The sequence below is a fragment of the Cibotium barometz genome, chromosome 20 (assembly GCF_041138505.1).
Source record: "Cibotium barometz isolate CiBa-2024 chromosome 20, ASM4113850v1, whole genome shotgun sequence".
In the NCBI taxonomy this organism is placed as follows: Eukaryota; Viridiplantae; Streptophyta; class Polypodiopsida; order Cyatheales; family Cibotiaceae; genus Cibotium; species Cibotium barometz.
In genome coordinates, this window is record NC_141065.1 from 43,139,779 (window position 1) to 43,211,867 (window position 72,089).

Below are 72,089 nucleotides of genomic sequence, written 5' to 3' on the forward strand. Positions count from 1 at the left end.
TGGCATTCCCTCCTTTACTACTAAGGTGTCAAAAATTCATCATTTTACCAAAATATCTCATTTTTTTACTAATATACCTTAATTTCTAACTAATAAACCCTGTACTCAATCAACTCTTCATCTTATGTGAGCATTTACTCATTTTTGGGTATTTTCTTTTATTTTTGTATTTATGTCATCCCAACACTTGGATTAATCCTATTGGCCCCTTGGAATCTTATTTGGACCTTAATCCAAAAATTTCTGAAAATGTGAATCCTTAGGCTAAGGCCTTTAATACACATATTCAATTAATTCCTAATGCACATTGGAAAGTTTATTTTAAATTTCTATTTCAAGGAAATTCATCTTAGATATTAGGAGAAATTTTGTATCCAAAAATATCTTAATTCTGAATTATCTCTCTCTAGAATATTTCCTCTCTCTAGGCCAAAACAAGGGAAAACAATATCTTCTTGCATTTTGAAATAGGGGATGATTACAGGGGATTGAGGTAAGAGCTTATATACCATTCAGGGCTGAGGAGGAATCTTACATGAATAGCTTATACTCTTTGCCAAGTCCATTCAAACAAACACTCACTAAGTCATCATCTTCCACCGATACATTAATAGACCCAAGGGATTCAACAATGCCCTTGATCTTTAAAGCATACTCATTGATAGACATGCTTTTCTACAGTTTCCTTGCCTTCGTATTGGTTTGGAACATCACCAGATTCTACCATGCAACTGTTGGAGTATTGGCATCTTATATGTGTCATATCATTATGTCTATGACACTGATCAAAAGCCAATACATGACTTTCCTTGCACCCTGATTCCAGTCCTTAAATGCCTTTATATCTATTGGAGTGGCAATCTCTTTTAACAACTCAAGAGGCTCCTCGATGTCTCCTTTGACATAGTCTCAAAATCCTATACCCATTAAAAATTTGTTCATTTTGAACTTCCAAGCATGGAAGTTGTCCTTGTTTAGCTTCTCACTGACAATCTGATTGAGTCCATTAGACATGTTTTTTACAAAAATCAGAAACCTTCAAAGAGAATTTTTGTATACAACCTGTAACACAACAATATCTTTTGTAACTATTTTACAAACAATACTTCGGCATAACCTATAGGTCACCATATTTGACCAGAGTACATGTACATACACCCAATATCAACAATAAATATACAAACATTGTCTGCACTCCCAAAATGAATTGTTGCATTGTAATAACCAAATTTCGACTCCATCAGAACTTCCCAAAACTTCTAAAAATACCTTGCAGAAGTGTTGACAGAACGGAGACCGAAACATGCCTAAAAAGAAAATTTGGCCACGGAATCGTAGTACAAAATACTGCATACCACACAGGCACCCCCAAGCTTGCGAGGCGAGCAAAGACATCTCCTCAATCGGAGATGTGTAGCTCCCGGAGCTACCTAGGGATGTTGTACCTAAACCAAAAAGGGGAAGAGATGATGATGCTCTTACCCGTGTACCACTTCCTTGCTTGCTTGTTCTTGCCTCTTGCGTGTCTTCTTAGCTCACACGAACCCGAGCTCTTATACCATAAAGATAATGAAGGGGAGAGAGAGAGAGAGAGAGAGAGAGAGAGAGAGAGAGAGAGAGAGAGAGAGAGAGAGAGAGAGAACTTTAGTTTCTTGCAAGCACACACACACACACACACACACACACACAAGAGAGAGATTAAGACACAAGAGAGATATGGATGGCTAAATTTTCTTCTATCTTCTTCTCTTCTCTATAACCATATAACTGAAAGATAAGAGTATATACATAAAGGAAAATTACTCTCCTACAATAACATATAAATGGTGGGTCCATAGTGTGAACCCGACTATACGAGCTAGCGCTATAACAATGCCATAACTCTAGTATTCCAAAGTGGCTATCACACAGCTCATCATCCATTGGCAGCATGTCAACCATAATCTTGTTGGAATTAGGGTTAGGGTTACAAAAATTCACACACACAAGATAGAGAAGCTTGAGAGCACACAAACTCACTAGATTAGAATAAATAAATGTGTGCCAGATACAAAAGATAAGTACACAACCCAAAGTGAGTAGATAAGAGGGTGTACATACGCACGGGGGAAAAAATCCCCTAGTGAGGGAAAAAGTGCCCCGGCGGTCCTAAGTGTGTTCACACACATCACTGCCATATAAGGCTATAAATCCACCTTGAAGTGATGATGTGAACATGTACAGGGTATGGCTGATCAATCCTGAAAAAGACAGTAAGCCCAAAGATTTATGAAAAACTTCAAACTTTTATGATAAAGAGCCTTCGTGAATAAATTTACCATGTTGTCATGTGTAGGCACATAGACCAAGCTGATCTCTACAATGCAAAGAGTCTTTCCCTAACATAGTGGTAATGCACCTCAATGTGCTTAGTGCGAGCATGAAACACTGGGTTCTTCGCAACTGCTAATGTGTTCAGGCTGCTGTTAGTGAAAATTGTAGTGTTAGATGACTGTCCAACACCCAAATCAGCCATAAGACGTCTGAGCCACACACACTCAATTGTAGCTGTAAAATCTTCCCTGTACTCAGCTTCACAGCTGGAAGTGGCCACTATAGACTGCTTCTTTTTGCTGATCCATGATATACATGAATCACCAAGGCGAAGCAAAACCCACTAGTGGACACTCATGTGTTATAACATCCATCCCAATCTGAATCACTAAAAGCATGCAAATGTGACCCACCCCCTTTTGGATACAACAATCCAAAATACTGAGTGCCCTGTAGATAGCGTGCTTCACAGCCTGCCAATGCTTCATACCTAGGCTATGCATAAATTTGCTCAACTGTGAGACCGCATACTGTATATTTAGCCTGGTTTTGCATACATAAAGAAGGGATTCAACAGCCTTCTGATACAAACTAGCATCAAAAGAGTCTCCTACATCTTGAAGACTAAGTCGAGTACCTGTCTCCATAGGTGTAGCCACAGATTTACAGTCTTCAAGATTAAACCTCTTTAATAGCTTCTGTATATATTTAGACTGCAGCATAATAATGCCATCATTGTGATGCATAAACTAAATCCCCAAATAGCAATGCCATAGCCCAAATCTGATATCTCAAACGATGACTACAAATTAGCCTTAAAGGCTAAAATCTAATCTATATCGGGTCCCGTGATTGAGCAGCATGTCATCAACGTACAGAATGATGACAAAAAATGTGTCCTTACTCCTCTTCACATAGAGCGTACTCTCTGTTGGACTGTTGCAAAAATCATTTGCAACCAAGTATGCATGAATCTTCTCATGCCATGTTCTAGGAGCCTACTTAAGGCCATATCCTCATGTAAATCATCATTCAAGAATGTAGTCTTAATGTCCACTTGATGTACATTCCACCTATGATGTGCTGCCAAAGTAATGAGACACCTAATGGTAGTCATACAAGATGTGGGTGCAAAGGTCTTATCATAAGCAATGCCCTTTTACTGGGCATACCCCTTTGCAACAAGTCTGGCCTTGTGTAGCGATCAATGCTACCATCTACTTTGTGTTTTAACTTGTAAACCCACTTAATGCATCCAATGATCATCATCCTGTGCTTCCTCAAAGAAAACAGGTTCCTTCTCATTACATAAAGTAGAAATGAGAACATGATCCACATGAGAATAATCTACATGATGAGAACCTGCACGAGTTCTGCTAGATAAAGGAGCTGCCAACTTGCTATCCCTCAACATCTGCATAAGCCATTTTGGCATATGCCTAGATTCTTCTATGGCTACTCTCTTCTCTACATCCTCAATAATTGCCTCATCTCAAAAGGCTGATTTGAAGGTTGAATTTCAATACTTGGTTGAGCATTCAATTTCTCTACATATGGATGCCCTCCATTAAACAAAGGTAGGGAGCGAATCAAACATGTCTTGTGAGCATACATTCTATTGTTTTTTGCAAGAAAGCATGGGCTAAACTGAGTTTTTGACAAAAATAACATCTCTATTTACCGAAATCTTCTTTGAGGCTGGATGGTAGAGTATATATACCTTGTTTTCTGAACTATATCCCACAAATATGGTAGAGTATATATACCTTGTTTTCTGAACTATATCCCACAATATGTATTTAATTGCCTTATCATCAAACTTAATGCGTTGTTTCTCAGGCACAAGAGCATAAGCAAGACAACCAAAAACACAAAAATGAGCCACAGAAGGCTTCCTGCCATGTCAAGCTTCATAAGGAGTTTTAGACTGCAATATAGAAGAATGTGGAATAACGAGAAATGATGTGGAACAATGTGGAAAGATGAGAGTTCGTTAGAAACTATATTTATGAAACCTGTTTTTAAATGACTGTTTTATGTCAAAAATTTTGGGGAAGCATTTTGACCATCTTGTGAATGAGATCGTGGATACCTAAGTGATAAAGTTGTAATAGCGGACGGAAAGTCAATGGAGGACGTCTCGCGTAACAAGGTCGACCGAATCTTGACTAGCCTCGGTTCGATTTAAATGGTGAGCTTCCAGTATGGTGGATGAGGGACCAAGGAAGCAACCTATGAGTGAAGTGCTAGGTGACCTGTGAAGGAGCCTAGAGGGTGACCATACGGTGCTCGGGCTCTGAGATACCCACGCGTGCATCGAGAAAGAAAATGGAACAAGGAGTTAGAGTTGTTTTCTGAACTCGGGCATGGATCTGATTGATTGGCCTTGCTGATCCTTTACGGGGATGAGTCCATGACTCTTTTATATGGATCTGTTGGTTGATCTTGCTGATCTTCAACAGAGAGTCCATCTGGATTTTCTTATGTGATTATATTGCCGAGTACTATGAGCTAGGAACTATTGAAAAGGCCCCTAAGTGAACAGGTGGTGAGCGTTTTGGTTGCCAATGATGCCATAGGTACACCGATGAAGGAATGATTGGAAATTAGAATTCAAGTTAGATATTTTGCAGGATTATAATCAGTGATACTATAGTTTCATTAAAAGATTGTTTTAAAGACAATTGAATATGTGAAAGGGGCAATTTCATATTCGGTGTGTAAGTAGTATGACTATCTTGAAGTTTGCTTGAAGCGTCGACTAGGGGGCCTGGGAACTCTTTTCCCTAGTACCTGGGGCAAAACATAACCAAATTTCTAAATGGATCCTATCACTACAGTGGTTGTGGGCGGTTGGCTAACCCATAGGATTGGATGGGATTAGGCTAGACTAATGGATCCCTAAAATGAGACTCAATTCTGATAAGTTACGATCGTTGAAGTAAATCCCGAATAACCCTTGTTTTATGGAAAAGAATCAATGGTTGTGCCTCTTGATGAGGAAAAAAGCGTTGGTCTCTATGATCCAAGTGCAAGTCTCTTCCCTTTATCTAACCATGTGACTTACAAGTTCGGTCGGATTAGTTTGGTTAGTTAAGGCTCTTGACTACGTTTTTTTTAAAATTATCCTGGAGGAATCGCCTATGTCTGCTGGGCGAGGGAAGCTTTTCCACATTCGGTTTTGGAAGAACCGAGGGATTAGACTCTTGTCCGGATATCCGTGGGCGAGGCCCTAAGAGTGAGAGGCTCTGCCCTGCGCAAGAAGTGCTACTTCCGCTACTAGCACCCCTGAATTCATTTCGCGGAGGGGGCAGGGATCTTTCAATATGCAACACGTGCTTCATTGCACACCTGGTATAATGCAACAAGTGCATCCCATACCTGTTTTGAAGTCTTACATGACTGAATATGAGGAATAATGCTTCGCTTCATAGAAAGTGCAAGCAATGCATGTGCCTGTGCATCTCTTCCATCCCATCTCATTTGAGCAGCAATGGGAGGTATTGGTAGTGCATGTGGAGGAGCCACATCTGTATCAGATTCTACTTTAAATGTACTTGTAGCACTTGGTTGCACTAGTAGTTGTGAAATAGGACGAGTTTCACTACCACTGACCACATTCCAAAGGCCTTTAGCAAAACCAGTACATGCCTCATCATATAGGACCACAATGGGTAGTTAGTCCCATCAAGTTTATCCTCAGCAGACAACATGTTGAATACATCACTACTACTAGCCATGACTTTCTACCAAATGTAAAATCTTTCAACACATTGCAAGTACTCAATATTCACTGAATGCAACCTTGGATGGCTGCCAACTAACTGAATGCAACCCTGGATGGCTGCCAACTGCTGAATCACTTGCAAAGTGCATGAAAAATAACACAGAGTAGAGAATAGAGTGTTACTGGCAAAAGTATGATGGTCGTGTTGTTGAAGACACTGTAGATGCTGCTGCACACCAAATGTTTACCACTACATAGTCCAAACGCCCAAAATCGAGATTAACCAATCCAAAATGATCTCTCTAAAACGTATGCGTAAACCTTGCGGTGCCCAAAACACGCCCGAATTGCGCCCGAAAATGCAATATACTTTGTATACAACACACTACAGTATATACCTTCTTTTCCTAAGAGGGTATCTCAATCGGAGACAGAAGAAACAGGGCCGTGAGGAGGGAGACAGACTACTAGATCAAGTGTCAAGGAAGCTAGCTCTAATACCAATTGTTGGAATTAGGGTTAGGGTTGCAACAATGCACACACACAAGATAGAGAAGCTTGAGAGCACACAAACTCACTAGATTAGAATAAACAAATGTGTGCCAGATACAAAAGATAAGTACACACTCCAAAATGAGTAGATAAGAGGGTGTACATATGCACGGGGAAAAAAACCTCCTAGTGAGGGAAAAAGTACCCCGATGGTCCTAAGTGTGTTCACACACATCACTACCATATAATTTTACAAATGAGTGTTGGAGATGCAATCCACACTTCTAGAGAGAACCAACTCACGTGGTGAGACTGGGTTTAAATCTTGGCAAGTTGAGGTTTCTACAAATTAAATTACCGGAGGTCACTTAACACCTTAAGTTTTTGGGGTGTGGATGGCTAGACCAATTTGTAGAACACCTTAGGTAAGCGTGCTTGCGCAGGAACACACGGGAAGTGGGAGGATCCATGTTTCCAACATGGTATCAAAGCCCAAGTTGTGATGTTGGAAGCTAAGACCTCAACTGAAGTGTGGCTTGAGGGGGGGTGTTGGAGATGCAATCCACACTTCTAGAGAGAACCAGCTCACGTGGTGAGACTGGGTTTGAATCTTGGCAAGTTGAGGTTTCTACAAATTGGATTACCGGAGGTCACCTACTACCTTAAGGTTTTGGGGTCTGGATGGCTAGACCAATTTGTGGAACACCTCAGTTAAGCGCGCGCTTGCGCAGGAACACAACTGGGATGGGTGACCTCCCGAGAAGTGGGAGGATCCATGTTTCCAACAAATCTCACTAGCTATGCTAGTGGCATAAATGTAGAAGCTATCACCCAGGAAGGTCATCAATGTCTACCATATCACTAGTTGAGCTCCATATCTCAACACTACTTTCTCAAGAAATCATTGAAGAAATACTCTCCCTACCATCTAATCTCAAGCATTTTATTTGCATGTATTTTTCCTTTTAGACCAAGGCTTGAAATCTCTAAAAGTGAGCAAACACGTCACTTTTCTCCTTCATGAAACTCACACTTTCCTAGTGTGATCATCAATGAATATAATATAATACCTACAGTCTTGGTAGGTCCCTGTATATTTGAATGTATAACACATCTAATGGCCTTGCACTAACATGCTTTTCATATGGGAAAGCATGTTTAGCCTACGTTACCAAGTTGAAATGCTTCACATACTTTATACATACCATCAACTTTAAACTTTGGCAAACCTACAAACAATATTTAGGGCCTAAGCCACCACTGTATATTCACATGACTAATGATTTGTATCATATATCAATATATGCAATCACACCTATCCCATCATGCGTGCAAACATGGTTCCCTTCCCCTCAGGCATGTTCACATCCAAACTAAACATCCTACCATTTATGTTACCCTTTGTAACTAAGCGACACCGATTTTTCATTTCTTTTATAAAACATCCAATTGCAAAATACATCAATTGTTGAGTATTATCTTGAAATATGGTGTCAATGTAAAAATGATATTATTTAAAATATTGAAAGAATGAGGCATGAGAGAACCAGAGGAGATGCTCGATGATGATCCTATCGAGATACTCCCGAGATACCTATAAGATCGAGTGAGAAGGCATGAGGTCTGAAGGAAGCCAATGAGTTCCCGACCGTGTCACCTGTAAGTCCAAGAATGAGGCATGAGGGCCAGAGAAGAGACTCAATGAGGATACTACTGAGACGCTTGTAAGACCGAGTGAGAAAGCATGAGGTCTAGATGAAGCCCAGTGAAGATCTCGAATAAGCTGCCTATAAGTCCTAGAGAAATAGGCATGAGGATCGGAGGAAAAAATCAGTGAGATCCCTACCATGACACCCATAAGACCGAGTGAAAAGGCATGAGGTCCAAAAAATCTACATTATGAAAATCTATGATTTTCATAATGTAACTGGGATTAATAGAAGATAGTACACCCCCAATTAAACAAAGCGGAAGAGAGGTGTTGACTGGTGTGAACACCCCCTAGCATTTTGGCATTAGCCTAGGTGTGAACACCTCCTAGCATTGCTAGCATTAGCTTAGGCTAATTAGTTGTGGGATTTGGTCATTAAAAGATGTCATATCAAGAAGTGGTTACAAGAGGGTTAGTGGGGAGTTAGGAACTTGTGGAGGTTATGGGAGCCCAATAGTCACATGGGTATCCCAAGAGTCACATGGTTGGATGGCTATATAAAGCCCCTCTTGTATGCAAATTGGATACACAATGTGATAGATGATGAAATAGAATACACTATGATGTTTTGCTTGTATCTTTTATCTTGTTCTTAATCCTTGTCTCCTACTCCATGCTCATGTGTACATGTGTACTCCATGGCTATGTGTGTAGGAGCATATGTTTTTCCCCATGCTAGTAAGGTTATGCTAGCAACAACACTTAGATTCTCTACAAACACTATCTTGCAACCAAATTTCTATTGTAACTTTGCACCAAACCAGAAATTGGGCATACACAATCAAAATTGATACTTCATAGTGAATCGAGAGCTAAAATAGGACCCGAATCACACCAAAACATGAAAAAGTTTAGTTATCGTTAACATAGTTAACTACATATAATATGGTCTTCTTTCTTCACCCAAGAAGATGCATCAATCTGTGACAGCAGTGACTTCCCTATGCCTATAGCTCTCATAGCTAACCAAAGGTGTTTCTCCAAAATTAAAGAGGGAAAGAGATGGAAATACCCTTACTCATGTACCACTTCCTTGCTTGCATTCTTAGCTCTCACATGAACCAAAGCTCTGATACCATAAAGAGAATGCAGGGGAGAGGGAGAGATTGAGTTATGTGCAACAAACACACATACACAAGAGAGAGCAAGACATAAGAGAGAGATGGATGGCCAAATTTTCTTCTATCTTCTTCTCTTCTCTACAACCATTAACATAAAGAGATAAGAGTACATACTATAGTGGAAATTACTCACCTACTCTACTATAACATACAATGGAACCTGACTATATTAGCTGGCGCTATATCTATGCCATATTTTAGTAATCCAAATATGATGTCACATAGCCTATCATCTCACTGGTGGCATATTAACCACCAACCATGCCAATGGCATAAGTGCAAAAGCTATAACCTAGGCGGGTCATCAATGTCCATAACCCTAGTTGAGCTCAATATCTTAACAACTTGCTGTATAATCTCCAACAGATGTATCTTCACTGTCTTCATTTGTTGTGTAGTGTCCCGACTATGTCTCCAACAGTTGTGCAACTCCACATCTCTGTTAATTGATGTGTTCAAGAAACCGCTTTTGTTATGAGAATATATTTTTAATCTCTCTTAAAAATATTATTCTACCCTTTTAGATAATTTGGGGACGCTTGGATTATCTTTGCATCATGCCAAATCATGTTAATATCATGGGTGATGTCATTATAAATATTAATATGTTTGGTATACATTAGTATATGATTGGGACCTCCAATTTTTCTTATAGTTGGTTTCTTATAGTTGGTTTATATGGAAAGGTGATTCCTGGGTTACTTATGCCTGGCAAACGTGTGTGTAGTGATGATTTGTATACTTATGGAATATTTATTTACCAATTTATTATTGGTTATTTAACAAGATTTGTATATATACGTGCTAGCTTGTGCACATTTTGATTTTTTTTAAAGCTTAGATTTATTAATCTTAGACTTGAACTTTAATATTTTGTAAAGTGTGATATGCTTTATGCCTCTATTTATAGACACTTTAATTTGAGCATAAGAGAGTGTCGTGCAAGTAAAAGCACACTTTTTGTATTTTTGGAGGCTATGGCCTATTTTGGAATGGAAAGTTACATAAATACTCATGTGTGGTGAGAGGCCACACACATGCGGGGGGAAGATTACACCCAATGTTGGGTCATTTTCTTAAGCTAAATATTTTACATGTTATTTATTCAATTCTTGAATATGTTGAACCTATGGTTTTTGACGAGTTGATTGGGTTGAATAATATATTTTCTTGCAATTCTCCTATTTTCCTAGAAGTGGATCCGTGTTAGTGGTATTAGAGCTATAGGTCTAGGAAGATGGAGGCAAGATTTAAAAGCTTGAAAGCATAAATCAAAGGTTTCAAGAGTTGTGCACAGGCTTTTATCCATAGGAAAAAGACCATAAGACAAAGGAGGTTATAAACCACTCTGCATAAACCACAAAACCACCCTTTTTCTTGAACAATGATTTTCAGATTTTCTCAACATCTTGTTGATCCGTCTATACATATGAAATCGGCATACAAAGGAGGATTAGGCCCCACTTTGAGATAATTGCTAAACCGTCGGCCATGATAGAATTCTATAATGGATTGTAGTTGATTGCCCATAAATTAATTTGGAGGAGAAGTCACTTTTTATTATTTGTAGGGCATTAATCATGATTAAGGGATTAATAAAGAGGAAATTCAAGGTTACAGGGAGAGAATTAAAGCTTTAATTATTTCTTATTTTCTTCTCTCTCCGTCCATGGGCGAGACGAAATCGTGAAGGGCTGGCAAATTCTTTTTCTTCCTCGCAGGCACACTGCCACGAGTTTAACAACCGTGAAGAAATGTTTTTTTTTAAGCTTTGTAATATTTAAAGCTTATTATTACTATAAGATTTATTAAAGCTTATAACTTTTAAAATCTTATCTATTACATAAGCTCTAAAAGCTTGTCAAAGGTACTTTGCGTGCCCAGAGTCCCTAAAAAGATTCACGGATTAGCCGAAAGGCGTTCACTTTCCAGAACTATGATGGTGGCAAGAAAGATGCACGAGTATTTATTATATATTTTAGTCAATTGTATGACTATTTTTCAAGCAAAAAATTCTCATAAAATGACAAGATTAAATGTGCTTGTTGCAACCATTTGATTGAAAGTGCTGCTTTGTGGTGGAATGTGATTAAGCAAGGCAAACATCAACCTATGACATGGAAGGAGTTCCAGAAACTTTTAAAGAAACATTTTTTTCCTTCTCAATACAAGCTAAAGCTCATCAACGACGATGGGATACTTTATGCGAGGTCGAGAAAGAGAATGTCCAATCTTACATTGATAAATTCTGGGATATTCTATTGTAGGTTCAAGTGATCAAGAAGGTCAAAGAAAGAGAGTAAAGAAGAAAATTCATTGCCGGTGTCAAGACTACTATTAGGGCCAATGTTAATATGTTTCATCCTCATAGTCTTAGTTCTGATATGGATCTTGCTCTAAATTCTAAATGTAAAACTTCTATTTCTCGAGATTCCAAAATGTAGGAAAAGTCTTTTATGAAGTCTTCTAAACCAGCTTTTCCTTTGAGCAATTTGGATAAGTCCAGGATGCATAAAGGTAAAGATGTAGCCAAAGGAGATGTTCGGAAAGACAATAACAACAATAAACCCTGAAATGGTCAACTGAAGAATCACACTGGTAGGTGTTTCAAATGTCACAAAGAAGATCACCTTGCACACCAAACTATCAAGAGAAGAAAAAGAACTCTACATTTGCTGTGGCTCGTCTCAACATGATTGAAGAGGATGAGATGACTATTCTTTCAAGCAAGAGGGTAATTCCAATCCTAACTATTTGGATGAAGGTAAGATTCCAATTCATGCTTTGTTGAGAATTCAGGGGAAAATAAAGGGAAAACCAAATTCTATTTTGCAGGATGATGGTAGTTCCCATGACTTTATTTTTGAAAATGCATCAAAAGTACTTAACCTAAAAGCATCGTACTCTAGTTATAAAGTGAAAGGTGCATTTCAAGGAACTAAGTACAATTGCAATAAAGAGGTTAAGAATCTAGAACTGGAAATGGATTCATTGAAAGAAAAAAGAACATTTCTAGTTGCTCCTTTGCAAGGTGTTGATGTCATCTTAGGAATGCCATGAAGACATGAACATAATCCTCATATTGATTATGACATCCATACAATATGGTTAATGAGAGATGACAAAGAAATTTGTCTCCAATGTCAGACTAAGGATGACTTAACTTATACCTAAGCTAAAAGAGCTATAAGGAATAAGGAGAAGACATTTTTAATTCTTGTAAACTAGCTTAGTGTTTGGGCTGAGTCTAAACCAAACATGTCTCATGATCCTTTCATTTCTAAGTTCTCTAACTGCTTTATAGTAGATGATCTACCTCCTAGTGTACTGAAACCTCATCAAGAAGATCATAAAATTGAAATAATTCCTAGAAGCTCTCTGCCATGTAAAGCTCCTTATCAAGTTAACATGCTTGAGTAGAAATAAATTTATTAGCTTAACTCATGCTCATTAGTGCTAATTAACCCACTATCCTCAACCTTATCCTCACACTCTTGTTGTGGATAAAATTTACAACTGCTCATTCTCCTCACATAGAGCACCATTTCTCAAGCCTTCTTAGGCACTTCTTCCTCTCCTCTAGACGACCCTACAACTCAAACATCTTGGGTGGAAATAATTGCTGCTACAATGTTAATTTGACACCGCCCTCATGTGACTAACCTTTTGGACCATTCATCGCCTCTACTTCACATTGGATAAAACCCCTTTAGGATTGTCGTGTCTATATGACCAAAGGAGTCTAAAGTTTGAATATCAACCCATTAGATTCAGAGACAAGTAGAAGAATTGTTAGAGAAAGAACTAATTAGGCCCAGTATTTCTCCATTTGGTGCTCTAGTTTTTATCGAATTAAAAAGAAGAATGGGACATATCAAATGTGTATCGATTATTGTGTTTTAAACAAGATTACTGTTAAGAACCGATATCTGATACCACCATGGATGACTTGCAAGAAAAGCTTAAGGGAGCATAAGTTTTCAGAAAAAAATGACCTCAATTCCAGCTACAATCAAATTTGAATGGATGAAGGGAATGTTTTCAAGACTACTTTTAGAACCCAAACCGGTCACTATATGAGTTTTTAGTTATGCCATTTGGTTTGACTAATGCCCCGGCTACTTTCAACAAAATGATGAATAAAATATTCTTGAAACATCAAAATTTTGTTGTAATGTTTTTTAATGATATCTTAGTTTTCAGTAAGAATCATCAAAGAGCACGACCAACATTTAAAAAAAATGTTCTCACTTCTTCAAGAGAATCAGGTCGATGCTAACCCTAATAAGAGCAAATTATTTCAAGAGGAAATTTAATACTTAGGACATATTATTTATGTTAATGGTATTTGAGTAGACCCTAAAAAGATTGAAGGCATTGTTCTACAATAACTTTTTGATTACTCTTTTCTCCAACTTAAGCACTAAGATAGATTTCTCCACAGCTTTCCATCCAAAAACGAATGGACAAACTGAGGTTACTAATAGCACCATCTTAGATCTACTCAAAGCCTATGTTTCCCAACAACCTAATTCATAGGATAAGTATATTTATCTTCTTTAGTTTGCTTACAACAATAATACTCCTCATTCGGCTATTGGTCGAGTACCTTTCGAAATTGTAAAAAAAAATCTTCGTCTATTCCGACTACTAGACTTTCCCACAAAATCAAAGATGCTGATAAATTTCAATAGCATTTTGAATGCTGTACTTAAGAATAATACGTTAAATATCTTTTAAAATTGGAGATTATGTACTTTTGAGAATTGAAAAACGTAAACTTAACAGTGTTGAAAAATTCACACAGCTGTTAAGCTCACCCCAAGATTTTATGTACCTTTTAAGGTGATTCACAAAATTTACATACTAAAATTGCCTTCTCATTAGCAAATTCATAACTCATTTTATGTAAGTTTGTTAAAAACTTTTAGGGGATCACTTCCCACTCATCTTGTGTGTGAGGAACCACCTTTTATTGAGGGTGAGGAAGACATTTTGATTCCAAATACTATCATTAACCAACAGATTACATCGACTCGTACTAGAAATCAATATATCAAATACTTGGTGACTTTTCAAAATCATCCTCGTGAGTGAAGATACAAGATGGGTGCTTGAGAAACCCTCATTATTTTCAACAAATCCTCAATTAAGGGCAATTGTAAACTCAAGCAAGAGGGAATGTTATGAGAATATATTTTAAGCTCTCTTAAAAATATTATTCTACCCTCTTAAATAATTTGGGGATGCTTGGATATCTTTGCATCATGCCAAATCATGTTAATATCATGGGTTATGCCATTATAAATATTAATATGTTTGGTGTACATTAACGTATGATTGTGACCTCCAATGTTTGTTACAGTTGGTTTGTATAGAAGGGTGATTCTTGGGTTACTTATGCCTAGCAAACATGTGTGTGGTGATGATTTGTACTTATGGAATATTTTCTTACCAATTTATTATTGGTTATTTTATAGGTGAAGAGGATTTAGAAGATTGAGGAGGATGCAAACAATATTATATCAACTGGCACACATTTTTGTAAACAAGCTTTGTATATATAAATGCTACCTTGTGCACATTTTGGTTTATTTTTAGAAGCTTAGATTTATCAAGCTTAGACTTAAACTTTAATATTTTTGTTATCCTCAATTTATGGACACTCTATTTTGAGCATAAGAGAGTGCCGTGCAAGTAAACTCACCTTTTGTATTTTTGGAGGCTATGGCCAATTTTGGAATGGAAAATTGCGTAGATACTCATGTGTGGTGAGAGACCACACACATGAGGGGGGAGTCATTTTCATGAGCTAAGTATTTTACATGTTATTTATTCAATTCTTGAATATGTTGAACTTGTGGTTTTTTATGAGTTGATCAGGTTGAATAATATATTTTCTTGTAAGTCTCTATTTTCTCTATTTTCCTAGAGGATGACTTGCTGACATGTGGAAGATAATCTTTATAATTTTCCATTAGGTCCAATTCAATCGCTGGATCCAACTTTTTTAGTCATCGGACCAAGTCTAGTTCGATCAGTGATCTAACTTTTACAATCAACTAATTCAATTGCATAAATTGTGGGATTCAGAACCAGTACAATTGCTGATCCTACTTCTTCAATCGCTCGATTCGATGGTCTGATTCAATCTTTTGATCGTGGAAATTCAACTTTTTCGATCACTCGATTCTACTACAACAATCATCAGATCCAAGACTTTAATCCAATTTGACTTCTTTAATCGCCTGATTCTAATGTAGTTCGATTGCTCGATTCGACGTCAATAATTGTCTAATCTAGGATCTAACTATAGATTTCAATTGTCTGATTCAACTGCATACTTCAATTGCATGAATAAACTATAGACTTTAATTGTCTGATTCAACTGCAGATTTTCAGCAGATTGATAAATTGGTCATCATCATCTAGTGACTTCATTTCAAGCTAGTTTTTGCATCTCTCTTTCTCATATTTAATAGCAGCAATAGTCCTATAATTTGTTTGGTATTCTTTTAAAAGAAGACAAGTTAGATGGGTCAAATCACTCCCTTGGGAGTTTCATGGTAAAAAATGTCCTTTTATGGGGTCTTATTAGTGGGTGAGAAGCCCCACCCTAGCACAATTGGTCTTGCTGCTCCTCAACGTGGTTATGGCCAACATACCTAGACATATGTCCCTCAAATTATTACTGATCAAAGAAGATGGGATTCCAATGTTACATAAGCTTTGGCATTAATCGCTTTATCTATCAAAAGGTCAATTGTTCTGCATATTCAATCTTGCAAAACATCTAAACTTGCCTGGGATACTTTAGAGACTATATATTACGCTAAAAATGATGCACGAGTTGTTTTTCTCAAAAGGCAGCTTGATAATGAGAAAATGCAAGAGAAAAGGGGTCCATAAATGAACGCTTAACCAAGTTACAAGACTTAAGAGAACAGCTTCTCAACATTGATAAGATCATTCGTGAGACAAGGAAATGGTTAACATTACCCTTAACTCTTTGCATGAATCTTATCTGGGTTTTAATACTTTCCTCCAGATTTTTTTGAGAGGCAATACATGCCCTCTTACCTACCAAGAGCCAACTTATTTGTAGGAGCAGTCCAGAATAAATGCATCTATCAGTTCTAGCAGCAATCAAGCTCTTGTCACCAAAGCACAAAGGTAAGCAGTTCTAGTATAGGAGAATAATTCAAACCAATCTTCTAAGGCTAAGGACGATTCCAATAAGCCAAAGAAGGTTAGTTGTCAGTATTGGAAGAAGATTAGCCATGCACTTGAACAATGCTACAAATTACAGGCTAAAGAAAAGAAGAAAAAGGAATCTAACAAAGGTTCTACTAGTTGTGCCCTAGACAACTAGAGTGCCAAGAAACAGGACTTTATGAATGTTGTCCTTGAAGACTTCTCACCTATAGCTATTTACAGCTTTAATCCTGACGAGGATTCATGTCTCAATACTTCAAACAATTGACAATGGTGCTTCTATGCACATTACTACTCAATGAAGTTTTGTCAATCATATGGAATCTCTGTAAGATGGTTACACTGTTATGTGTGCCAGCAATGCCTCCTATCCAATCAATAGTATTGGTAAGATTTGCCTTACTACTGCTAGTGGTGAGGATATTTGTCTTAAAAATGTACTTTTTATTCTAGATATAAGGAACAATGTGCTTTTAGTGCCCACTCTAGCAAGGGGGGTTTTAATGTTGAGTTTGTAGATGATAAATGCATTGTATGTTTATAGAGAACAAGACATGCTTATGTTTACTAGAACTCCTAGCCATGGTTTGTACAAATTGGCATGTATGATAAAGAGTCATGATGCTTGTCTTGGAGACACTTCACATGTAATGAAAGATGCCTAGCTGTGGCATGCTAGGTTTGGCCATACATCTATTGATGTTTTAATGCCAGAAACATGGGATGTTAGAGGACATGCTTGAACTTGATTTCCCACCCAGATATATTTGCCAAGGATGTATTCTTAGTAAATTCCCAAAGAATGCAATAGATAGAGATGACCACAAATTGCAGCTCATACACAGTGGTGTATGTGGTCTTTTGAGACCCCCGCCCCCTTCGCAATTGCCCCGACGGAAGCAGTGTCGGCCTCTCCAGCACAAGGTAGGGATTCACACTCGGGGCCTCGCCCATGGATACCCGGACAAGAGACTAGCCCAGCAGTTCCTCCAGAACCGAACCCGAAAAAACTTCCCTCGCCCGAAAGGCACGAGCGATTCCACTATGGAAATCATCTAATAGGAGATTTATCTAACAGGTTAAGACCTTAACTAACCAAACTGATCCAACCAAACCCGTAAGTCACATGGTTAGATCAAGGAAGAGACTTGCACTTGGTCCATAGAATTATCGCTTTTTCCCACCTTAAGCGAGGCACAGCCCGCTGATTCCTTCCCACAGAACAAGGGTCTTCCTAAGACTTAATCTAACTAACGTAACTTAATCGTATCTATCTATACTGCGGGAATCCCCCAATCTAGCCTAACCCCAACCGGCCCATGGGTTAGCCAATCGCCCCAACCATTGTATTGGTGGGATTCCTTTATATAAAAATTTGGTTATATTTTGTTCCGGGTACCGAGGAAAAGAGTCCCCAAGCCCCCTAGTCGGCGCTTCAAGCAAAATTCAAGGTAGACACACCACTTACACACCCAGTATGAAATTGCCTTTTTAACAGATTCGGCTGTCTTTAAAACAATCTTTCAATGAAACCATAGTATTACTGATCATAATCCTCCAAAATATCCAGTCCATTGTTTTACAAAAATTATCATCCGGACTTCCGTTATTGAAGACCAGCTGGTCAACCAATGAGATTCAATATCAAAATCCAGTTCACAAAAATAATTCATTTCCAGTTCATACGTATCTTCCTCGACGTACGCATGGGTGTCCTAGCAACCGCCCGCGAGTCCGTGCATCACCTAGTTTGAACCCTCTAGGATCCTACTCAGGTGTCCTAGCACTTTACTCAGGGACCGCTTCGTTGGTCCTTACCCATCGTACTGGAAGCACACCATTTCAACCATGCTGAGATTAGTCAAGACCTCGGCAGGCTTTGCCGCGAGCGATGTCCCTCGACGACTCCCCGCCACCTGTTGTAACAAATCTCTCCTTAGTTAAATCACAACCAAATGCTTCTTCCAGCATTCTAGCGTAAAACGGTCCTTTAATAAAAAAAGAGTTTCTATGTAAGTAGAATTCCCAGTTTTTATTCCACAAAACCCTTTTTCCCACAATTCAGATTTTCTTAATGAGAATCACTAGTCTCACATCAGGGTAATCTACCCATCAATTTCGTCGAATTTCTAACTTAATTCTTAGTGATTTTGGTTAAAGGAAAAATTTTCTAATTCAGCAGTAGTCTATTCTTTGTATCAAATGAGTATATATCATTTTGTTGATTTATCCACATATAAATATCTTAAAATATTCTTTCCACCAATTTAATCTTCAACATTAGTATACCCTAATTTCCTACATGAAATTATGGTGAAAATTCTTCTTTTAACATCAAAATTAATTTAGACCTTTTTCTACTTAAATATAATCAAAATTTCTCTTTTTAAATAAGTAAAAATATCCATATTTTGGAATATGCCAAAAATTCATCTTTTAACATTTAAATGTTTGAATCCCGAATGTCATGGGAATTCCTCTTTTTATATCTAAATTCTTATGCATAAAAATAAATTTATCAAAGATTTCTCTTTTCTCTTAATTAAATAATTATGCATAAATACTAAAAAGTATTTTTTCATGAATATGATAAGAATCATTCTTTTTTGCATAAAATATCTAAACCTAGAATATGGTAGGAATTCCTCTTTTAGTATTATGCATAAAAATAAGATATGTATTTTTTTCTGGAAATTTTGCCATAGCTTTGCTGCAATTACTTATAATTTTTCACTTTCTAATTGAATGAAAACTTGTAATGAAAATATGATAGAAACTCTTCTTTTAAGCTTAAAATTAAACTATGTATACTTAGCATAATTATAACCATAATTATAAGCATAATTATGATTATTTCTCTTAATTAAACCAAATTAAACATTCCTTATTTCCAAAATTGTTAGTATAATCCTCTTCCCATTTAGAATGAGTTATAGTAATTTAATCAATCTAAAAAGAATTAACCATAATTTTTACTAATTTAAAATCATGAAAATATCAATTCTCATTCTCTAGCTCATCAAGCCTAGAGTTTAGATTGAAACAAAAGATTATCATTGAAAAACATCTTTTACTAAGGATCTAGCCATAAAGATGAGTAATCTTATCAAGAAAGAGATTTTTTTAAAGAAAACATTATAATTAAGCATAAAGATTAACATAATTCTATTTAGACATTATGAATCTTTGGAAAGCTTGATTTGAAGAAAGAACCATTACTTTGAAAGCTTCTCAAGCTTTAGAGGGGTTGAGAAGAAGAAAATCATTGAGATAATTGAATAAAACCCATAAAAATAGGCTTACCTCTAAATTTGGCTTGATTCTTTAATTTGAAGTGAAGCCCTCAAGCAATCCTTTGGCCACCAAGAGGAGAAGAGCAATCTTTAAGAGTTTTTGGAGAGTAGAGAAGCTCCAAGCTCCCAAGAGAAGAGGCAAATTAAGGGATAATAGAATTATGCTTATTTTTAGGATAATACTGTCATTACTAACAAATATGTTGTTTGCCTAAGAATCAATGAAGGTCACAAAGTAAAGATTTCGTCCCAAAGACAAAGTTCACATTAGACCTGTAAGATTCCTCCTCAGCCTGAATAATGAATAAGCTTTAACCTCAATTCCCTGTAATCATCCCCTATTTCAGAATGCAAGAAAATATTGTTTTCCCTTGTTTTGGCCTAGAGAGAATAAATATTCTACAGAGAGGTAATTCAATATTGAGATATTTTTGGATATAAAAATTCTCCTAATATCCAAGATATATTTCCTTGAAACAGAAGTTAAAAATAAATTCTCCAATGTGCATTAGGAATCAATTAAATATGTGTATTAAAGGCCTTAGCCTAAGGGTCCACATTTCAAAAAAATTTGGATTATGGTTCAATTAAGGTTCCTATGGGCCAATAGGATTAATCCAAGTGTTGGGATGAGATAAATCCAAAGAATAAAAGAAAATACCCAAAAATGAGTGAATGCTTACATAAGATGAAGAGTTGACTGAGTACAAGGTTTATTAGTTAAAAATTAAGGTGTATTAGTAAAAAAATGAGTTATTTAGGAGAAATGATGAATTTTTGACACCTTGGTAAGGAGGGGGAGCCCTATCAAGTAGGCACCTTTTTCTTCATCATTACTTGGGTTTTTTAATTTAAAAAAATGTGATATTTTTATCTCTCCTCTCTCCTAGAGCAAGCTGGATCAAAAAGGAAGCCAAACTAGTCCAAATCTTGTCCAAATTAGGTCAAACTGAAGCTGGAAAGCTTTAGAACCAGTTGGACTTGGTTAGTGGCCTCCCTCACCTATAAATAGACCCTCATTCCTTTGTATTTTTTTTTTACTTGGCCTTCATTCCAAAAGGATTGTTTGAAGTACTTGCTCCAACCAAACCAATTGAGTGTTTGGATAGTCACAAACAAGATAGGAAATACAATTATTTAGGTCTCACTAGGAGTGAATCTCACTATGAGTCAAAGGTGAGCCTCTTGTTGTTTTGATTTCTTTTTGCCACATATTTGGCTTGGAATCCTCTCTTTACAAAGGTATTATTAAAATTTTATCTACTTTGTGTTCTTAGGGCTGCTCATCTTTATTATAACATGAACATTTTCCTTCTATCAAATTGGCCAAAATGGGTCTCCATCATCAATTTTGAATTGAAACCGTTGAGAGTGCCTCATCAACCCCTCTTTGGTATACAAGGGTTTCTTTGTTCATTATGTGGTAGCTATTAATCTAAAGGGTCATTTCACTATTATTATAAAGGGTTATTCCAACCAAAAGATGATTTTGCTTTACAAAGCTCTCATGCCTTATTTAACACGGTTCCACCTTACACAAACATTAGCATTTACACATTTTAAAGAAAGTTATATTATGTTACCCTGGAAGCTAAAACTATTCTAGGTCACATGATTTTGTATGCAAATATTCAACGTATATCTATTGCTATAACAATATCAAGTCTCTTATCACCTTTGTAAACATTGTCATTTCAACTATTGAAAAGATCAATGAAGAGGTGTAAACAACCTGGGCTACTCATTAGTGCTTTTCTATGTGTTTCATAGTAACATCAACCGATAATATACCAATGTTTCTTATGTATTTCATGTGTTTCTCCATAATGTGTGAAAGAGAAACCTTTATGCCCATTCTTCTAATGTGTAAAAAGAGAGTCATTTATGTCCTTTCTTTTCTTTAATTGTTATAAAATATACTTTAGTTTTTTGTAATACATAAAATAGGAAAATTTTCTAAGCTATGGAAAACTAAATTAAAAAAGGAAACTTGAGTCCCAAGTTACTCATAAATATGAATATACTTTAAGATGCATCCTCTTTCTTCCAAACACGATGATATTCTCTACATTTGAAGAGAAATATTTCCTTCTTATCCACATGATCCAAATCACAACTCAAAAGAGCTATCTATAAAGTGTTAAATCCATACGCAAAACCTCAATACTGGACTAGCCCACAAAATGGATGATGATATCATGATAGATATGAGTGAAATGTCCATAAAATTTTATTTTGTTGATGTTCTTGACATAGTTATCAATATCATAATAATACAAATATTATAATAGGGCCTCTATTCTGTTCATATGTATGAATACGACAATATTATGAATCAATACAACAAGTCCCTTTCAAAGTTTTAAACCGAGAACAATTTCAAATGGAAAAAACATAAAGCTTGTTTTATAGTTTTTACATTTAGAAGTTTGGACTTTCTAAGCCATTTGTTGATACATACATACATACATACATATATATATATATATATATTAGATACATATAGTAAAATGTTTAACATCTACATACTATTTCTTTAACTTGAAGCAACTAGGTACCAACCAATGTGTTTTTGATACTAAAGTACATATCGACAAAATTAACTAATGACTGGCATTGAAGTCATTGTTGCATGCAACACTCGGCAAGCATTGTGACACTACTAGAATTTAGGCTTAATGGGTGCTAGGAATAAATAGTCTTTTGGTTTTTTTATTTACCTTTTGAAATTTTGGTTGGTTTGTTAAGATTTTAGCAATTTCACCTATAAAATGATAGAAAGGAATACCAAGTTTAAACTTCCCTTTGGGACTTTGCTTCTCTTAGGATTTCTATTTGAGCATGTGGGGCCTGATATCAAAAGTAGGATTGACTTTAACTTTGTAAGAAAATCAAAGTGGACCATGGTAGGCTAGCCTAAAAAAGTATGATCCAAATTGTACACTTGGGGGAAAATCCAGAGAAATTGTTCTACCCTTGTGACAAGAAACGGAGGTTCAAAATGCTAATAAGCTATGGAGCCACGATGTGGTATTGCTGCTGGTGAGAGAGACCCATGCCTGCCCAATCATCTGTGGTTTCTGGGGAGGAGAGTGCAGGAGAGCCCAAGTCACCAGATTGGCCAACACAGGCATGGGCCAATTTTCCTAGAGATCTGATGGCAGGGGCAATGATGGGCGGTGTTGCCCACACGATTGTCGCTCCCATCGAGAGGGCCAAGCTGCTTCTACAGACCCAGGAAAGCAGCATGGCCATCATGGGTGGCCACCACACCCGCTACAAGGGAATGCTGGACTGCATCTTCAGAATCGCCAAAGAAGAGGGCCTCCCGTCCCTCTGGCGTGGCAATGGCAGCAGTGTCCTCAGATACTATCCCTCTGTTGCACTCAATTTCTCTTGCAAGGTAAGCTGCCTCATTGTGTGGGTTTTTTCCCCTCCCAATAGGGTCTCTGTGTTTTTCTCTCCCTGGATTCAGTTTTTTTTGCAAGAAATTGTTCAAGAAAATTACCCTTCATATTTTTAGGTTTTTGCTTATATTTATGTATTGACTAAGGTGGCAAGTTTTTTTTTTTTTTTTTTTTTTTTTTTTTTTTGTGAGAGAGAGAGTGAGAGAGAATTATATTAACGTCTTCAAAAGACCTAGAGGAACTATGAGACCAAAATGATGTGTACATAGTGTCCATAGAAATCTAGTCATGGATGAAATAAGAAAAAGCAACAATAAACTAAAACTGAAAATGAGGTATAAGGTACAACAAGTAATGGGATATGGGAGAGCTGAATAAAAACAGTCAATCAACCTGGTATGTCAGGCAAGGGCCCATCCAAGATATCCATCATGGGTGATACAAGAAGGCTAGAGATGTCAATAGTCTGTTGTGAGGATGAGGCTACTCGATGGCAGGCCAAGATCTCCTGAATCCGGGGCTGATGAGTTGGGAGTGGTCGGGGTCCGACGGGTTGAGGGCATCAAGCTCTCTAGAGTGTGCATGCCCGATTTGATGCGACTCCCATGGGTGTGCTGTGAGGGGGCACTGTGGTTGTCACGTGCATCCGGCACTTTGATGCCATGTGGACATATCTGAACAAGAAGGTGCAGGACCTGGAGTGGAAATTGGTCCCATGTGAGCCCAGTATGGGACGAGTCAGCCAGGGTTCCACTCTATGCGTCCGAGGTCAGGTGTGCATTGTCCTACACACGAAGCAGTGCCAGTCCGTATTGTGAGTCTCCCTCTGAAATGATGTCAGGTGATCTCTGAATTTGGTCTGTGAGACCGGGTGCCGGACATATGTAGGTGCATGTAGGTTTTCATGTAGAGAAGGGGCCAGCCCATAAGGCTAGCCCAAGGCAAAGCCTTGTGCTGCTGTTGTGGGCATGGGGGAGGTGTAGAACCACCCCCAAGGGGCCAGGAGGGCCCCAGGTTGTGCCCACCAGCCTTGGCTTGGGCAGGAGGGGTTGTTGGCGAGCCCTATGGCCACTGGACAGCCAGCTGACTGGGCCCTAGGGCCTAGGCCCTAGAGTGGCTGTCGGCCAATTGTGGGACAGCCCAAACAGCCAGCCCAGGGGCTGTCCAGCAACCAGCCAATTTGCTTGGGGTGGCCAGCCCTTGCATAGTGTGAAAACACATTAATTGCTATTTCAGCAGGTTGTGGAGTTTTAGCTTCTGGCCGGCCTCAGTATGCTAGCCGACCAGGGCTAGAGGAGAATATAAAAAGCCCAGCCATGAATTCAGTCCATCATCTCACAATTCACAAGGGATTGCTGCTTCCAAGGGCCAGGTACAGCCAAGGGGAAAAGCTTCAATCAAGGTGAAAAGTGCAGGTCAAGATTTTAGTCTTTATTTTTTTGATTTGCATCATTCTAATAAAGCAAATACAACATTCGTGGTGGGGGCCCTACAGAGGGTATTTTGGACCCAATTTTGTGTCCTCTTCTCCCTCCCTCTCTCTCTCTCTCTCTCTCTCTCTCTCTCTCTCTCTCTCTCTATTTTTATGCACATCTACGTGCGTTATATTTGTCGTGAAAGATTGCTGAATTCTGAGCATTGAAGTTACTGATTTGACCATGAAGCTTCCGCATGTTACATTGGTATCCGAGCCTTCTTCAAGTGTGAAGATTCAGCCAGAAAAACCAGAAAAAAAGAAAATTTTTTTTTTTGTTGCTTGTGTGGTTGGTTTCTAAACTCCGATGGACCACCCCCTTTCGGTGTGACTCCTATCCCTCGATGGATGGTTGGTTTTCAGCCTTTGGAAGCCTTCGGAAGTCTCCCACACACATAGTGGATGGTCAGATTGCGCCCCGGAAAGGAAGTGCATTTTCCTGCTATGGCGAGCCACGACGACGAGAGAGAACGACAACCTTGGGACCAAAGTGCACCAGGCAGTCCTTCTAGGGTGGCAGGCATGAGCGTACAGGAGATGTTCTAGCAGATGACTCGTCCTCCCTCTTCTTCCGTTTCCCAAATTCCAGATCCTTTATTACATGACTCTTTTGACGGGGTACGACTGCAGCCGAATTCGATGCTCGAGTTGCAGATGCGAGCAATGGAGATTCGACAGATGGAAGACCGTGGGGCAGTAGCCCGTGTTGCTGCACAAGACGACGCCAAGCGACGAGTGGAACATGAAAGATATCTTGCGGCTTTAGACACGAGAATGACACTAGCAGCTTCCTCCAGTCATTTTCTCGAGAAAATGAACTTCAGAGTAAGTATAATGGTAAGCTCGACCCCACAATTCTTTATTCCTCGTTGCATTAGTTTGAAGCTTATTTTAACGCAATTAGAATAAGTGATACTGACAGAGTGATCTTTGCTAGTTGGTATTTGGAAGGCGGGTGTAAACCGGCCTTCAGAAAGCAAAGGGCGGTGAAACAAACATTTGCACATAAAACACTTCAACACCATTGAGGACCTAGAAAAGGAAAACAAACAGGGGGAGCTAGAGTGCTCCTGCCAAAAGTACACGGACACCGATTGGCCCCAAATCGCAGTGGCGCCCCTTGCGGTATTTCTTTAATTGATTATAAGAGCTTTGATTACAATATAAGGCTGGTAACTTAGCCGTCCCAGTAGAACTCCTGAAGCCTGCAAAGAACTTGCATCTGGCTTCTTGTCCACTCGGCATCCACAAACAAGTCTAGCCATTGTTCACATCAAGAGACCCTTCACATTGAGTCTGCATACAGAAGCTTTCTCCCATGATCAAGGCTGCCACAACCATCCATAGCCTCTCACACTATGAACAGCATCACACCCTGACACATCCAGTGCTTCTGCATCACAACACAGACTCCCAAACTGTCTCTCAAAAGAGAACTCGTATCACAGCACAGCATACCATACAGTTGACACACCTGTACAAACCCTCTCTACCATCCAAGGGTACTATCCATCTCTGTCATGGATTCCCTGTCCCTTGTCCTATCAGTAGCAAGGTTGTACCAAACATGTGTCCACTCCTGTACCTTCTGCCTGCATGTGACCTATCTCTTGGAAAAACCCAAAAACATGTCTCTTTGAGAAAACCTACGACCTGTTTCCACATGAAACCCTTAGGCCTGTTTCCCTTTGAAACTTCTATCATGTTTCCCATACATCTAGTTACCTGTTCCCTCATGAAACATCTGGCAACATAGAGATACTCATAACTGTAGGTCCCTCTGTTCCTTTCTAGCAAGAAGAAAGCAATCTGCTCCATGAGCACTCAGCCATGCGAGCTTGCATCACTCCCATGCCAAGAAACATATTCAAGTGACGTGTACTTGCAACCAAAAACCCAAGCACATAGCTGAATTTGCAGCCAAGCAAAAACAGCCCATAAACAGTCCCAAAACAGTCCCGAACCCAAAGCAAAGAGAAGCTGAAAGTTCCATCAGATGAACGCCATCGACATGATGTCTATGTTCATGAATATCCAGCCCTCCTTTCTGTATCAGCTGTCGTACAGCAGTCGCCTATATCGGCTGTACCTGTCCGTACAAATATGCCTGCAGCAACTCTGTTCAAGGCAACTTCTGTTAGCCCTGTCCGTACACTGTACGGCTGTCGTACAGGGCTGTACGGCCTGTACCTGAACCTGCAGCCACCTGGTGAGAGTCGCCTGCTATGGCTGCCTCTGTCCCACAGCTCTGCGCCACCTGTACTCAGCAGTACCTGCAGTCGTACAGCACAGTACGGCTACTGTACGGCCTGTTACAGCACTCAACATACAGAAAACAACCACACCCAGTCTTCAGCAGCAACCGCCAGTATATCCAGATGAGCAGCCTGACTGGAAAAGCACACCCCACACAAAAGATAGGCGCCTCCTGCTTTTTCTGCCCAACAGCCCCTCTTTTACCAAAAAGCTCACACGTGGCCCCAAAAATAGCATAAGGGCCACGTTTCTTTAATGAAGGGCTTTATAATGACTTTTAAAGGTTTTTAAACCTTTTTAAGCTAAAATCTTTTTGCCCCCTTTCACACATGGGGTTATCCACACATGGGCTCCCTTCTTCACTCCCACCTGATGCCATTCACACTGTCCACCATGTCCCCGTGCACATCTGCATCTTGTCCAGAGAAAAACACAGGGTCATGACGGCGGGGCCATTCCTTGGTGGACCTAGTGGGCTCATGCCCACACGAGATTAGGTATGGTGGCTTATGTTTGGGACAAGTTTGTTCTCGACCTTAAGCGATGGTTTCCACCATCCCATTACCTTGAGTGACTTGAAGACAAGTTTAGGGGAGCGTGTCAAAACGAGCAACCAGTTCTTTAGTTTGCTAATAAAATTTCAAACTTATGTTTGCAGTTAGGCTTATGTGACAAGGACAAGAAAGGGTAGTTCCTTTGTGGCCCACGCAAATCCAGTGGGAGGTGCGTATGTTTAGGCGAGCCACCTTCGAAGACGCACTCTCACTTGCGTAGATCATTGAAATGAACCATAATGGTGGAAAGCCCAAGACTTCCCAGTCTGCAACTCCTAAGGCAACTGCCTCGGGGGGAAAAGGCCAAAACCAGACGGGGTCTTTTCTAGGACAGAGCACGGGAGCCTCTGGCTCCAAGAACTCGACCAATGCGCCCAAGCTTACGCCAGACCAGAAAGCTCAGGTAGGCAAGACTGATGGTAAATTGAGTGCTGAGGAGACAGCTCAGTACAAGGAGGGTAGGTGTTTCTTTTGTTATACAAAAGGACACACTTCTTGGGAGTGCCCTAAGAAGACTACCATTCCACAGACAACTACCCTAGCCTCCACGGCTTCAGTGGTGAGCCCAGCTCCCACACAGACCCCGGTGGGGTTGTCCCTAGTTCTTCGGATCCCAGTGCTTTGGTTGGTGCAATCGTTAGCCGAGAGCTCGAAGATAAGTAGAAGGGCGCCTATGACCAAGAGTATGAGCGCAACGAATTGCTCAAGACCTTTGGCTACATAGGTGGCCAGAGAGTCGTCGTCTTGTTTGATAGCACCCCACGGAGGATGTGGTCATGGAACAGGCCACTCGACGAGTCTGTTTTGTCTTGACTTCGGTGGACAAGAAAGTTGAGGGATTTAGCACATGCATGATGACGAGCATCAAGTTTGAAGCTCAGAGTGCTAAGCTAGTCATTCAGAGCGTAGAGTTTGTGCATGATTTTATGGTTGCCCCTCTTGTAGGAGTGGACATAATTTTGGGAATTCAATGGTTTCACAAGTTTCAACCAGATATCAAGTGGGACATGCACACTTTTGAGATTAGTCAGAATGTGTCTAAAGCCCCAATGACCATTAAGTGTGAGCCAGGATTCCCGAACTTTCCTCTCATAAGTCATTTACAGCCTAAAGGAGAAATCAAAAAAGGCACACAGAGTGCGATGATTTACATCTAGACTGCCCATACGGTGGTCAGACCCCAGGGCTTTAGAGAAGTACCAGGTTGACAACCTTCCTCCCGAGCTCCCCCTGTCTAGACCGGAGGACCACAAAGTAAACCTCCTCCCAGGCTTGGATTCCCAAAGCAAGTTTCCATACCGCCTTTCCAAGGCAATGGAATCGGAGTTGGACCGCCATCTCCAAGAACTATTGCAATTTGGCTTCATACATCCTAGTGTGTTGCCATTTGCAACTCCGATCTTGTTTGTCAAGAAGAAGGATGCGTCTTCTCGATTGTGTGTCGATTATCGTGCACTCAATAAGCTGACTATCAAGAGTAAGTTTCCGATGCCTTGAATAGATTATATTCTTAAGAGTGTGTGTGGATGGGAGCATATATTAATACCAAGTCTTACACCCACTATTGGGCACTGATGACGTTAGTGGGGATGTCGTAGTATCTAGTCTATACTATGCATGATGGAGTTGATGGTTTATTTTCTTGTGGATGACTTCCATGAGGTTATAAATTGCATTTTCTTATAAGGTGAATTTGGGCATGTTCGTGGATTCATCTAGGTATATCTTTATGTTGTATTAGCGGACATGCAAATTTCACAATGTGATGTCCAAGTTGCAACCAGTTGATATTGTGTTAATTCTTTCTATCTTTAGAGGTGCGTATGCTCTATCAACTACCTTTTTGTTGTAATAATTCTTTCTATTTGTTATGATTCTTAGTGCTAGGCTTCATTATGGCTGAGTCTGCCTTGTATCTCCGGAGCTCTGACAGAAACTGAGTACACAGACCTTTGTATAAATGTATGCTCTTATGTGTGTGCGTGCGTGGAGTGTGTATGTGGGTGGGAGCATATATTAATACCAAGTTCTACACCCAATATTGGGCACTGAATGATGACGTTAGTGGGGATGTCGTAGTTTCTAGTCTATACTATCCATGATGGAGTTGATGGTTTATTTTCTTGTGGGATGACTTCCATGAGGTTATAAATTGCACTTTCTTATAAGGTGAATTTGGGCATGTTCGTGGATTCATCTAGGTATATCTCTATGTTGTATTAGCGGACATGCAAATTTCACATTGTGAAGTTTTCGTCCAAGTTGCAGCCAATTGATATTGTGTTAATTCTTTCTATCTTTAGTGGTGCATATGCTCTATCAACTACCTTTTTGTTGTAATAATTCTTTCTATTTGTTATGATTCTTAGTGCTAGGCTTCATTATGGCTGAGTCTTCCTTGTATCTCGGGAGCTCTGACAGAAACTCAGTACACAGACCTTTGTATAAATGTACGCTCTTATGTGTGTGTGTGTGTGTGCATGGAGAGTGTGTGTGGGTGGGAGCATATATTAATACCAAGTTCTACACCCACTATTGGGCACTGATGACGTTAGTGGGAATGTCATAGTATCTAGTCTATACTATGCAAGATGGAGTTGATGGTTTATTTTCTTGTGGATGACTTCCATGAGGTTATAAATTGCACTTTCTTATAAGGTGAATTTGGGCATGTTTCTGGATTCATCTAGGTATATATATATATATATATATATATATATATATATATATATATATATATATATATATATATATATATATATATATATATATATTCTCGAGAGGCTGAATGGGGCCAAGGTGTTCTCGAAACTAGACTTGAAGAGTGGGTACCACCAGGTGAGGATTGTTGAGGGGGACATCCCCAAGATAGCCTTCTGTATGGAACGGGCCCACTTGGAATTTGTTGTCATGCCTTTTGGCTTGACAAATGCCCCAGCAACATTCAACCGCATGATGATGCGTGTGTTCAGGGACTTAATAGGAAAGTGTGTGTTCATTTTTCTGGATGACATACTAGTATTTTCAGCTACCGTTGAGCAGCATGACTGTTACAGGACTGAGTATTTTACCTCTTTTCTTAAGCATTGCAATTATGTTTTAAGCATGTTTAGCATTCACTAATCATGTTTTACTCTATATATACATATGTAAGATTGTACACGTGTGTGGGTACAGAATCCAGATACATGTTTGGTATGTGTGAATACATGTGTGTGCATGCTTATATGTATGTACATGTGCATCTATGTTTTTGGGTATTTTTCTCTTACCGTGTTGCAGGTACAACAGCTGAGATCTCTCTCCTTGTGGGGCAGTCAAGGCAGCTCAAGGGGCTACCCTAGGGCCACCCAAAAGGCATTCCCAAGGGGGCAGCCAGGTAGCAACCCTGCAGCGCAGCCATGGGTAACCGGGTAGCAACCCTGCAGTGCATCCAGGGGCAGCCGGGTAGCAGCCAGCGCAACAACGCTGGCAGCCTGTCCAGGTGACGTGGCGCTGCCACATGGCAGAGGCGGCTAACTGCAACACAAAATGGTGAGCAGGCGCACAGTTCAGCTGCGAACCCCAAAGTGCAAGAGAGAGAGAGTCGTCAAGTAGCAAAACGCAAAGAAAAAGCTGCGTTGAAACCAAAAACGCAGAAGAAAAATAAAAGCAACGCTCATAGTAATTTTTTGTTATAAAAAAAAGAAAGAGAGAAAAGCATTCGTAGAAGATTTTATAAAAAGGGGAAAAGCTATGCTTTTTACCCCAAAACTTGTATAAAAAGGGGGCCAAGGCTCTTTGTATAACTCAACGAATTGGGTGAAGGCTTCAAGTAGACTCCCTCTACGTGAATCAAGGAATTCTTTTTTCGGAAGTTGTACAAGGACTATGCCGGCTTCAAGTGATAAATAAATACCTGCGGAGGGCCACGCTTTGGGGCCTATCGGTCTCTTGTGCTGCAGGAGCGCTCTAGCTCCATGTCTTTTTCTTCTTCTCTTGCAAAGTTTATTATTCCAGTGCATAAAGAGTTTTAAGTGTGATTAAGTTGTGCTCACTGCCCGTCAAGTCTCTGAAGGCCAGTTTCAAGGATTTATCTTCAGAAGAGGACGACTACTTCGAAGAAGACTAGAAAAGCGAGCAAGAAATACCTCTCGATATGCCAGAATTTGAAGATGATGATGCCATCTATGAAGCAAAGATGTAGAGCTTGATGGAGGGATTAATGGAACTCGCGAAGGACTCACGTTTTCCACAAAACTTCAAAGTTGATTCCAAACCACGGAAGCAGGGGTCTGAGAAGAAAACTAAGCCTCAACATTTGGCTCCCATCTACCCAAATTTTCAGCCATACCTTGATTCTTCTTCTTCTTTTCCCCCACCTACCTATGGAAACCCTGTTAATACTTCTCATCCTGGTTACTTTGGCAGAGGCTCTGTCTTTCATTCTGTCACCAGCCTCGACATTTCCCAGTATGAAAGGGGTCTGGTGGACTCCAGAATGTCTAAATATTTGGAAAGTACAAGCTTTGGGAATGGGGGATTATACTAGAATACAAAGGACCATACTCCTAAAATTTAGGAGAGTTGCTATTTTTGGCCCGACTCTGATGGAAATTCTGTTCGCGTCATTACATCTGGAATTGAGCAGATACCAAGAGTTGGCAAAGTGCCTATGACAGAATGTCTACTAGTTGGGATATTTTTAGAGGTAAAGATTATGGGAGAACCCATCTCTTAGATTGGGACATGTGGCAAGAAAGTGGATCAAAGTGAAACAAGTGGCCTCACACTTGTCAGAAAGTGGATCAAAGTGAGACAAGTGGCCTCACACTTGTCACTCGAGCTATTGTGTGGCTCTCCACTTGTCATTGTAGCCTTCTCTTTCCATTTTCACTCGTGGGAGCCCCGAGTCTATAAATTGGAGCCCTCTCTCTTCATTAATGAAGGCTCTCTTGCTGCACACTAGCCTCTTAGCACCGTTACAGGCTGCCCTAATGATGGCTACTCTCTTTCTCTCTCTTGAAGGCTGCCCATGAAGAATACCAGCTGTTGGGGACTGTTTTGGAGGCTTCCATCGCGAAGAAATACTGAAGTCCTTGTACTTGTTGTACCTGCTAGTACCAACCACTATACCAGTTGTACCAGCTATTGTACTTGCTATACCAACATTTGTACTTGTTGTACCAGCCACCGTACTTGCTATACCAGCCATTGTACCTGTTGTACCAGCCACTGTACTTGTTGTGCCGGCTGAATGGAGAGTTGTACTTGCTGTACCAACTCTATTGCATGAAGACTCGTGGTTTTTGGGGAAGAATCAATACCCACATGGAGGTATATGGATTATATTGTTGGTTTGGCATTTCTACAGCTTGTGTTCCGGCTTGGTAGCCTCGTGTTGGGCTGTGTCATGGCATTTGTATATGGATAATCCGGCATCTCCCGTGGGGAGAGTACGGCCCTCAAAGCTTGTACATGATATTATTCTCCTTGGTTAAGTAAATACTCCAAGGGGGGGGGGGGGAGGTCGGCCCATTCCGGCCTCTATGCGGTGTCACATGGGCAAGCTCCATTTTTAGCATTTGTGGATGTTTTGTCTAGTTTTTATGTTTTATGCAAAGTGATGATGGATATGTGTTAATGCTGTGGCCATGTTTAAATGTTTTAATATGCATTGATGGTATCAATAAGTGTGTCAAAGGCCCTAGTCCCTTGGGCACCCGCCGCGAGTTTCATATTCCATGATGGGTGTACCCAACATGGGCATGACTTGGTGTGCAGCCAGGAATGTATGGAGGTATGCCAAGAGGTATGTATGGAACTTATGGGTGGTGGTGGCGGAAGTGCTTTTCGTATGCTTGGTTTGGGAGGTGGTATGATGGGCATGGGGTCTAATGGTGTGGGCAATTCTTTTCTCAAACCACATCCCTATGATAATCTTGTTTCAGGCAAGAAGTCAAAAGATTATAAAGAGGGTGGTGCTGTAGTAAAGTTTGACACTTTTAGTGGTGCAAAGGATCGTTTGAAGGCTCTCACCTTCATTCAACAGTTTGATGCAACATTTTTTGGTGGTAACTTCACAGAGGCATCTAAGGTACGGAAGGCAGCTTCTTTCCTAAAGGGAAATGCTCTTCAATGGTGGTCGACATTTCTTCATCAGGGTATAGCACCAAGCACTTGGGTGGAGTTCAAGCAAATCTTCTCTTCTTTATGGTTGACACCGACTTTTGAGGTGGATGCTATGACAGCTTGGCATCAATTAGATTTCAGAGACTGTAGCAATCTGGAAGAATATAACAAGAAATTCTGGGATGCTTTGCTACCGGTCACATCCTTTAGGCCAGTGTCACTGGTTGAGCAGGTAGAGACGTATTGCTGTGGGTTACCCAAGGAGCTTCGTAGTCATTGCATTAAAACAAAGGTCACTAATATGACTTAGATGATAGAAAATGCTCAGACTGGATATGCCATGCTTACTGGTCAAATGTCAGGATTCAAGGATCAACGTCTCTTCTCAAAGAAAGCATTTAAAGAGGCAAAGGAGTCAAAGGACACCAAAGACGCTGAACCACGAGAGAAGGGGCAATCCAAGAAGAGGAAATTTCAGCCCTTACCTCAAAGAACAAATGAAGAAAAGAAAGAACTTATAGCTGCCAACAAATGTTTCTTTTGTGGAGAAGAGGGACATCGGTACTATAGGTGTCCGAAGAGAGCACTTAAAAACGTAGATGACTCACAGGAAGAGCCTAAAGCAAAGAAACAAAAACCGCATGTTGGACTGGTACCTAACTTGATAGGGTTGAAGCAAGGGAACGCATCTTCAGAGTTGTGTAGAGCATGGGAAGACTTGGGGATTAAGAGGTTTTGATCTTTTTCAACCCTGGGGCTCGTGCAAACTTCATCACCCCCGAGCTTGTGGCAAAGTTGGGCATCAAACCAGAAGAGATGGGTGTGTTGCATGAGGCTACTTTGGCTTGTCCTGGACATACGGTTGAGGTTACGCCGATCATTGGGAAACTACGTCTCAGTGTGCAGACTTACATGGACAGAGAGGATGATTTCTACATTATGCCTTTGGAGGGTTGTGATGTTTTGTTGGGTATGCCTTGGTGCCATAAAGTTAAAGCAGTAGTAGATACTTTCAATAGGAAAATTACTCGTGCTCACAAGAATAAGGAACACACTCTTGATGTTAAGCTTAGAGGAGAATCTATTCCTGTTGTATCGGCCTCGGCCATTTCTCGTTTAATAAAGAAACATCTTTTTGTTTACTTAGTGTATGTTAAAGAGAATTAGGACACAACAGAGTCCAACTTGTCTAAGTTGGACAAGGAAAGAATGGATTTTCTCAAAAGTTTTTAAGATTGTTTTTCAGAGACTTTGCCAGGGGAGTTGCCGCCTGCTAGGCCTGAGGATCATGTGATTGATTTAATTCCTGGAAGTTCACCTCCGAATAAGCCACCTTATAGGGTGAGTGCAGCCCAACAAGAAGAGATTATGAGCCAAGTGCATGATTTGTTGGAGAAAGGGTTGATTCAGCCGAGCTCTTTGCTCTATTGTTCACCAGTGCTATTGGTACAAAAGAAAGATGGTTCTTGGCGGATGTGCATTGATTACAGGGCACTGAATAAGATTACCATCAAGAACAGATTCCCTATACCATGAATCGATGATATCTTAGACCAGTTACAGGGAGCAGCTTACTTCAGTCGCATTGATATGAAGAGTGGATACCATCAAATTCACATCAGACCAGAAGATGTACACAAGACAGCCTTCAGGACAACTTTTGGACTTTATGAGTTTTTAGTCATGTCTTTTGGTCTTACAAATGCTCCAACGACTTTTAACAGGATGATGGATCGAATTTTCCGACCTCATCGTGCTTTTGTGAGCACCTTCTTTGATGATATGATTGTTGTTTCTCATTCAGAGAAGGAGCATCAAGAGCATTTGACCAAAGTGTTTGAGGAACTCAGAAAGCATAGGTTGGTTGTCAATGGAAAGAAGAGTGAATTTTTCATGCAGGAGATTCATTTTCTTGGGCACATTGTATCTAAGGATGGCGTCATGATGGATCTAGCAAAAATTGAAGCGATAAAGAATTGGCCGGATTTGCAGTCTGTACATGATGTGAGAAGTTTCTTGGGACTTTGTTCATATTACAGGAGGTTTATCCAATTCTTTGCAGAAATTGCTTCACCTTTACATCACTTGATCAAAAGGATGTAAAGTTTCGATGGACAGAGAAGGAAGTGGAAGCTTTCAGCAAGCTTAAGGAAAAGCTTATCATTGGTCCAGTTTTGGTTCTACCAGATTTACATAAGCCTTTTTGTGGTACAGTGTGATGCATGTGGGAATAGCAGTGGAGCTGTTCTTATGTAAGATGGGCATGTTATTGCTTATGAGAGTAGAACTTTGTCACCAGCAGAAAGGAATCTACAAGTATATGAGAAGGAGCTTCTTGCGGTATTCATGCTCTTTCTACTTGGAAGCATTACCTTCTTGGGGTTGATTTCATTGTTCAGAGTGATCATCAAACTTTACGATACTTCCTTACTCGAACGAAGCTCTCAGAGAAGCATATGAGATGGGCTAACTTTCTGTCCATGTTTCACTTTCAGATTGTGCGTGTGGATGGCAAAAAGAATGTGGTTGCGGATGCCTTGTCTAGGAAACCACATGTGGACGCCGTCTCTATTATCTTTCATCATGAACTTGATGATATGCGAGAACAGTATGCTCATGACGCAGATTTTGAGCGGATTTTTGATCGTTTGACTGAAGGAGAGCGAGTCGATCATTATTCTCTCAAAGAAGGATTTTTTATGATGCATGACCATTGACAAATTGTGTCACATCTCAGTTGAGGTAGAAGGTTTTGACAGAATGCCATGCTCCGCCTTATGCAGGCCATCGTGGTATTGAGGCTACAGTGAAAGCTTTGGAGGCATTTTTTTATTGGCCTGGTATGTGCAGGGATGCTGATGCTTTTGTTCGTGATTACGTCATTTGTCAGAAGGTGAAGTATGACCGTCAAAAGACACCTGGGTTACTTCATCCTTTGCCTATTCCAGATAGACCGTGGGAGAGTATTGCTATGGATTTTATCTTTGATCTTCCTAGAACAAAGAATGGGAATGATGGCATCTAGACTATCGTGGATCTTTTCAGCAAGCAAGCCCATTTCATTCCAGTCAGGAAGAAGATTAATGCAGAGCAAATGGTGAGGATATTTTTGACAAATATCTTTAAGTACCATGGGATGTCCACATCTATTGTTAGTGACCAAGATCCTCGAATGACGAGTTTATTTTGGAGAGCATTGTTCGAGAACATGAAGACTTCGTTGAAGTTCTCATCGTCTTTTCATCCACAAACAGATGGGCAATCGGAAATTGCCAACTCAGTTGTATTGGATCTTCTAAAGTGTTAAGTTTCGGATCATAAGGAGCAATGGGAAAAGTATCTTCCTTTGGTGGAGTTTGCTTACAACAACACCATTCACACTTCAACAGGTAAGGCACCTTTCGAGATTGTGGAAGGCGGGAAGAAAGTACCTCCGATCCTGCATACAAAAGATAAGATATTTGAGGCAGACCATTTTGTGGAGAATATGGATGAGGCTTATAAGAAGGTCAAGTTGGCTCTTCAAAGGACTCAAGAGAAACAGAGGAAGGCAACAAATCTTCACCGTCGATCATTGGTTTTTGATTTGGGTGATTGGGTGCTTTTGAGATTTGAGAAGGCTAGACTCAGGAAAATGAAGGGTAAACAACACTTATATCCTAAACTGAGTATGCGGCACTATGGCCCTTTTCAGGTGATTGAGAAGATGAGTGATGTTTCTTATCGTCTTTGGTTATCGGATCATTGGAGGATTCATAATGCATTCCATGTGAGTCTTCTGAAACCTTTTAGAGGTGAGGTGCCTACAGATCAGGTTGATGAGCCACAACCAGAAGTTGAAGAACTAGATGAGATTCTTCAACCGGAACAGATTTTGGCACATAAGGAAAGAAAAGTCAGAGGAAAAGTTTCACGTCGATATCTGGTGAAGTTTGTGAATGAAACCGATAGGGGACCCGGAACAATTGAATAGACCAACACTTCAAATACGAAAGACAGAGCACCACGACACAGCGGAAGAACCTTAAATAATACAATAACACCACATTGAGTTGGAACAGCCGGCCCCCCGTAGGAACTTCTTTATTCACACAGAAGCTTTTACAAGATACCAAGGTGCGGGTGCATACAGCACCGGATTTTCCACAAAGCATCAGCACAGATCTTGCCCAGATTTCTATCCAGTGCCAAGATACAAACATCTCTAGGAGCTGTCCAAAACTGTCCCAAAACAGTCCTCAAAAATCAGCTCATAAACCATCCATAAATCAGCCCGGTACAGAGCCAAAAGCTGCCCTGAACTCCGTGCCAAATCAGCCCCAAAACTAGGCCTCGAATTAGCCCCTGAAGAGCTCTCAAATCAGCCCCGAAAACAGTCCATAAAAACAGCCAAAAATACCCCTTTGCTGTGGAAACCTGTACTGCCAAGAGGGAAGACAGGGCTGTGCGCTGTCCGGCCAGCGCAACAGAGGAGAGAGAGAGAGTCTGCAGTCGGCCAGCTCTGTCATCATCTATGGAGGAAGTCGACCAGCCCTGTAGCATCTTTGGATCAAGTCAGCGAGTTGAGAGAAGAGAGAAAAACTCCAGGAGGCATGCGCATGATGATAAATCATAAAACAGCCCAAACTTGCTTTAATAGAGTCGACTAGTTCTATTTTTGAAGTGCTTTTCCACTTTTTGACTAAAAGTGGTTGAACCAGCCCAAAATATCCACTTTATGCTTTCCTTGGCTTGTACTCCAAGTTTTGGCCCAAAAATATCCACTTTATGCTTTCCTTGGCTTGTACTCCAAGTGTTGGCCCAAAAATATCAACTTTATGCTTTTCTTGGCTTGATGCCCAAGTTTCATCTAGGTGCCTTGTCCAAGCCCAAAAATAATAATATGTCCAGCCCATCATTAATGATATGTGAACACACCGATTTATAAATGTTATGAGTCACTTTGATGAATAAATATTAAAATCCCATGCTGTTCATGCTGTATGGCCATCTTTCAGGCCAAACCATGCCAGTAAAATGCTCTAGCTTTCTTTTGTGGAAAATCCCCGTTCACACCTTGGTTCCAAACAATGTGTGAAACATTGTTCAAGACTGGTGAGAGGACCGAATCGGTGACATCCCCTCCGTCTTATAAGACAGTTGTCTGCAACTGTAGAAGCATGATACCATTGAAATATCCTTCAAATATAGCAGATCCACTGTGCATCAATAGTATTACATAATTCCAGATCCACGATCCGAAGGTAGATACGAGCACAAGAGCCAACCGTATGAAGAAACAAACTGTATCCATATCTTGAGTCAACAACTCTGATAATAAGTAGACACAGGCACAATAGCCAACTGTGTTTCAAATATCCATAAATCCATAAGCCAGATAATAACTAGACACAAGCACAAGAGCCAACTGTGTCCCAAATATGTATAAATCCATAAGCCGCTTTTCTGAATGTTCAGGGATGTTGAATCCTTCCCAAAACGTAAGTACGAAGTGAGCACCAGGGTTGCTAGTCCTCAGAAAGATCACGCCATGTTAGGCTGCATCTGCCATTCATGTATTGTAAGAAAAGCACATCATATCAAGCTATATTTGCCATACATGTACTGTAAGAAAAGCACATCATGTCATCATGTCACGTTGTATCTGCCATACATGTATTGTCATGTCAGCTGTAAGAAAAGCACATCATGTCAGGCTGTATCTGCCATACATGTACTGTAAGAAAAGCACATCATGTCATCATGTCACGGTGTATCTGCCATACATGTACTGTCATGTCAGGCTCCATAAGCCACACATGTTCTGTCATGTTAGGCTTCATAAGCCATACATGTTTCTGTCATGTCAAGCCTCAGAAGTCACACGTCCTATTATGTCAAGGCTCACAAGCCCCATATTCTGTCATGTCAAAGCTAAGAAGCCACACGTCCTGTCATGTCAATCCGAGAGTGCATCAAGATTACTCAACATCTGGAACAACCATAACAACTCATTGTAGGTATCCAGATAAGCATGGTACTCATCCTCGGTAGAAGATAATGAAACTGTATTTTGCTTCTTGGATCTCTTCAGGGAATAAGACTGGAACCAAGAGTGAAGCAATAACCAAAAGTGGATCGTCAAGTATCTTGATCACCTACCCAATCAGCATCAGAGTATCCAACAAGCTCAGTTCCTTCTCTGAAAGAGAGACCGTAGTCCAAGGTACTGGATAAGTATCGGAGAACCCTCAGAGCGACCTGCCAATGAGAATGTCAAGGAGTGGAAGAAAACTGATTGAGAACACTGCCATTGTAATAAATATTGGGCCTGGTGTAAGTCAAATAAATAATAGAACCAACAAGCCTCCGATATTGTGTACTGCCCTCGAAGAGGGGAGAGGGATCATCATGGGAGAGCTTGGAGTTAGGATCCATCGGACAAGAAATTGGACGGCACTCGGTCATCCCAAATGTCTCTAGGAGCTGCTTCAAATATCTGTACTGGCTAAGAAATACTCCATGAGAAGACCGATAGACCTCCATCCCAAGAAAGTAGTGGAGAAGTTCTAAATCAGTCATCTCAAAGATGAGCTAAATCTGACTAGAGCTGTTCAATCTTGGCAAGATGTGAGCCACGGATCAATAAATCATCAACATATAAGACAATCAAACAGAGCAAAGCATCCTGAGCAAATACATGGAGATTGCTGTCTGGAAAGCATCTTTGGAATCCAAGGGAAAAAAGAATGCATCAATCTTGTCATACCACACCTTGGGTGCGTGTTTCAAACCATAAAGGGCTTTGTGCAATCCGTACACCTTACCCTCATGTCTGGGAACCTGAAAACCTTGAGGTTTTTCAACATACTGTTAGCATTCATCTCTTGTCTGTACCATACTGAGTGAGGGCCTGTGATGTGGGTGTGCCTGCCCATGGGGGACTCCCTGTTGCTTTTGAATGGTTATGAACTCCGTAACAGAATCCATGATGTTAGCAATATCGACGATCTTCAGGTTGGAGAGCTCATTCTCCAAGGCTACCTTTTGAACAGGGTTCTTACGGTGATACCTACTCTAGATGGTATTTCACAATTCTTCTGCAGTTTCCTGATCATTGTCATCAAATTAACGAGCAATAGAGGGTTTTATGTTGAAGAAGATAAAGGCATGAGCCCTTGCATCTTTGTCAGACCAGGCATCAATCGCAGCCTGAGGAGAAGCAGCATCGGGAGAGGCATCTGTACGAGAAACAATACCCCATAGCCGATGATATTGAAGGAGAGTCTTCATCTCTAGTGCCCAATCAAGATAATTGGTTCCATCTAAGATGGATTCCTTGGGAAGTTGAGGAATGGATACAGAGATGACAGTCTGTGTAGAAGCCATGGAATTCTCCTCTTGAATTTATAAGTAGGTACCTAGGGGTTGCTCACATATAGAGATGACAGTCTGTGTAGAAGCCATGGAATTCTCCTCTTGAATTTACAGCGGAAAGGCTGCAAGTAGGTACCTAGGGGTTGCCCACTCCTCCCTAGACACTAGGTGAGGTGAAAGAAAGATGTAGAAGTGTACTCCTACTGGAGATCAAGGCACACGGGTGAAGACGGGAGGTGACCCGATGCACGATGAAGTAAGGGAGGGAGAGGCTAATGGAGCAAGTGCACGGTGCTACCACTAGTCTACGGTACGGACATAATACAAAAGTATGGGAGGAGAGGGAGGGCTGCGGAAAAAAAATGCAGCAAGGTACTGGTGGAGGAGAAACGCTGCAAAGAAGTGCTATCCAGGAGGCAAAAAAACAGCCCCGAATCAGTACCAGAAAAATGCTAATTTGTACTCCAAGTAGATCTCCAAAATGCAGCCAGCAAGGGGGCAGAGGAGAAAAAAAAAACGCAGGCTGAAAACTCTTCTTGCTGATTTGTGGAAGGACAAGATCTCTAATACCATGTGCTTTTGTGAGTGAGAAAAAGGAGAGGACCCAGGAGGTGGTTGATTGTTGGCTCAACCGCTGGAACATACACTTCGAGTTCCACCCATTCCCAGAAGCCAGGAAGATTCAGATGGTTAGGGGTCTCATGAAGGAGAAAGCCCTAACATGGTGGAGAGAACTCAGAAATAAACCCCGTACTTTGGGCGAAGTTCGAGATGAGCCCCTCCAAGCGGACTCCAAGTGGAGGATGAGTTTGATATAGTGGCCAAGTTTATGGAGTTGGATATGAAGACACGTCTTTCAACACATACTTATAGAGATTAAGAGAGTTGCCATCCCAGGTGGCACACATGGATGCCATAACATTGTGTGCATTTTTTATTCGTGGGTTGGCACGGGAACAAAAGCTCTAGGTAAAGAATAATCTTAGTAAGACGTTGGAGGATGCCATCCGGTATGCTAGGATTTATGAGGAGACGATGGCTGGCGAGACTCAGAAGAACGTCTCTCAGAAATCTCAAACCACCGAAACCTTTGAGCAGGTTTCCAGGGGTAAACAAAAGTACAGTCTGAGAAGGCGCCATTGAACCAAACCTAGGTTTCGGGTGAACCCAATCTGGAGAAGGATTAGAAGCACCCGCAGACCCTTCAAAGGGTAGGTGTTTCACTTGCGGTCAAAAGGGCCATGTGAAGACGAGTTGTCCAACTCATTCGACCGAAGTAACAAGTTAGAGGTAACCCTCAAATTTCTTCATGTATACTATTGTTTTAGGTCATTGTGCATGTATTTTCAATGTGGTAGTCTTCGGTCCTAACGGCTTGATACGGATGTATGGGTCGGCGTTAGAGGAGACTATGCATCCTTTTTGACCCTGGTAGCACTCACTTCTTCATTAATGCTAAACTTGTGCAAAAGCTGGGAGTGAAGACGCAACCAAGTGGTCACGCGTATCGTGTGAACCTGCGGGCAGGACATAATCTGGGACGAGCATGTGTCTCAGTTACCGATATCTATTCAGAGTTATACAGAGTCCCTAGATTTTTTGATTATGAATATAGATAGGGTTGATGCTATACTAGGTAAAGAATGGTTTTATAGCCATGATGTCTATGTAGATTGGAAGAGTCATATTTTGTCCTTCGTAATGGAAGATGCTTCAGTATGTTTGAAAGGTGATTTTGCGGTCCCACCCTCCATTTTGTAAACTTAGCAAGACTTTGTAATATAATGTAATATTTTGTTATGAAGTGTTTCAATGTGTTTTCTACTTTTTCATCTGATGTTAATTGTGGTTGTAAATGGGTAATCAACAGCACAATCTAGGATATAAATCATATTTCAAGGTTGACTTGTGAATACTTTGTGTTGTACAGATCTGCCGTGTTTGGTTGGTTTGTTTTCCTTGATTGTGCCGTGCTATGAGACTTTTTGTTAATTTTTTGCCTTTCATACTGCATGATAACAGTCTACTGTCTAAAGCTGGTATGTGGTGTTTTGTATGCCATTCTCAAAAACCAAAAAATAAGCATTCCCAAAATTGGATGGAGCAGTGCAGACCTACAGGGATACCTGAGGGATTGCAGGAATGCTTGAGGGATTACAGGAACACTTGAGGGATGAGTCTATGTTCTGTTGTGTCAGCTTTTTCTTAGGGCAAGAGGCACTTTTAAATAGGGGCACCTCTTATAAAAGCGGTTCATAGAAAGTTTGAAACCGTGGTATTGCAACTGTGCTCACAGGTTTTGCTTTTGCAGGATTTGTACAGGACCATACTTTTTGGAGGTTATAAAAGCAACAATATAATCACAACAGCCCGGAACAATTTTCTTGCAGGCGCGTTAGCAGGCTGTACAGCTCTTGTTGTTGTGTACCCTCTGGATATTGCTCACACTAGGTTAGCAGCAGATATGGGAAGGACCGAAGTGCGCCAGTTCAAAGGTCTACTACACTTTCTAAAGACTATCTATAAGAAAGATGGGGTTAGGGGTCTATATAGAGGTTTGCCCGCATCCATACAGGGTATGGTGGTCCATCGCAGTGTCTATTTTGGAGGTTTTGACACAGCCAAAGACGTGATGTCGAGTAAATCTGGGGACCTTCCCTTGTGGATACGATGGATGATGGCTCAAGCTGTGACAACTTCGGCAGGCTTGATCTCCTACCCACTTGACACAGTCCGCCGCCGCATGATGATGCAGGCAGGTTTGGAGCGGAAAATGTATGCCAACACATTGGACTGCTGGAGAAAAATATATCAGAGAGAGGGTGCCCGTTCCTTTTATCGGGGTGCTGTGTCCAACATGTTCCGAGGAACCGGAGCAGCATTGATACTGGTCCTTTATGACGAAATAAAGCATCTCATGGATCTGACTATGCCTAGTACCCATGATCATAATACTGTTAGGCTTGAGAACGTTCCTATGTCGGAACAATCAAAAGCTGACAGTTAGCCCTGTATGTGATTTTGTAGCATAGCTTTGGGTTCTTCTAAACCGGTATAGAATAGTAATGAAGAGTTGCTTGTACAGGATTTACTGTCACACACATGTAATAAAGAGAATTTGCTTAAATCTACCGCTAAATTTTCTAGGCTTTTTCCCCAGAGCAGGACAAAGTGTTTATTAGTTTGTTTTAATGCTGAAAATTATAGATTTCCCTTAATTCTATGAGCAAGCTGCATTTTGACCCTTTGATGGATGGAAAATATAGGATATAGTTTTGCAGGATTATGATCTTGGTCACGAGGAAGGCAGAATACCCGACCCATGAGCATGATTGTATGCCATGGTCAGGGCAACATCAGCATAACCCTCAGTTGAGCTGAAAATGAGGTGTTCGTGAAGCATATTTTTTATTTCAATATAATGGCAAATTTTTGGCCAATCATATTGGCCAGATGGGTCTGGTGACAATCTGAGCTGTTGGCAAATATCCATCGGTGGCTACATCCCTGTTGCCAAGCCCCCACCCATGACAAAGTGTAATTTTATCTATGAATCAAATCAACTTAAGCGGAGATACGGGCTTTGTAATAAGCATGAAAAGACTGAATTTTGGTCCTGCTTGCTTTATTGCATAGCAAACAATGTATTGGCATAATTCTTCCATATTAGTGGCTCTTCTATCTTAATAAATCAATCTATTCCATTATTTTCTCTCTTCTGTACTCCCCGCCGTGTGGCACCTCCCTCAAAGGTCACATGGCCACCTCCCACAGGAGTGTGAGGCTCATACTTGCACTCCTCACCAAGCTCCTCAAAATTTGCATTCGCACCTGGCTTCGTCGTTGATCTCCTGCACACTGAGGTGCTCCTCAATGCGGGTAAATGTTCTGCCATGTGCTTCTGCAGTAGGCTTCTAATTTGCTTGTTGAGATGGAAGGTAGTGAAACCACTTGCTGTCTGCATGCGAACTCCCTCAGTGTGGATTTTGTTCACAGTGTCAATGCATGAGCTTGTCAACTCTATCCACGGTCCTATCCAACTCTATCCATGAGCCATTCTGTTGCTAGGAGCAGCACAAGGCCTCCTGTCATTGTGGATGCCAGCTTGACCATGGCTTTCATCCACGGGGAGGAGCTGCCATGGGAAGGGGGGACAGGTGCAACTATTGGGGATATGGGGCTGGGACAGGCAGAAGCAAAGTCACGTTAGGGTTACACTAGAGTTGGGTTGAGCCACAGGTGCAGTAGCCATCATGTTATGCTCGATGCTGAGGTTAGGATTTGAAACCAAAGGATTGGGGTTAGATGGAGTGTCTGTCAGATTAGGGTTTACAGTGCCATTGCGGTTGGGATTCAGATTATGGTTTACAGTGTTGTTAGGATTAATAGAACCGACAAGAATGCCCAACATCAATTAAAGATTCAAAAGGAGAAAGAAAGTTATATTAAACATCTACTAAAGACCCAATGGGCCTATGAGGCCAAAGTGATACAATAATGTCCATAGCATATCTCATCATGGAACGCAAAATAAAGTAGAAACATAACAAAACTATCTCATTGGAGTGATACAAAACTGTCTATGGAAATCTCATCATGGAATACCGGGAACATGAAACATGAGAGGAGCATCAGCCCCCGTTAGATGGTATCCCACTCTCCAAAATATCAAGCATGGGGCTAATAAGTATGGCCAAGAGGTCTCCCTCGGCTACGTCACGTGGAAAGGTAGCTCGATGGCGATGGCTGATATCTAGGGGGTCAAGGATGTTGGGCATGCTAGAATGCGGAGGCCCGGTTTGAGGTAACTCCTCTCGGGCGAGGGTGGTCTGGAGCAGCCCGAGTGGGTTCACAAGATCCATTGTATGGGTGTCCTCCTCTTGGGTCTAGAAGAAGCTGGTGATGGCTGGCTAGCAAGGGAGGGGTCGGGGTGGCTGGGGTTGAAGCTCTCTCAAGAAAGTGTCCTTGTGTCTGTGGAGCTCGAGCAGGACGAGACCTAGGCATGCTAGTTCGGGAAGTCAATCATCTTGGAGAGGGCCAAATCCCTCATGGAACAGAGAATGAAACCTCCCACGGATCTCATAGTATACATACGCACTGTCTCAACCTGTGTGGCATAATCGACAAATCCTCTCTTGCCTGGGTCAGCTTTGAGGACGCACATAGCCCTTCTTATCTCCACCCTGAGGGGGTGGGATGAAATCCGTATATGGCCAAGTGCAATCCACATGACTGGGACATGTGAACACTCAGCAGGTAGCCCAGTTGTTGGATGAATCCATCCTCAGTGTAAGTGTGAGGAAATGATCTCTACAAAAGTGCATCTTTGGTGGGAGCTCCGAAGGTGTGATCCATGTGCAGTCGGTGTAGAGGCTAAGAAGATCTAACCAAATAATCCGTGTGATGTCCTCATGAGAGAGCTAGAAAAAACGGGAGTTCAAACTGTATTGAAGGGTGAGAGGTGGTCCACGTGGAGCCCATATCCCGAGAACCAAGTGGAAACTTGGGCATACCATACTCTTGGGTGGCCCTTGAGAGTGCTAGTTGTCTCGAGGACTCCAAGGCAAGCTGCGGGTACCTGTGGGGATCCATGTGACTACTACGATGGAGGTATGTGATTGTCTGGAAGAGTGCATCCACTACCATCGAGGCTGCAGCAAACTCTGTTTGGATAATATGGTGTGGGACTGATGGTTTGTTGCAGATCATATAGGAGAGCATCATGACCTAGGGCCTCTTAACTCGCAGCCAATCCTCATCGGATAAACCCGACCTCCAGAAAGCTGCTCCATACATCAAGGTTGGTGTGACAAGGGTGTCAAAAAGCCAAACCTTTGTCATGGGCACATGGAAATGTGCCATGAAGCACATTTCCATGTGAAAGTGCCTGGAAGCACTTTTGCTCAACGAAGCTCAAGGCTACATATCCTCCTATCACTCCAACATGTGTTGTGGAAAGCATGGGCCACTGAAAGTGACACCAAGGTAGACATAGGATGAGGCAATCTCCATAGGATCCCCTTTGTGTGTGAAGCTCAATCTGGATGCGAAGGGGTGGGAGGTATTAAAGAGCATTATCTTGGATTTACCAAGGTTATTAAAAATGAGGTCCCGTTGAGTGCAAAGGTCCTGCAAGGCATCCAAATGTATCTGAAGTCCCTCGGCTGAATCTAAAAGGAGGAAGATGCCATCTACATAAAGTAGTAGAGGGATCAATATGCCTACCAGTGTGGGACCAACCCCACCTAATTTGCCAATGAATCTGGAGATCTCATTAATATAGAAGCCAAGAAGAGTGTGTGATAGAGGGAAACCTTGTTTCACCCCAATACTGTTCGAAATCTCTTGCGATGTACCTCTTGGGGCTCTCACTCGTCCGTGGGTGACAGACTCATAGAGGGTGATGATGCTCCAAACCATGTTAGATGGGACTCCTATCTCTTGTAGATGTTGTAGAAGGTGGGCTTAGGGTATAGTATCAAAAGCTTTGGGAAAATCCACAATGTAGTAGTAAATCCTCTGAAGTCGTGCTCTACCCTCCTCGATGATGGCACGAAGGGTGAAGATGTGGTCAAGGGTAGAGTAGCTCCTCCGAAAGCTTGTGTGTTCTGAGGCTCTACATCCCATCCTTGTCTCTCTGCAAATGGACTGACCTGCGCCTCTACCACCAATCTTGGGTTTTGGCCAATGTGTGGCCAATCATGATCATCTAGGCAGTGAGTCCCTCGTGTTATTGGGCCTGCCCATTATGTAGTCTACGGATGGCCTTGAGAACCATGCCCTTTGTGAAGAAGGTGGAGGTGGTGGGGGAATTGTTGATGGGGTAGAGGTGGCTAATGGGGGATATGATAGAGGGAGCATACATAGGACTACCATGTGTGCAAGTAGGTGATAGGTGTAGGGTGCTGATGTTCTCGAAGTTTCCTCCAAGCCTCTTTGTAGTTCGGCCCTAAGAAGAGTCGGTATAACTCATCCTCTTTTCGAGCATAAAACTTTCATTTCTTGCATTGGGTGAGGCGTTGAGAAATCCCTTGTGCTTGGCGCTTCATGATTTTCCCAATCCATATCTGGGTGGTTGCAAGATGAGGTTATCTAGTTTCACTTAGTGGGCGCCCTTGGCCTTAGCCTGAAAACAGGCATTTTTTCAAGAAGAATAGCCAGTCTCTATAATCTGATCGAATATCCAATAATTGCAAATCCAATGAGGTTATCTAGTTTCACTTAGTGGGCGCCCTTGGCCTTAGCCTGAAAACAGGCATTTTTTCAAGAAGAATAGCCAGTCTCTATAATCTGATCGAATATCCAATAATTGCAAATCCCCTTTTCTTTGGGAACCAAAATTGTATACATGCCATGTCAAAGGTTTAGATAGATACAGTGAATGTGAGTAAATTACCTATAACTTTTACATTATTACTCATATGATGTTTCCACTTTGCATATCACAAGTTCAAATAACATAGAGCTTAACTTGATTTATCGAGTAATTTTTGATGTGTTCTAATATTTTTTATATTATTTAAAAGGCATTAGAATAGTTAAAAAACATACTAGTTTGTCCTCCCACCACATCTACCATTTAAAATGCTAAATTTGTATGGATCTAGTGACGATTAGATTGGGGAAGATTAGTAGAATGTGGTTATAAGGTAAAATTACAAATCTAACGGTTGGATTTTTTGTAGATTTACTTTAGAAAATTTGTTGACTTTCAGAGGCCCATTAAATCAATTGTAATTTAATTCTAGAAAATCAAATATTGAATCTTTCAATCTAAAAACTCTAGGAATCAATATACTTGTTGCCATGAATTTATTAAAATTTTTTTTGGCTTAATTTAAGTATGGGAAGGTCCATTTCCAATTCTCCCAAGTGAAACTTTCCATATTGTCCACTCTCCCCTTTTCAAGTCTAAAACCAATTCTAGTTAGGTTTGGAAATCTAGGCTTGGTAAACTTCAAAGCCTAGATATCATTCCATGTGTGAGGCTTGGGTAGGCACAAATCTTATATATGCATGCCACTTTATGTCCACATCAGCTTTGAGAGGATCCACATAAGCAGCTTGCCACCTCCACCCTCCATGTGAACATGGTCAACCTAGTTGACTCTCCACCTCATCATCCTAGTCATCATTAATGCCACATCTTCTTGCAACCTTTGCATGCCACCTCTCGCACTTGGTGACATGGCATGCCACATCATGGAATTGCCACATCAGCCATAATAGTGCCACGTGTCAAGAAAATGCCACGTGTCATGCACGCATGTCACGTGGCACCTCCTTCCCACCTCCTCATTTTTTAAAAAAAAATATATTTTTGAAAAAGTTAATTTAGTAATTTAGAGAAATAAAATATAAAATTTTAAATAATAAAATATATATACTTTATTAATATAAAAGAATTTAAAATCACTAATGTTAAAGGATTATATTTTGGAATTAGATAAATAATATTATTTTTAAAGTTCATGTTATTTAATTTAAAAATAATAATTTTTTAAATTTCATATTTCTTGAAAATATTTATGTGTAGGATAAACCTTTGAATAAAATTTAAAAAAATATATTATAAAATAAAATACAATTATATAATTATAAAATAAAAGATATATTTATATATCTAGTAATGATAAATATTTAGACTTGTTAATAAATATTATTAATTTTTAAGTGGATAATAGTTTATCTTTAATTATCTTTATGTTTACCTTAATTATCCAATCAATCTTAGATAGGAAATCCAATGGGATTTGAAGTGGATAACCTATTTTTGCTATATAATCACACATCTTTAGTACTATCCCACACTTATCTCTAGTACTATCCCATCATTGAGCCTTCATAATTTTTACTCTCTTAGCTTCCTTGAGAATGGGTTCCCAAAGTCGTAGGAGTCGAAAACGTGATAGGACCAAACTTCCCTCCCCCCCCGTCCACCGAGTTCAAGAGGAGGAGAGGAAAAGGGCAGCTCGTGAGAGAAAGAGAGAGTGGAGAGCACGTCAACGAGCAACACTGTCCGTTTTGCGATGATCCAAGCCTTACTCCTCCTCTTCCACTTCCTCTCCCTCGGCCCTCTTCTCCCCCACCACCCCTTAGTTTAGATAATCCACATGAGCCCACCCTTCCTGAGCCCCCTTCTCTTTCACAAGAACCCACCCCCTCCTTTGGGCGCCCATAGTGTGGATAGGAAAGAACTATCAAAGTCAGGGGCGCAACGTCATGCCCATGCAATCTTTCATTTCTATTTCAAAGACCTCACGCCTTCATCACAGGCATGCGTACTTGATGCTTTGATCGATCTGCCCAACATGGCCAACTGCAGGGCATTTTCTGACATTGGAGGTCGAAGAGAGAGGAGAGTTGGCATGGCGATGATACAAAGTGTTCGCCGTTTCTATACAGCTAACAAGAAGAGGAACTCTACGGACGCTTTGGCTGCTTGACGGGCTATTGTGGCAGCCATAAGTAGCTCCTAAATGAAGGGTAAGGTGAGTGCCACATCTCGCATCCTTTCCATAACACGACACGCACTTAGAGTTGGGTCTATTACACGGCAAAGTTTAGATGCCAATGAGGTTGGTGCTTTGTGGGGCAAGTAGTGGTTGTGTAGCTAGGCATGATCGCCTACTAGATGAAACCACTAGAGCCTTGATAGAAAGTTTTTGGGAGGAGAATTTTCGTGCCTCCAATTTTTAAGAAAGCTTTGCGTAAGAGAGTGACAAGAGAAGTGTTCATTGAGCAGGTGCTTGCTTTCTTGAAATGACCCAAACAGAGTTGTATTCTCAGTTTGTGGTATCGTATCCAGAGCTTAAAATTGGGCAAAGGTTATTTGAGGGGTGTAAGCCTTGGTTTGTGAGGTACTCACGTCACCGTGACACATGTTGTTGTCGCTACCATATTGAGTTCAAACTTTTTTATGATGTGTTCCGTTCTCTTAGTGGGCATAGAGAGTTGCCTCGTAGTCCTCGTGATTTCATCCACTCTCTTTTGTGTGCACGCACGGAGGATGCCCAGTTCCATAGGATGCCTTGTGTTGTGGAGAGAAATTGCACATCATGTGGTTCACTTGCACATCTACATATGGTAGATCTTGATGCAAGTGACCAAGAGATAGTGCCATGGCAACGTTATGAGTATGTGACACACCAGCTCCATAGTGGTGGGCAGTCCAGGAAGTTGCAGCTTGTGGACAAACATACACCACTTTGTCGCTTCAGAGCCACATTTAGGGAGTAGATCTACCCCTATATACGGCACAGTCATTGTGCCAAGTGGCAGCATTGTCAGTTTTGAGCATGCCTGGCAGAGTTTCCTATTGGTGTGGTTGCCTTTGTGATTGATTTTGCAGAGAACTACACCTTCACACCTTTGCAGGAGATACAATTTATTACTTCTCGGAGTAGGTAATGGTTATATTTCATAGTATTTGTTTCGTGTTTGAGCTATATTACTTATTTGATTTTTTGTGTCCTAATCGTCTCTCTTGCTTACCTCACCCCACCAGGTTACTATTATGGTCCACATTAGCTGTCGACATGCAGAGGCCCATGTAGATGGGATAGCGAGTACCCCCCGAGGCTCGTGTCATTATTAGAGAGTATCATTTCTGTATCAGTATGATCGTTCACATGATGCACATTTTGTGCAACACTGTTTTCGTCTCCATATGACGATTTTTTATGAGATTGTGGGATCACACGTGCCAGCGATGGGTTTGGTCGGATGGTTGTGACGCACAATTCAAGTCCTCCACGACAATTCTATTGGCTCTACAGGTGATACTTATGGTTCTCTTATATGCGCAATTAAACTAAATTCACTAGAACATCTTAAAGAAAACAATAACTAAGACTTTGTTTTATGGATTTATAGGTGGCATGTGCAGTCTAGTATCCCAATGATTTGGTCATTCTTTGAGATTGATCACGGGAAGGGAGAGCATGATGGTGCGGACGCGTGTGTGAAACGTGCCCTGAGGCATCATCAGCTACGGCAAGATGTTGAGCGGTCAGATGCGAGCCACGTAGTCAAGTGGTGCTCCCAACATTTGTGTGGGAGTGCAGCATCATCGTATCCCAAACGTGATGCTCGGATTGTCAGGAGATTTTTTTGGCGGCATGTGGATGGTGGCATGATTGACCGTAGAGCCTCCCATGATTGTGACACAGTACCTGGCGGGCTTACATTCCATCAGGAGCATGTGCATGGCGGCCCCCACAATTTACACACGACGGTTTGCATGCTTCTATGGAGCATGTATGGATGGCGATTGGTCACATTGTGCCTCAAGAGGTAGGCAGATGCATGGATACAGACATTCCTCTCCCCCAAGCATCCTTCACATCTAGTGTTGTCCGATGAGCACATAGGTCTTGCGTTCATGGTGGCCAGCTATATGATGACCTGACATATTTGCTATAAGAGGGTGATGTATTTGCTGTTACCGATGAGGGCAATAGCAAGGGAGTAGACTACTATCTGATGAGTTGCACTAGGCCAAAGTGCATCCTTCACCAGGATACAGTGGATGATCATGGGTTTTCTTTTGACACCCATAGCGTGATTGTGGTCGACCGGTTCTACCAGTAGATTTTCGACTTCATCGGGGGGGTCTTGAGTTCTAGCAGTGGAAGTGGGAGTTAGAGGTATTTCAATTCTCTCATCTAGTGGTTGCTACACCAGGCTCACTCTTGATCGAGTACAGAGCCGAAAACACAGTTCTCGCCCTCGTTTTCGACTTCGAGTGGATGACCATAAGAGCATTCTAGAGCAATTGAGAGCTAGAGAGGGTGTTGCGCTGACTAGATCTTGATAGTGACTATAAACTAAGACTAGCTGGGTTAGCTCACTTAAATTATACTTAGATTTATTGGGAGTGACTAACCTCAGAATAGCTGGGGTAGCTCATTTTCATTATGCCTTGATCTTTTGAGTTAGTGGCTAAACCCAGAGTGGCTGTGTTAGCTCACATTTTGATGTACTTAGTTGATGTTTTTATCATTATGAGTTTTCTCATTATTGAGGATCATTGCATTTTAGTTCATGTTCATGGTTTTTTGGTTTTTTAACACTTTGGCTCATATTGTTTGTTGAAAATCACCAAACTTTGCAAGCATGTGGGGGTGGCCTCCCCCCTCCCCCACATGCTTGAAAAGTTTGGTCCCCATCGAAGCATGTTTGGGTCCGATGGTATGGGGAAGACCCGGATTTTCCATGGCCTCTTAAGCACCAAAGGACTTGAAAAATCCACATTGGGCGCTAATTACTAACCCAAACATGCTCCGATCATGAACCAAACTTTGCAAGCATGTGGGGGTGGTTCCCCCCCATTCTTGCAAAGTTTTGTCCCCATTGGAGCATGTTGGGGTATGATGGTATGGGAAAGACCCGGATTTTCCATGGCCTCTTAAGCACCAAGAGACTTGAAAAATCCACACCAAGCGACCCAAACATGCTCCGATTATGACTAAACTTTGCAAGAATGTGGGGGTGCCCCCCACATGCTTACAAAGTTTAGTTCCCATCGGAGCATGTTTGGGTATGATGGTATGGGGAAGACCCAGATTTTCCATGGCCTCTTAAGCACCAAGAGACTTGAAAAATCTGCACCAGGCGCTAATTACTAACCCTGAAATGCTCCGATCATGACCAAACTTTGCAAGCATGTAGGGGTGGGCCTCCCCCACCACGTGCTTGCAAAATTTGGTCCCCATCGAAGCATGTTTGGGTATGATGGTATGGAGAAGGCCCGAATTTTCCATGGCCTCTTAAGCACCAAGAGACTTGAAAAATCCACACCGGGCGCTAATTACTAACCCTGACATGCTCCGATCATGACCAAACTTTACAAGCATGTGGGGGTGGGGGCCCCCCCATGTGCTTGCAAAGTTTGGTCCCCATCGGAGCATGTTTGGATAGGATGGTATGGGGAAGACCTGGATTTTCCATGGCCTCTTAGGCACCAAGAGACTTGAAAAATCCGCACCGGGCATTAATTTCTAACCCAAACATGCTCCGATTATGACCAAAATTTGTAAGCACTTGGGGGTGGGCCCCTCCACATGCTTGCAAAGTTTGGTCCCCATCGGAGTATGTTTGGGTACGATGGTATGGGAAAGACCTAGATTTTCCATGGCCTCTTAAGCACCAAGAGACTTGAAAAATCCGCACTGGGCGCTAATTACAAATAAACATGCTTCGATCACACGACCAAACTTTGTAAGCATGTGGGGGTGGGCCCCCCCATGCTTGCAAAGTTTGATTCCCATCGGAGCATGTTTGGGTACGATGGTATGGGGAAGACCCGGATTTTCCATGGCCTCTTAAGTACCAAGAGACTTGAAAAATCCACACCGGGCGCTAATTACTAACCCAAACATGCTCCGATCATGACCAAACTTTGCAAGCATGTGGGGGTCGGCCCCTCCTTGCATGCTTGCAAAGTTTGGTCTCCATCGGAGCATGTTTGGGTACGATGGTATGGGAAGACCTGGATCTCCCATGGCCTCTTAAGCACCAAGAGACTTGAAAAATCCGCACACCTGGCGTTAATTACTAACCCAAACATGCTCTGATCATGACCAAACTTTGCAAGTATGTGGGGGTGGGCCCCCACATGCTCTGATCATGAACAAACTTTGCAAGTATGTGGGGGTGGGCCCCCCTCTCCCACATGCTTGCAAAGTTTGGTCCCCATCGGCGGATCATGTTTGGGTACAATGGTATGGGGAAGACCCGGATTTTCCATGGCCTCTTAAGTACCAAGAGACTTGAAAAATCCGCACTGGGCGCTAATTACTAAACCAAACATGCTCCAATAGGTGACCAAGCTTTATAAGCATGTGGGGGTGCCCCCCCCCACATGCTTGTTGCAAAGTTTGGTCCCCATCGGAGCATGTTTGGGTACGATGGTATGGGGAAGACTCGGATTTTCCATGGCCTCTTAAGCACCAAGAGACTTGAAAAATCCGCAACAACGGGGGCTAATTACTAACCCAAACATACTCCGATGGGGACCAAACTTTGCAAGCATGTGGGGGTGGGCCCCCCCACACATGCTTGCAAAGTTTGGTCCCCATCGAAGCATGTTTTGGTATGATGGTATGGGGAAGACTCGGATTTTCCATGGCCTCTTAAGCACCAAGAGACTTGAAAAATCTGCACACCGGGCGCTATAATTACTAACCCTGACATGCTCCGATATCATGACCAAACTTTGCAAGCATGTGGGGGTGGGTCCCCCCCCACATGCTTGCAAAGTTTGGTCATGATCAGAGCATGTTTGGGTACAATGGTATGAGAAAGACCCGGATTTTCCATGGTCTCTTAAGCACCAAAAGACTTGATGAAAAATCCGCACCGGGCGCCAATTACTAACCCAAACATGCTCCGATGGTGACCAAACTTTGCAAGCATGTGGGGGTAGGTCCCCCCACATGCTTGCAAATTTTGGTCCCTATCGGAGCATGTTTGGGTACGATGGCATGGGGATTTTCAACAAATAATATGATAGCCAGTGTTAAAAAAATAAAAAAGCCATGAACATCAACTAAAATGTAATGATACTCAATAATGAAAAAACTCATAATGATATAAACATCAAATAATTACATTAGAATGTGAGCTAACCCAGCTAGCTACGCCAGCTAGTCTGAGGTTAGTCACTGCTCTCATAAATCTAAGTACAATATAAGTGAGCTAACCCAGCTAGTCTAAGTTTAGTCACTACCCCAGCTAGTCTGAGGTTAGTCACTGCTCTCATAAATCTAAGTATAATATAAGTGAGCTAACCCAGCTAGTCTAAGTTTAGTCACACTAACAGTAACCCAATCAAAATCATCATCTCTGACTGTTGGTCGACGTGCGCGTCGAGGTTTTTGTGCACGTTGAGGAAATTTAATTTTGGGCTCTTTTCTTTATGCAAATTAGACCAAAGAGAGCAAAAATTCTCTAATTGGTGAAGAAATTGATGTAATTAGATGTTTTGATGCATCTAGATGCTCCCAAAACACCCAAAAACATTAATTTTGACACCCTACATGATCGATTTTGGCTCCGAAAAAAACACATTTTCTAGTTTTTTTGCCTCTTGAACTTTAAAATTAAAGTTTAGGGCATGCTTCATTGGAAATCTTTGCTGCGATTGATGTGATTTGACAACTAGAGTAATTTACCAAAAACATTCACATAGGATTAAAAAGGGAGTTTTTTGATAAGGTAATTGGTGGGGTATGTGTCAGTCATTGAGTTTTAAAAGAGGATTACCCCATTTACACACGTTATTGATATTAGATAGTCTTCATAGACCTAAGACTATCCAAGACTATGATAAATTGGTTTATGTAGAATTGCCTTATAAACATATGTTTCTTGCTTTGCATCTACTACCTTGCATTGCAATATCCATTAGCCTTTCAATCCAAATGTAGTTTGTATATGAATGAAGGAAAATGAATACGAACTATCCACATAGGTTTTCATAAGAGACTAATGTGAATATCAGTGGTTTACCCTATGCATATATATGCGCCACAATGATGGAAGAACTATAGTAGCAGTGAAAAAATGTAATGTTGATAATAGATGGGTTGTGCCATATAAACCTTTTCTTTCAATCACATATAATATACATATAAATGTGGAAATATGCTTGACAATATCTTATAAGTACATATATAAGGGGCATGATAGAGCAACAATAAGATCTATACAAGGTGGTGATGCTAACATTAGTGGAGGGTAGTCATTTGATGAAGTAGAGATGTACTTGGATGCTTGGTATGTCTCTACATCAGAGGCATGTTAGAGACTCTTTGAATATGATTTGCATAATGAGAAGCCAGATTGTGCACAACAGTTGCAAGTACACTTACTTGGGGGTTAGAATGCTACCTTTAGATATGCCTTTAGACATGATGATAATATTATAGAGGTTGTTTAGAGCCAAAATGTGGGAAAGGTTTCTTTGAGAATGCTTTACCTGTAACAAACAACATCCTAAAGCAAATGATACATTCTATATCCATTTTCCTTAACAATGGGTTTGGAAATTCACCTTGAAAAATAGACCAAAAGAAAGATTGGGAACTCCATAAGGGGGAAGCACCTTCTACAAGTGAGTAATACTATGTTCACCTACTTCTTACTATATGCAAAGGATGTAAGTCATTTGAAGATTTGCGTTCATTCAATGGTTATGCCTTTCCTTCCTTCAAGGCATTTATATTGCAAGAGGAATATTAGAAGATGATTGTGAATGGGTTGCATGTGTGGAGGAAGCATCATCCATACAAGATGCCTTGCAATTAAGATGCCTTTTTGTTTTACTATATTATTGTTTTGTGAGCCTTCCACTTCGGGAATATTATGGGAGATATTTTGAGAGGCAATGATAAAATATTTTCTATACAATTTAAGCATGGGTTAGTTTCTCGGTATTAAACATTTGCCTCAAACTCATGCACTCCTAGATATGGAATAAATTCTTTGCAATAAAGGATGAGTATTAGCAAATTCTTATAGAATACCTCTGCTTAACATGTTTGATTTGGAGGTCTTGAGTGGAAACAGATTGATTTTAGAAGAGAGAGATTTTGATATGATTGAACAATTCAATTTATCATGTGCTATGGAGGCAATGCTAACATACTCCCAATGCATTGCTTTCAAAATTGTGTTGCATGCAGTTTGCGATAGATGGCAGGTGACATTTTTTTTGGATGTCCCGAGGGGATTAGAAAGACGTATTTGTATAATTGCTTGTTTGCACAATTACATGCACAAGGGTGTGTTGCTCTAGCTCACTTCATCGTTGGGTATTGCTTCTCTACTCTTGGCAAAATGGACATACATCACATTCAGAGATTCAAGATACGCTAAATAATTGTTCAACTTGCAAAATCTTTGTACATGGATAGCTTATAGAGGTTTTGAGAGTTTGTAAGCTTATTATTTGGGATGAGGCTTTTATGATTTATCTTTTTGCTTTTGAAGCATTGATAGGAGCTTATGAGATGCATTATTTTTAGATAAACCATTTGGTGGAAAGGTTGTATTACTAGGGAATGGAGTGGATTATAGCCATGGTAATATTCAGATGGTGGCACTACCACTAACATGGTATTGCAAAGATCATCATTAAAAACCTTAGTCAATTGGGTATACTCTAAGTCGGCTACTCGAGGGGGTCACTCGTATAAATATGTAAGTATCACGTGGGTTCAACAGAAGGACATTTTAAATATTTAAAACTTACAGAAATATATCTACACAGGGGATTTATTTATTGTATTTTTAAAAAAATTTACAGATTTGAATAGGAAAGGATACATTATATTCACTAAAAAATTCACAGATAAGGGACTTTTTAAATAGGCCTTGAACGCACGTGATATAGAGGATTTACATATAGTGACCCCCCCGAGGTCGGCTATCACTACAGCTTCTGCTTCATACTTTAGTGAGCTAGCTATTCTTGCTCCAAAAAATAGTGAAGTGGATATTGTGAATAAAACTGCTTTGGAGGCAATGCGTGGTGTGAGCCTAAGCTCCAAAAAATAGTGAAGTGGATATTGTGAATAAAACTACTTTGGAGGCAATGCCTGGTGGCACTATTTCATTGTAGATTCAATTCTTTCTTGAATCTACACTACTTCCAAAAAATAGTGGTGGATATTGTGAATAAAACTACTTTGGAGGCAATGCTTGGTGTGCCTAAGCACTATTTTAGCGTAGATTCAATTCTTGAAAAGGGAAAAAATTCATTCTTATATTCCACATAATTTTTAAATGTAATCAACTTGGGGGGAGGATATCCACTTCACTACTTGGTTTTAAAGCCCCAATTATGTTGTTTTGTAACTTGGATCCAAGATTTGGGCTTTGTAATGGTGCATGGATGATATGTAAGGCATTTTACTCTTACGTCTTGGAAGTTGAAATCATCACTGCGGTACTAAAGTTGGGGAAAGTTTTTCCTCCACAGATTACAATTATATGCATAAAGACCAACCTACCATTCACCACCATGAGATGGAGATAATTGCTTGTGTGGGTGGCATTTGAAATGATAATAAAATAAATCACAAGGCCAACCCTAAATGTCTTTAGGGTTGTATTCGGTGATTCCAATATTTACACATGGGAAATTGTATGTGGCATTGTCACGAGCACATTCTCCTCATGATGTGAAGGTGTTGTTTGAGGATAATACTGATATCTAGTCTTTAGGTGATCTTAAAAGTCTACACCTAAGATAAGCAACATTGTTTATAAGGAGGTCCTGAAGGCTTTGGAGTTACAATCAAGGTCCTTATTTAAGTTGCACATTTTGATTTTTTTGGGTAATTTTTATTATTACTATGAATTTTTTCTTTTGTAACATTGCCGTTTTTTGTTATTCATATTTTGACGAGAATCTAAGGCTATATTTACATTGTACATGCATGAGTTACTGATTATAGATTAGTTATTCTCTATTGGATAACTTTTCATGATTACAAAATATAAAACATGATATTCTATACTACACGATGTCTCTATAGTGCCACCTCTATGGACTGCTCTTTCTTTGAGACATGATCGGTAAGTATAAATGCAATTATTTGATTAGAGATATCTATACATAATTGTATAACTTTTTTATGGTACTTTTATTTTAGGATTTTGCCCAATGTTGATAGCTTTGTTGTGAAAACGAAGGCTTAGAGATGTATGGAATTAGTGTTTAAGATGAAGAGTGGGGAGTTTATTTATTTCGACGAGAGATGTAGAGCATGCTTTAAGGGTAGTACCTGATAGTTGGGTGTTCTTACATCTGCTACCTTTGGTATTCGATATGATTTTTATGTTGGAGCTCTTCTTAGACCGCCATCTACTCAGCCTTCTATTGTACGAGATAATCTAGGTTACCTTTTTCTATTATATTTTAGTTAATTTTACTGATCGTTGTATCTAGTGTCTAGGTCCTTTTCATTCATCGATAGTAGAAGAAGGTTACGAATCATCGTCATGCAACATTCAACGTATTGTAGGATAGAGAACTGCCCATTCTTCCAAGCAAAGAATTGAGTTTGCTGATTTGGGTATAGGGATTTGAAAAATTTATGACATATATATTCAACTTTTTTATATATGTTTACATTTTGCAATTTTGTATGTTACATTACTATGCTATCTGTTCTCATTGGTGAATTCAAGCAAGACGTGGGAGAGATTTTGTATACTACATTACTATGATATATATTCTTGCTGCAAATTCAAGTGAGATATAAGTGTAATTTTAGAACGTGTATATCTGATAATTTGCACATGAAAATTATATTACGTAGGCTTACTCCAAATTGTCTGTCAAACATGGCCTAAAATTTATGATTTATAGAATAGAATTTTGTCGTATCCAGGCTTTTGGAAATGTTTTTTGATAAACTGGATGTCAATTCTTCTTCAGGTGGATTGAACATGACATAGTTGGTTCTAGACATGCATTTTCCATTTATAACTATTTTGTGTGAGTTTCTTGAGGTGCATTGAACATGACATAGTTGGTTCTAGACATGCATTTTCCATTTATAACTATTATGTGTGAGTTTTGGTTTCCTTTACCCTTGAATTTGAGAAGGTGGTTCGAGATTAAAGCGAACCGGTGCTTTTCTTGAACCCTGGCCCACAGCAGTGCGTAGGCCACCTACTTGAGTCACGCTTGGGTTCGCACGCTCCCTTTCCACGTGGCCAAATGAGAGGGAGAAAAGGGGCTAGAGAGAAAGGATGATTTTTGGATTTTTAAAATTTGAAATGAAGGTATAATTTTTCACTAAGCTTGGGTCACGCTTGGGAAGGTATTTTTCATTGTATGGCCTGCCACCCAGCTTGTGTATATAATATTCTTGAGTATCCCTTTGAGTGAACCATCTCCATGTGAGTTTGATACTTGTTTTTTTTCACCTCATGGATATATGTTACATAGTAAAATAGGGGCATGCATAGGGTGTGTTCACACGGCCTCATCAATGTTCACTAAAACTGGCTACACCATCTACTGGCTCCACTATCTCTTGAAATTCACAGCTCCCAAACTGTTAAGTCGATGAGAGATTTTCCTCCATACATATTTTTAAAAATATATTAGCAAATTCCTATGCAATTATAGCTTGCATGCGATTTAAGTAATAGTACTGCAAGACGACAACGTTGCATGCAATAATGTGTTGGTTATTGTACATTTATATATCGCTGAAGGTAGGGTTGAAACACAAGCAGAAGAGAAGAGAAAAAAAGGGTTCAGTGGGATTCTTCAAAAAGATATGCTACAGAGGCGTGGGAGAGAGAGAGAGAGAGAGAGAGAGAGAGAGAGAGAGAGAGAGAGAGAGAGAGAGGCGACGGTTGGTTACAAAAGCATTATTCACATTATTCACATCAACCTTAATCGGACCGATTTAATAGTCTCCCTCTTCCACTCATTAATTAGTTGTTGATTTTCTTTTCTTACTCATTGTAGACCCCTATTGGACCAACATCATATGTGTGCTCGGAAGGTTCGGGTCCACACAATGGAAAAAAACTTGCAAACTATATACGAAATGGAATGACTCGGAAGGTTAAGTATTGACTATGCGACGAATAGGGCGTAAAAAAGCACCCTTATTTGGGGAAGCTTGGAGTGTATTCAAGAAGCCGTTAAATTTCAAAACATACAAACCCGCCAAAGCGTCACGCGCGAAAGCAGCATTTGAAATCTGTAACTTTAAAAAATGTCCAATAATTTGAACCCCTATAAATTAGAAAACCCACGCTCCCAAGTGCATCTCGGTACGCTCGTGTCAGAAGCCCTTTCATCGCCATAGCTCGCCTCGCCCTGCGAAGTAAGTCATTCGCTACTTCAACTCTCTTCCTTGTGCGTTTACGAGTTAACCCAGCAGTTAATTTTGGCTAATTAGTGGGGAATCCTGCCAATTGTTTTTGTTTTAGCTTCTATTTAATCGGAAACAGCTTCAATTTACTCAGGAATGCCTGCAGAGATGGAATTTAAGCTGTTCTTCTTCCATTAGGCGGAAGTTCTGCCAATTGTTTTCGTTTTAGCTTCTATTTAACCGGAAACAGCTTCAACTTAATCAGGAATGCCTGCGTAGATGGAATTTAAGCTGCTTTTCTCCCTTGTAACTACAGCTGCTTACTCGCCAGATTCTCCCTTCAATTACTGCTGCCAAGATGCCTTCCCTCATTGAGAAGCCAGAACCCCTCCTGGCAGAGAATCCACAGAGATTCTGCATGTTTCCCATCAAGTATCCGGCTGTGTGGGAAATGTACAAGAAAGCTGAGGCGAGCTTCTGGACAGGCAAGGGCCTCTGCTCTTGCCTTCTGCCTTTTGCCTTCTTTTACCTCTCTCCTGATCGGTGGTACGTTTTCTGCGCTTTGCAGCTGAAGAGGTTGATCTATCCAGCGACCAGCAGCACTGGGAAAACCTACGTGATGATGAGAAGCACTTCGTCAGCCATATCTTGGCCTTCTTTGCAGCCTCTGATGGCATTGTGCTGGAAAATCTAGCTGTCCGATTCATGAAGGAGATTCAAATTCCAGAGGTGAGCTTGGCGAACTAGGAATTCAGAACCGGGTTTTCTAAATGTAGAACCCGGTTTTGGATTTACTGTTGAATTAGCACGAATTCGGAATGGTGCCATTGTATATAAGGGGGCTTAATGCGTACTCGGGCCATTGTTTTAAATTACTTAGCCCAAAGGACAATAATTCTCTGAGACTCTAACCTCAATGAATTCTGATCTAAATTAATGAGATAAGAGAACTAGTGAAAGTTCTCATTTGATTTGATCACACTAGGGCATAAAGGAGGGTTTTAGATTTGTTAAATTTTTTTTAGAGTTTAGTAGAGGTCCTTACAGTTGTTTTTCGTTCTCTTTCTGATCCCAGGCCAGAGCTTTCTATGGATTTCAAATTGCCATTGAAAACATACACTCAGGTATCTACAAACAACATTGATCTGTCTAATGGAACTATTTTATGAATCTGTATTAAATCTGTGATTCCTTATGGCATTTCAGAAATGTATAGTCTGCTCTTGGAAACCTATATCAGAGACCAGGAAGAGAAAGCTAGGCTATTTAATGCCATTCAAACAGTGCCCTGTGTGACCAAGAAGGCAGATTGGGCTCTTCGTTGGATTGGCAGGTAGGCTATCAGCTAGATTGGCAAGTATTTATGCAATATCATTGAATGTTAATAATGCAAAGGGATGCCAGTTGAGCGCATTGCAGGACACAAAAGGTGTGATGGGTTGAATTAGAGAGAGTAAGGGCGATTTTAGGTGTTACATGTTGGCATGCATTAATTGCAGCTAATGCAGAGAAGGGTTATGTAGATGTTACCTTCAAAAAGGTTATTAGGCGTTACTGATTGGAGTGTGATGTTGGCAGCCAAAGCTGTTTTGCTGAGAGGCTTGTGGCCTTTGCCTGTGTGGAGGGCATTTTCTTCTCTGGCAGGTATTTATGGAAATCTCCTCAGTTTTTAGCTTAGCAAAGGATCTTGGGTTTTTGCACATGAAGTATGTGCAACACTGGTTTATTAATACCCTCTTATGTTTGTGAAGCTTTTGTGCCATTTTCTGGCTGAAGAAAAGGGGTCTGATGCCTGGATTGACATTCTCCAATGAGTTGATATCCAGAGATGAGGGACTTCACTGTGATTTTGCATGCCTTCTATACACGTAAGTGATTTGTGTGGATCCCATCCTTATTGAATGCACGTCTGTAATTTCTGCAGCAGATCAATATCTTGGTTGTAAAGAGAATAATTTAGGATGGGTCGTGAGCAGGTTGTTGGAGAATAAGCTTCCTGAGGCGAGGGTACGAGGGATCCTATGTGATGCTGTTGAGATTGAAAGACAGTTTGTTTGTGAGGCTCTGTCTTGTGATCTTGTGGGAATGAATTCCTCCCTGATGAGCCAATACATTGATTTTGTAGCAGATAGGCTCATGGTAAGGTGGTCTTTCCTTAACATGTCTTCTAAACCATTAAACAGCATACAATCAACCAGCAAATAAATACTTATGGAGCATCGGTCGAAATGCAGGCTGCTCTGGGCTACAGCAAAGTTTACAATGCCCAAAACCCATTCGATTGGATGGAGCTGATCTCTCTTCAGTAAGTTAGCAGCCCATTGTCTATTAGTAAGGATTATCAACATTGATATTGGTATAGTATGCTAAGATTTCTACTAACCTCGGCAGATTGATGTCATATTTGTGAATTTATGGATGGTATGCTAAGCTAATGCCAAAGTGGTCAATTTGCTCTGTTCTATTGCAGGGGTAAGACCAACTTCTTTGAGAAGAGGGTTGGTGAATACCAAAAGGCTTCTGTAATGGCAAATCTAGGGAGTTCTGAGGGGAATCATATATTTCGTCTCGATGAAGATTTCTAGATTGCTCTTTTGAGGCATGCTGGTGTAGGCTAAATGAGCTCCATGTACCATAGTTTGAACCTCAAAATTTATTGCTTTGGAAGATGCCATTCTCCCAAAATATATAAATCCAGTTCACTTGATTCCTGCGTTTTCATCAAGCTATTTGTATAGTGGAAAGATTGTAAATTAGATGAAGAAAAAGCTAACTTCATGAAATTTAATCAAGATTGGAAAATCAAGAGGTTTGAGGCCACAAGAAGACTCTTGAAAAGGAGTAAAATTCACAAAGTAACACCAAGCTTATAGCACAAGAGGTTACATGTTCAAGTCAAGAACTTATTTTAGCTTTGTAGGAGCATGTGGTGTTGTTGGGTCTTTTTGTATCTAGCTATAAATGCAACTATTGTTGATTCACTAGCTTGTTTGTGTTATGCTCCATGCCAAAAGGGGTGAATGGAGAGCCCTCAATGCTTAGGTGAAGGCCAGAAGAGGTGATTCTTTGTGATGGTTCTTTCATAGAGGTGAGGAAAGAAGTAACTATTGCCAAAAATCCATAATCTTATCATGAACTCATCATAGAGTTGCCAATACATTTTTGTCGAACATATCATTAAATCATTAAATAAATCTATTGGGTAGAAAGTTATCAACTTTTCAATGCCCAATCCTTCTAGCTAGTAATTACCTTAGTATTATTTATGTTTATAATTTCAATTGTGTCCACCACAAAATTGAGGGATGTAAAATTTAAGAGTAAGAAGAGGAGAATATAAGAGTGAGGGAACTATTCAAACCTTTCATATACCTAACCTACCATGAAGTTGTTACTCCATCTTTGCCTACCCTTCCATTGAATTGCAACTTCATGCTTCTTTAACTAGTTAAGCAAATACTCTCAATTAATTCTTTCCACTAATAGATTGTTTTATATGCAAAGGAAGAGGTTGGAAAATACTATCCAATATGTACATATTCTTGGTTTTTTTTTCCTAAGTTTTTGGGGCAATGGGTTTTATGTGGACCAAATTTTGGGTGACTTGGATCTAATTTCAAAACCTAGGACCAAAATTGGGGGAAGATTTCACTAATTAAGATAACTTGTCAAAAAATGTTTTTTCTTCCTTCTTTTGCTTGATTTTGTGAGGCACTAGTGATTTGTGAGGGTATGTCGATATGTGGAGGAGAGATCGGGGGGAGTATGGCTTGAACTTATCGTGCCATGGTAAAGTGGTATGATGAGGGATTAGGTACTTGGTGAAAAGACTTGGCCTAAACTTGTGTCCTTGAAATTCAAAACTTGGGTAGGGTTGAAAGAGCTTGGTTGAGAGATTAGCAAGCTTCAACATGCTTCTTTGCCTTTGCTTCATTGACTACCAACTATGGCAAATGATGTATTCTCATTGGGCATAGAGTCAGACACATTGGATAGTGGATACATTGCAAAGAGTCAGACACATTGGATAGTGGATGCATTGCAAAGGGCAAAGTATTATGCATTGGATGTAATTGGGGATACTAATTGGATGATCTTGGATGCTTATTGATACATTGTGAATGTGTTGTGATGGCAATCACAAGAGGAGTTGATGGGAACTTGCATACTTGCAACTTAAACTCTAAATTTAGTCATAGGGGTTTTTAGGTCTTGCCTAGGGATTTATACCCTCTTGTAGTGCTCCATACGTACTCTACATCAAACCTTAAAGATCTTGATTTTGATACCAATTTGGGGGGTCAAACTAGTGTTTACCAGAAATTACAAGATCTTAATTCAATCATAAATCTTAGATTGGGTCGTAAGGGTCTTTACATATTCTTTTAGTACTTTATTAGACCTTCTAATAAAGCCCTTACTCTTTGATTTCGTTTCATTTGTTAGGTCAAAGTGATAGTTGACTTTTTTTTGGACAAAAGTCAAAATAGAGTTGATTTTCACTTTGACTTTGGTTAAACCTTTGGGGAGATGATAGTACTTGCTAAGATAGTTCTAACAAGCTAAAGATCATCAAAATCGGGTTAGTTTTGATCATCTTATAGCAAACTTTCTATTTTTAGCAGTACTTCAAAAATCCTAAAATAGAGAGGTATAGCGTACATCCAAAGTGGAATTTGGGGTGCTATATGCTTTCTTCTTTCCATTATGGATGTGGCAAACTAAAGATCATTAAATTTGGAGTCTATTTGAGAAAAATAAGGCCTATTGGATGTTTTGGTAATTTTTGACCGTGTAGAGCAGAGTGCTAAACCCTAATTTAGGCAAGAGGGCTTAGGGCTGTTTTGAAAGCAATCATTGGGCTTCAATCCTTATCCCATAAGCTTCACGACAAGCTTTCAACCTTGTCAATCAGATTTCGAAATCACAAGTTGGATCAAATCTTGTACTGGGGGCATAGTTGACCAATTTTGGGTCTGGGACACTATTCGGGAGTCATGGGTGACTATTATAGTGAGGATGATGAAAGCTATTATTGGGATGAAGATGATTATAATATCGATGACAATATTTGCAATGGAAGTTATACCACAGATGAGGAAGATTGCATTGAAGAGGTTACTTCTAATGAGGAAAGAGATAATCATGAAGATTCAAAATGCATGAATAATGATCAATGTGATGAAGACTATGAGTACAATCTTTAAGGGCATATGGGAGGTATGGATTTTGATGCTTATGCCTACAAGAATTAATTTGGCTATGATTCTTCCTATGAGATCACTCATAGCAATGGTGATTGGATCCATGAAAGTGAATTTGAATCTCAATTCAATCAAGTTGGCTATGATTCTTCCAATGAGGTCACACATAGCCATGGTGATTGAATCTCAATTCAATCAAGTTGGCTATGATTCTTCCAATGAGGTCACACATAGCCATGGTGATTTGGATCCATGAAAGTGAAGTTGAATCTCAATTCAATCAAGGTGGCTATGATTATTTTTATGAGGTCACTCATAGAAATGGTGATTGGAACTAAGAAAGTGGAGTTGAAAATGCCCTTGAGAGTGACCTTGTGGACAGATTTGATGAGAGTGATGAAGAAGGGAACATTGAGAGTTTTGATGCAACACAAGCAAGAGCCAATGGCTTTGATGCTATGCAAATAAGAGGCATTGGTTTGGATGCAATGCAAGCAAATAACAATAATGCCTTTGTTAAGAATCAAAATACTAGAGTTGAGCCTTCCAAAGTTGTCATTATGTCAAGATTGGACTCGGTTTTTGATGATATAATGAAGTCCCTTGAAAGCTTTAGACATAGTTAAGGCGAGTTTTTCAAATAATGGAAGAATCAACTACATTCTTTACCTTGTCCTCTCAAAGAGTCATATGGTCAAATGCCTTCTTCTTCACAAGACATGGATGGAGGAGAGCAATGTGTTAAGTTCTATGGTAGAGCCATATGTCAGGCTTTTTCTGTAAATGGGTTTTGAGTCAGTGTACATATGGTGTGTGTGGTGTGTGAATAAATTTGCCCTGAATGCCCTGGCAAGTGTACAGGCCGAGTGGTTTGGCAAAAAGTTGGTTTATGCACGTGTTTTTTTGGGAGAAAATGCTGGTAATCTGGAGTTTTATGGCAATTGTGTGATGTGTGGGTGGTTGCTAAATATAGGGCACCGACTGGAAATTAATGGCTTGGTAAGTCAATGATGCTGATCATGAGGCCGTGCGCAGCTCTTGTCCGTTTTGGAAGGTAGTGATGCTGCACATGAATTTGAAAAGCAAGGTAATAGTAATGGTGGGTGGCCATTACTTTGTGGCTTGGAGACTTTAAAAAAAAACCAAAGAGAGAAGTGAGTCGAGGAGAGAAGTCAGAGAGTCGCCAGAGGGAAGCGAAGGTGTGAGTCGCCAGAGGGAAGGTGTGTTGAGAAACCACAAGAGGGAGACGGGTGCTGCAGAAAAAGGAAGCCAGAGAGAGAAAAATGAGTGGGGGCGTCGCCTTGCTGAAAGAGGGGAGAGCCTTGTGCGTGTGAAGAGTCGGCGCTTGCTGCAGAGAGAGCTGGAGGCTACTGGGTTGCTCTACTCCAAAGACTTGCTGCAGGCATAAAGAAGGAGAACTGCTTTTGAGTGAGTTTGCGCAGCTAGTTGGGTGGATGCCTTGTTGAAGGCAAACTGGTTTTGTAGAGAAGCCTCTTGAGCTGTACAACTATAGGTAGTAGTGTGTGTATAAGCAAGCATGGTGGGTGCATGCTTCAATGTTTTTAGTATGTGAAGAGAAGGATCTCCATGTTCTCTTGTGTTTTCTATGAAAGCTCTGGATAAGCTTTGAAAACTTGTATGGTCTTGTGAGAACCTTGCCTTGTGTATATGAAAGGAATGAAGAGAGTGAATCAGTTGTGGGCTTTTGTTTGTGATGAGAAGCGTATGGGTGGTTTGGGAGGGGTGAAGAGAAAGTTTGAAACGTGTGGTGTTGGGAATTGTGTGCCTTGTTGTCTATGGTTTTAGGCTGCAGGAGAGGATGCATTGAGCAGTGGAGCTCCGACCTCGATGACCTGGCCATTGCCATAGGGTAAGGGTGAGTAAGAGTTCTGAAAAAGTGTCCAGCCATAGCTGGTGGTGCCCCCGTTTTGTGTGTTTTGTATGTTCCGAGCTGGGTGGGAGAAACGCTATAGAGGTATTCCCATTTTATTTTTTCCCTCCACAGTCTTTGGTGCCCCCACTGAGGAGTAGCTCTTCCCAGACATTGTTTCACTGAGGATTGCACTGTTATTTCCTTCTGTTATCAGGGTCTGTGCCCTAGGTGTAGAGAGTTTCAGAAAAAGTGTTTTCTTGGGATCTGAGGTGAACTTTGGGGGTTAAGATGATGGCTTGTCCAGAGTTTTATGGTAGCCCTAATGAGGATGTGGCAGACTTCTTGGAAAGGATGGAGGTTGCATGCATAAGCAACCATATTAATGAGTCGGTACAGGTGTTGCGGCTACTGAGCATCTGTTTGAAAGGGGATGCAAGAACCTGGTTCAGGGCTTATGAGGAGTCATTGAGGGTTGCTGTTCCACATCTAGATATGACTGAAAATGGATTAAAGACAGCACTCAGTAGCAGGTTCAAGAAGGTGGAAGACCCCGACAAGGTTTGGCATGAGGTGCAAGCTCTGACACAAGGTGAGTTTGAATCATTAGATGATTATATGAAGAAATTTTCTTTGCTTTGGGAAACTGTATGCAGGGCTTTAGGGGAAGACTAGGTGCCGCCTGATATGATGAAGAAGAATAAGTTTGTAGCCGGGCTTAAGAGGAGCATTCGCTGGAAAGTGGAATTGAAGAAGCCCAGGTCTTTTGAGGATGCGGTAGAAATTGCTAAGTCAAAAGATTGGAAGCTGCAACGAATGAATCAGCTGGGGATGATTCCAGTCATAGCACAGCCGGAGATTCGTAGAGTGGAGGCTACACCCATGAGTGTAGTGATCGAGAGGATGAAGCCCACTGAAGCCCAAGCTATGCAGATGGTACCTCAAGCTAGTCAAGGAGTACCTATGTTTCCGGCAGGCTCTGATGAAGGATTGCGGCAGGATATGAAACAGATGGTTGATCTTATGAAGAATTTGAGCTTAAATTTAATGGGAAGTATAGGTGGTGGACATGGTAGAGGCCGAGGCAACAATCATGAGGAAGGAGATGGACAAGCAGGGTATGGACGTGGTCGCGGTAGGGGCCGTCGTTTCATTCCTACATGCTGGAACTGTGGTGAACTTGGTCATCTGAGTACAGATTGTGATAAGCCTCAGCGTATGGGTGGTGATATGTACCCACTACCTTCACAGTTACCTGATAGGTCAAAAGATTATGGTATTGATATCAGGGATCAAGCAGGCCCCAGTGGAATCACAGCTGAGGAGAAGGGGAAGGCAAAGGTCATGAATGTTGTTACACTGGAGAATGTTCAGATGAGAGAAGAAGGGGATGTGATGCCTGTTGGCAAGCGCACAACAGATGAAAGAGAAGGAAAAGGGGTGGCTGGACCCACAGCCGTAAGAAGGGGAAGCAGCAGGAAGGAGAAGATGTGAAGGCCAAAAGGAAACGGAAGCCTCGTCGAAGGTTCCAGGTGTCAGACTTCCCACTGGGGGATGGGCAAACCAGCTATGACTTGAAATCTGATTTGGTGAACAGGAAGGCAAACATCACCTTTGGGCAGTTGGTGGAGATGGTGCCAAAATTGAGAAGACAATGGAAGAGGCTGGTGAATCCAATGGAAAAGGAATCAGAGAAGAGGTCAGTCAAAGTACTATCTTTGGAGGAGCTTCCAGATATTTGCCCTATTGTGGAGGTGTGGAGTAAAGGTAGGAGCCTTGGTCAGGCCTATATAGATGGAGGGGCTCAAATCTGTGTGATTACCCAATCATGTGTGGAGCAGTCAGGCTTGAGGGTGTCTGGGGTTTCTGGGTTTCGAATCAGGATGGCTAATCATCAAAAGGTAAAATGTCTTGGTATGATAAAGGAATTGGAAATTGAAGCTTTTAATGTCAGAGCTACTGTTGATTTTCATGTGATGCCTGCGGGTCTTGGTGCTTTTCCAATTATTCTTGGACGACCCTGGTTGCGAGTGGTGGGTGCAGTACAAGACTGGAGGTATGGGACCATTTCTTTGCATAATAAGCAGGGTAATAAAAAATCTTTTGAGATGCATAGTAGGAGATCTTTAAATGATGAGTGGGAGAGGCCACAGGATTCAAGTGACGAGGAAACTACCACCACCACTTCTGAATCAGAGACGGATTCATCGACTACTGCTTCTAGTGGAGAAGGGGCAGATGTGGCTTTTCTTTTATCAGAGCAACAAAGTAATGAAAATAAAGAAGTGCATGAAGTGAGTGCTGAGGGAGAAGATACTATGGGATCATATGAAGTGATCGAGGAATTACTGCAGCCAAAGATAGAAGTGAAGAAGAAGCAGGAGCTGATTGAAGGAATGCTGAGTCCGGATCTCTCGAGTGGAGAAAAGGTTAGATATGTTAATATGCTGTCTCATTTTCCAGAATTGTTCATCACTTCTTATAGAGAGATTCGAGGATTTAAAGGGCCAGACTTGAGGATTGAATTGAAGGAGGGTGTAAAAACAGTTAGACAGAAGCTTCGCAGGATGGGACGAGAACAAATGCAGGCTCTGAGAGAGGAAGTTGACAAGCTGTTGAGCGCAGGTTTCATTACACCAGTGGATACAGCTGAGTGGGTAAGTCCTACGGTGGTGAGTCCAAAAAAAGATGGCAAGTGGCGTATATGTGTGGATTTCAAGCCTTTGCATGCTGCTACTAAGAAGGATTCTTACCCTCTACCTTTTTTGGATGAGATCTTGGATACTGTAGCTGGATATGAAAGGTATAGTGTTTGTGATGGGTATTCAGGTTATTTCCAGTTGAAAATTGCAGAAGAAGATCAGCGCAAGACAACCTTCATTACACCGTGGGGGTGTTTCTGCTATAAAGTTCTTCCTTTTGGATTGATGAATGGACCAGCCTACTACCAAAGAAGGGCAAATTGAGTATTATCTCCTTTTTTGAATAAGTTTGTGAAGGATTTTATTGATGATTTTTGTATATATAGCTCCAGGCAAGAGCATTGTGATAAGCTGGCTACAGTTTTTCAGTGTTATGATGAGTGTGGTGGTTGGTCAATTAAATCCAAAAAAGTGTTTTTTAGCTCAACCGAGGG

At 40.7% G+C, this 72,089-nt stretch overlaps 2 protein-coding genes across 2 annotated transcripts; both read left to right on the forward strand.

Annotated features, from left to right (window-relative positions):
• The first annotated feature begins 22,810 nt into the window (after positions 1–22,810).
• LOC147627908 (ADP/ATP translocase At5g56450-like) lies at positions 22,811–44,173 on the forward strand. Its single transcript, XM_086814879.1, has 2 exons — positions 22,811–23,275; positions 43,342–44,173. Exons 1-2 carry the CDS (start codon positions 22,928–22,930, stop codon positions 44,035–44,037), a joined length of 1,044 nt encoding a protein of 347 aa, XP_086671005.1. The 5' UTR covers positions 22,811–22,927; the 3' UTR covers positions 44,038–44,173.
• A 17,604-nt stretch (positions 44,174–61,777) lies between these two features.
• LOC147627909 (ribonucleoside-diphosphate reductase small chain-like) lies at positions 61,778–64,590 on the forward strand. Its single transcript, XM_086815174.1, has 10 exons — positions 61,778–61,891; positions 62,196–62,364; positions 62,448–62,608; positions 62,955–63,003; positions 63,086–63,212; positions 63,458–63,523; positions 63,631–63,747; positions 63,856–64,018; positions 64,114–64,184; positions 64,350–64,590. Exons 2-10 carry the CDS (start codon positions 62,238–62,240, stop codon positions 64,462–64,464), a joined length of 996 nt encoding a protein of 331 aa, XP_086671300.1. The 5' UTR covers positions 61,778–61,891; positions 62,196–62,237; the 3' UTR covers positions 64,465–64,590.
• Positions 64,591–72,089: the final 7,499 nt, after the last annotated feature.

Coding starts and splice junctions, on each gene's coding strand:
- LOC147627908 (XM_086814879.1), top strand. CDS start 22,928: ATGCCTGCCCAATCATCTGTGGTTTCTGGGGAGGAGAGTGCAGGAGAG. Junction 23,276..43,341: donor CACTCAATTTCTCTTGCAAG/GTAAGCTGCCTC, acceptor TTGCTTTTGCAG/GATTTGTACAGGACCATACT.
- LOC147627909 (XM_086815174.1), top strand. CDS start 62,238: ATGCCTTCCCTCATTGAGAAGCCAGAACCCCTCCTGGCAGAGAATCCA. Junction 63,004..63,085: donor CATTGAAAACATACACTCAG/GTATCTACAAAC, acceptor ATGGCATTTCAG/AAATGTATAGTCTGCTCTTG. Junction 63,524..63,630: donor GGCATTTTCTTCTCTGGCAG/GTATTTATGGAA, acceptor ATGTTTGTGAAG/CTTTTGTGCCATTTTCTGGC.